General features: G+C 40.7%; 2 protein-coding genes across 2 annotated transcripts; one reads left to right on the top strand and one right to left on the bottom strand.

Annotated features, from left to right (window-relative positions):
- Positions 1 to 12,290: 12,290 nt before the first annotated feature.
- On the top strand, positions 12,291 to 41,325 carry capn1 (calpain 1). The gene is made up of 22 exons (XM_061710526.1): positions 12,291 to 12,449; positions 17,180 to 17,881; positions 21,645 to 21,714; positions 24,407 to 24,525; positions 30,272 to 30,405; positions 31,593 to 31,761; positions 32,840 to 32,923; positions 34,155 to 34,240; positions 35,369 to 35,443; positions 35,655 to 35,815; positions 36,037 to 36,197; positions 36,292 to 36,303; positions 36,428 to 36,639; positions 36,904 to 36,943; positions 37,063 to 37,128; positions 37,220 to 37,277; positions 37,384 to 37,448; positions 37,597 to 37,665; positions 37,971 to 38,049; positions 38,189 to 38,305; positions 39,146 to 39,204; positions 39,327 to 41,325. Exons 2-22 carry the CDS (start codon positions 17,624 to 17,626, stop codon positions 39,351 to 39,353), a joined length of 2,121 nt encoding a protein of 706 aa, XP_061566510.1. The 5' UTR covers positions 12,291 to 12,449; positions 17,180 to 17,623; the 3' UTR covers positions 39,354 to 41,325.
- Positions 41,326 to 41,464: 139 nt separating this feature from the next.
- Positions 41,465 to 44,341, bottom strand: pnp5a (purine nucleoside phosphorylase 5a). Its single transcript, XM_061709596.1, has 6 exons — positions 44,187 to 44,341; positions 43,368 to 43,537; positions 43,173 to 43,276; positions 42,898 to 43,073; positions 42,585 to 42,775; positions 41,465 to 42,087 (listed from the first exon to the last, which is right to left on the bottom strand). Exons 1-6 carry the CDS (start codon positions 44,207 to 44,209, stop codon positions 41,867 to 41,869), a joined length of 885 nt encoding a protein of 294 aa, XP_061565580.1. The 5' UTR covers positions 44,210 to 44,341; the 3' UTR covers positions 41,465 to 41,866.
- Positions 44,342 to 72,089: the final 27,748 nt, after the last annotated feature.

Raw genomic sequence — 72,089 nt, 5'->3', positions numbered from 1 at the left:
TGACCAGCCCCCAGAAGACCACACACACACACACACACACACACACACACACACACACACACACACACACACACACACACACACACACTTAAGAAGTGGGAACTGTGGAATAATAATAATGTTAATAACGTGCAGTACTTAATTTCTAATGCTTTCTGCTGTAACATGTGAATTTCCCCATTGTGGGACAATAAAGGAAAATCTAATCTGATCTAAACTCTAAATTATCATCTGTCACAAATATTCCATCTCTCACCAAAGACCAGTTCATATGGTATCTGGATATTTTTTGGTTGCTTGAAGCCAACTCTGAAATGCAAGCCAGAAAATCTTAACTTGTTCACAATATGTGTTCCATTTTTTCTAAGTCATTGGAACAAACTGTGCATGACATGTTTTCCCAATTAAATGTTTGGTGTAAGAATTGTGTATATTCCATATAACATTGTAAAGTTCATTTATTTTGCCTTAGGTAAAATTGGACAGCTTGATAAGGGAAACAGTAAACCGTCAAGTGTCTTCTGATGAACATATTATTAAACTGTTTACTATGAAGACTGACACACCCAACACAGAGTGGCCTCAGCTCCAAAACTGCGTCTGATTAGATCACGTGTTGGAAAATCATTGTTTTGATGGGATTTGGGATGAATCGCAGGACCTAATTGAAATCCCTTGTTGAGTGATGATGTTAAATCTGCCAAAAGTCACTGTGATCCAAAAAGTCTCTAGATGAGTCCATGAACTGAGCTACGTTCCACCCTTTTCCATCCAAGTTCGCAAAAAACAGTGACTTTCTATTTGACAAAATGCATCTGTTATTCCACAGTGGAGTATTGTGAGGGGTAAAATTATGTTTGTACAAGTTCCAATACAACAAAACCTGCTGGTGAAAGTCAGAGAGTTTGAGTAGGAGTTTCCTTAAATTGTAATCTCATCGGAGTAGCAGATCAATTCCACTGAGTGACTGGAAGAATGGATCAGTAATAACGACCCAAAATGAGTCTTTGTGTGAAGTGTGGGAGTGGAACCATTTCAGTTTTTAAACCCCATTCATGACCGAAAATTCAATGGCATTTAGACCTCAATCGCCAAAACTTAACAATGTCCATGTGTCGTATATAGTGACACCTGTTTTTCCAAATTAAGTTGAAGTTAATGGTTTTTATTAACCTGGTTGCTTTGTCAAGAATGCTCAGGAAAGAAGCAGGATAGATTCATCTTACAAGTCCATTTTAGAAAGTAAGATTCTCCCAATTAAAGTTAAATCTATCTGCAACCAGGAATTCAATATTAATTTGCATTTGCTAATGTTTTGGTAAATGTTTTCTCTTTCCCATATATCTTTATTTTTAGTAAAAGTCATACCAAGATATTACATTTCTGATTGGACCTTTGTATTACTAGTATGTGGAGGGTGATTATCATGTAAGGCAAACATTTCACACTCTTCAAATCTGTTTTATAGCATTTAAAATTTCCTGTCCATCTTTTAGAAATAAAGTCGTATCATATGCAAATTCACTCATTTTGAATTGTGTCTCTAAAATCTCATTGATAATCCCTGAATCTCATTATTATTTATTAATATAGCTCATAATTCTGCTGCCATTAAGAAAAGTAAAGATGATATATTACAGCCTTGTCTTGTGCCTCTCTTTCTACAAAACCTTGGGCAGGTACCATGTTCAAGTGCCGCACAACTGTTGATGTTATTGTATAATATATAGCCATGCAATGTATGTGTCTGATGTATCCTACCTACAAAAAAGTACACCATTTTGAAAAGAATATGTCATTTTTCATGAATTTTGGTAATTTCCAGGCCTTGTACTTCGACAAATTCCTCCTAGAGATTTAATCACATTGACTCAAAACATTTTATGTACAATGTAAACATGTGGCCTACACTTGATTGAAAAGCTTTTACGTTTTCACCAGAGGGCTTGACCGTAGGGATGCAGCAAAGTTTGAGGTAATTTCAAAGACTTGCCATGAAACAGCAATTGGCTGTAACTCAGCCATACACTCTTTGATCTGATCAACAACAACTGATGTGTATGATTGTAGTCTGAGCTTGAACACATCTACAGTGGAATATTCAGGAATGGTTGTAGCGCCACCTGTTGGCAACCGGAAATGTCATGTGTTCTACTATACATCCCTCATCCCTGCCCCAAAGCGAGATGGGCTGATGCATCTCAAACCTGGTCAACCAGTAGTTGACGATGATTGACAGCAACAACTGTAACTTTCAGAGGGCGTCACCGTGAGAGGGAGGGAAAGTTCAACGTCTCACCTTGCATAGAAAAGTTGTTCTAACTTGCATACTAAAAATGTGTGTGTTTAATGACACTTCCATTCTGAACAAGAGGATATGACAATCATGGATACCACACACGTCAGAAGAAAATCATTAAAAATCACCGGTTTGTCCCTCAGAGGGGAGATTCAAGGATCACATCCTTTACACAAACACAAACATTTAACACACAGCAACATAGGGTCCATTAAGAAATCCACGACTCTATATTTTTGAAAATATGAAATCATAACTGATTATCATATTTCGGGCATACTTTGTCTGATAAACTTCAAACTCACGACAAATATAGACACTGAAGTCATTAAACCTTTCATTCACGTACAGTGACATTTTATTCATTCTGGACACAACTAATATTTATTCTGACTAGTTATATTTCAGTCAGTGTCGCTAAACTTTGCTGAAATATAGCTGTATATCTTTGAATGATCCATCATTTCTTTCAGAATTTTTCATTGAAAGGTTGAATTTGAATTATCTTTTTAACCAATATACAAAGTCTACAAGGAGATCTCAGATTTACTGTAATCAGCGAGATCCATATCGTTAGCCAATCTCACAGCACCACCTTGTGGTGTCTCAGGAGTCATGGGATGTCCAAATCCAAAAGCAATGCAAATCAGTAGCAGCTTCTAACAAAAAGGCCCTGAGAAGAATTTCTATATGTAATATTTTGCATGTGTTTTTCTAATGACCATCCCGGACTGCCTGTTCGCATAACTGTTGTGTTCTTCTGTATACCTCATTCTTTTGTTTCCTGTATACTTCAAATCAAATCAAACTGTATTTATAAAAGCACCTTTAATACATAAAATGCAACACAAAGTGCTTTACATAAAAAAAATACAAACATAAAAACGTATTAATGCCATGCCCCCCTCCCCCCTCACACACAGACAGACACAAGCACATCACAATTCACCCAAGTTACACACACAGACACGCACGCAGACACATGGTGTAGACATGGCTGAGCACTGAGGATCCAGGTGAGGAAACGGTATCAGGGAGCCGTCCACGCCAGGAGGTCCCATAACCTGCAACCACAAGGGAGTCCCCCACAGAGACCATCCCGGCCCGGACAGATAGAGGAGTCCACACCACAGCGGTAAAGCCGTGGTGCAGAGCTCCACAACCATCCAGGCCAGAACCACCCCCAGGACGACCCCCTGCAGGCCAGAGTCACTCCCAGCATGGAGGCTCCCCATGTGGAAACACTGGAGATAAAAGCTACAAGAAAGCAGGATAAGATACACTAAAAGAGTTTAAAAAGTATAACATAACATAAAATCCTAAAAGAGTGTCTAGAAAGCAAGACATTAAAAACTAAGAGAATAAGACAATAGAATGTATAAAATAGACCATAAATAACGACTAAAACATTTAAATATAACATTGAGATAAAACAATGAGAAAATAAAACAGGATAAACTAAAGATTAAAATAAAACAGAGTACATCCAATAAAAATAGGGGTGAGCATAACAAATTTAAGAGAGTTAAATGAGTCAGTTAAAAGCCTGATTAAAGAGACAGTGGCTGAGTTTCTCCGGGAGACTGGTCCACAATCGGGGACTATAATAACTGAATGCCGCCTCCCTGTGTGTCCTGGTTCTAACTTTTGCAGTTATCCAGTCAAAGTTGACATGGCTCTCAATGGTTAGACTGAAGGTCTGCAGCACTTAGCAATAAAAAGTCTCGCTGCAGGTTAATGTGAATGCCAAAATGGCATGGGGGGAAAGGTGATTGTTGCTTTTGCAGGTTACAACAGTACATCAAACTTTCGCAGCAACCCTCTCCTGCTTACTAGATATCTGCGCATGCGCCTGCATTTTCTACTCCAGTTGTTTCTAATGAACTCTAAGCGGCAGCATGTCTGGATCATGGTCTGGATGGTTACAACACAACATAGCGCAAACGATTTCATTCACGTGTTTGTTTTTATCCCGGATCACTTGAGATTAAAAGTGTATTATTTTCCCATAGCTGTCTGGTTTACTTTATTTATTTTTTGTTTGAATTCATTACATCAAAATAGTAAAGTTAAACCCGGATGTGGCTGAAATGGCTGACACGCTTGGACATCCGGCTTGGGTGCAGACAACTATATGCAAGTTTTTATGTTTAAATAGTCAATTCAATTCAATTCAATTCACACTTTATTAAAGACACATCTTGAGAAGAGGTCCATAATACCATAAAAAATTATACATATAACATACACGATATAAAAGACAACAACCTTTATATAAAAGACAACAAAAACCACAATACAGAAGACTTAAAAACAACAGTGACACAAAAAGAAAACAGTGTCAGGCGCAAGTGTAGAGACATGAACGCCAGTGGTTCCACAACGTAGATGTGAACCTGACTGAGCTGAGTGCAGGATTCATTAAGCAGGTGATAATGCTATTTAAAGAGTTAGATACTCTACATATAAATTTATACATCAAATTCCGTAGCACAGCAGCACAGGTTGGTACTCCAACACTAACGAAAAGATGACTGGCACTACAGCTCCTTGGGACTTTAAGAAGCAGCCTCATACAGTCATTATAAGCCACAGTTTAGCCTCTGCATGCTGCTTTTCTTGTTGCGACACCACAAGTGGCCAGTGTATAGGGATGTACAATATGTTTTAAACAAAGACATTTTGATATCCACCGAGCACATGCTGAATTTGCGCAGCAGCATATTAGCTTGGGCATACATCCTTCTACACTGTCTGTAAATATCTCTGTCATCAGAGAGATCATTAGTCATAAAATGACCGAGGTTTTTCACCTCGTCACACTTGGTGAGGGCAGAGTCTGCCAGAAAGAAGTCAGGAAAAGCTAACTTTCTATCTCCCCGGCTACGGACAATCATCACATTACTCTTTGTGTTATATTTAATATCGTATTCAGACCCGTACTGAGAACATGTCCTCAGCAGCTGCTGGAGGCCAGCACTATATGGACTGAAAATAACCAGATCATCCGCGTACATTAAGTGGTTGACAAGTACATCACCTATCATGCAACCTGTTCCACACTTATTCAACTGCACAGAAAGGTCCTCCATATAAATATTAAACAGGACCGGTTACAAAATCCCTCCCTGCCGATCACCAATGGTAACATGGAATGGAGCAGATACAGAGCTTCCCCACTGAACTCTCATAGTCTGCTGTGCAGACCAGTAAACCAGAATTCTGACAAGGTAACCAGGAACACCTCTCACACTCAATTTGCTGAATAACTTTTCATGGTTAACAAGGTCAAGCGCTTTTGAGTTGTCAATAAAACACATAAAAATAGTGGAGTTTTGTTTCCTATATTTATCAACTATTTCCTTTAAGGCAAATATGCACAAGTCAGTGCCATGATCTCGTTTAAACCCAAATTGGTTATCAGATGTTAAAATATAGTGTTCCAGTCTATTCAATAAAATTTTCTCCAGAATTTTAGATAAAGTACTAGCTAAGGCAATAGGCCTATAGTTTTCTGAGCTATTGAGTTTACCCCCTTTATCCTTAATGACAGGCACTAATAAAACAGATAAAATAGAATCAGGTAATACACCGTGTACTAGAAATCCAGTGAAACATATAGCAAGCAAGACATAAAGTTTTTTACCAGCAAATTTAAGATGCTCAGCATTGATTTTGTCTAAGCCACATGCCTTGTTACAACTTAACTCCATAGCTGCTTCCTCTACTTCTTGAGGGGTAACGGTCACATTTGCACTCTCTTCTATTTTACACAATTGAAACACATTACCTTTCAGGCAGTTAAACAACTCATGGTACTGCTTCTGCCATAGCCATATATTATCAGAGCCACTCACACCATCAATATTAGATGGGAGAGGCAGATTACAATTGCTTTTTAATATAACGGAGAGCATATTTAAAATTAGCATTAGTATATTTCTTATATTCAAATATTTCTCCTTGCTTTTGTCTACCTGAATATATCCATGATTTGAAAGCCCTACGGGCCTCGGCATGTAGCTCTTTGACATAATCGTTCCACCCTGACTTATAACTGGACACCGATTTAGATTTAGATTTAAATTTAGACATACAAAAGGGCTTACTGGCCCCTTTGAGAGAGTCCACAATAGCATTATAAAAAGAACACAACTCATCACAGTGTTGCTGATTATTACAATTTACATCTTTACACATGACGGCATGTTTTGGTAGTACTATATTTCCCAGCAAGGTATCAGACCTGCCACAATAATTATCAAGATCAGCTTATAGTTAGTCTTGATAAGGTTAGTAAAACCAGAGTTATCATAACTAATATATAGCATATTTTTTCTGCATACTGCCATTATGTTTGGTGCAGGAAGAAACGGTAAAAACGACAGATGTTCCAGGGAAAGCCTAGAGAACATAATAGCACACATGCACACCAAAATTTAAAAACATGACATCCCCTCTCCTATTGGTGGAAAACATTATCTGGCAAGCAGGACATGTGGTTGTTGAGGAAGAGAGGAAAAATGTGGGAGTAAGAGAGTCAGAGATAAGTTTTGAAACGCATACAATGCAGAAACACAACATACAGTTTAAAAAAGGTGGGAAGACATACCTTGGAAGTGTCTGGACTGTGATGTGAACGTCTGAATGTGATGACTAGCAATTTCTTTCAGCAGTTCAATTTTTTCACCAAAGTCTAGCTCTTGTTCAGCACCTCAGCATCCAACCCTACATTTTCAAAGGAAATGCTCCCTTTTCTAGTTAAACTACTACGTACAACACAACTAGCTCAACGGGGGGTCCCAGGAGGAGCCATACCTATCGATTTGGCAAAAGGTTTTTGATTGCAGGCTGTTCTGCTAGCATCCATCCATGAAAGGTCGCCAGTCTATTGCTGCGTTAACACATTTTTGAAAAAAAAAAAAGGATAGATGGTGACTTGCATGAATAATGGACCACACTTTACAAGAGATGAAAGAATACTGTAAATTGCAAAAAAAATATAAATGCATTTTATTTTAGTTTTCGGTCAGTTCTACACACCAAGCACACCTTTAGATCTGATGCCGTTTCTGGGATTTGCACACTGGCTCCAGCTTGGGAGCAGCTCTCAGGGCCCCAATTATCACAGGCCCCACTGTTGCCTTCACCATTTTTTCCCTTTAACCCTCAATATTTCCACCAAATTCTCATGTTCCTTTTTCTTAATGTTGTTGCATGGGATTACCATGTCTATCACTACAGTTTTCTTCAGGAGTTTGGTTTTCTTGGAAGTTCTGAGACTCCCAACCAAATCTCAGCATATCTCTGCACAGATGGTCACATACACAAAATATGGAGGAGGAAATAAATCAAACTTTATTTATGAAGCACTCTTCATTCATATATGTAGTACAAAGTGCTTTACATGTTTAAAAATTGTACAACTTAAGTTAAAACCGCACCCCACCCCTCCCACAAACTCTACTCCCCACATTAGATTGTCCTTTATTCATCCCTAAAGGGGGAAATTCGCTTTGTGCAGCAGCAGTACACACAAATGCAGTGAAAGGATAAAGTAAAAAAATATATAATTACAAAATATAAAAAGTATATACATTGGAATAAAAATAGTAGTGCAGTACGAGAAATAGAGACGACGACACACATGGGTTGTGAATCTGGAAGACACGTACAAGAAATTAGAAACTTAAGTCAAAATCAATCAAATATGGCTAAATAACATTCTCAATTTAATCGTGTGCATAGAATAAAAAAATCACACCACATGGGGTGATCAGGAAAAGAGTGAGTGAAAGAGTGAGCAGGCTTTAAATAGGGAGTGAACAGGTGAACTCAATCAGCTAAATGAGGAGTGAACAAATGAGTGAAAAGAACCAATCAGTGCTGAGGAAAGGAGAGGTAAGGAAGTGAGGTAAGTGATGAAGGCGAAGAACAGAAGTGTCAAAATAAAAGGAAATAGTAAGCTTTACTACAACCATTATAGAATATGAAATATAAATTAATAATGATAATAATTAGAATAAAATTAAATAAATAAAACAATAATTAAATTAAAAAAAGAAGATATCTGTTCCATAGACCTTTAAAATGATCTTACTTTGTACCAACAAAACTCTTCTGCTAAATTTCAGAGTGAACTATTTGAGTTTAACCCTCCGGGACACCTTTAATAATTGTTACACTCTGACCCCTTCGCGCAGAAAACGCGCTTTTCATAAAGTAGCTATAAAACATATTATACATTAATATTATATTCCACTTTAATTGAGCTAATTTCTTTCACCAATATCTGACCTAAGTGTTGATATCAAATATTAATGATATTTTAAAGATTTAACCCTTTAAATGCCAGGTTTTTGTCACGATGCCACCATGTTTTTAGATGAAAAAAACAGAAAAATTGAATTTTTTTCAATATACTACATGCAAAGTAGATTTTTTTGTTTTGGGTTATTACAGCCTGGGATATGTCAATGATGAGTAGCAACATTGATTTTCATGCATTATTATTTTTTGTGCAGTGTCAAATAGTTACACTTTGACCCCTTCGCGCAGAAAATGCGCTTTTCATAAGGTAGCTATAAAACATATTATACATTAATATTATATTCTACTTTAATTGAGCTAATTTCTTTCACCAATATCTGACCTAAGTATTGATATCAAATATTCATGATTTTTTAAAGATTTAACCCTTTAAATGCCAGGTTTTTGTCACGATGCCACCATGTTTTTAGATGAAAAAAACAGAAAAATTGAATTTTTTTCAATATACTACATGCAAAGTAGATTTTTTTGTTTTGGGTTATTACAGCCTGGGATATGTCAATGATGAGTAGCAACATTGATTTTCATGCATTATTATTTTTTGTGCAGTGTCAAATAGTTACACTTTGACCCCTTTGCGCAGAAAACGCGCTTTTCATAAGGTAGCTATAAAACATATTATACATTAATATTATATTCTACTTTAATTGAGCTAATTTCTTTCACCAATATCTGACCTAAGTATTGATATCAAATATTCATGATTTTTTAAAGATTTAACCCTTTAAATGCCAGGTTTTTGTCACGATGCCACCATGTTTTTAGATGAAAAAAACAGAAAAATTGAATTTTTTTCAATATACTACATGCAAAGTAGATTTTTTTGTTTTGGGTTATTACAGCCTGGGATATGTCAATGATGAGTAGCAACATTGATTTTCATGCATTATTATTTTTTGTGCAGTGTCAAATAGTTACACTTTGACCCCTTTGCGCAGAAAACGCGCTTTTCATAAGGTAGCTATAAAACATATTATACATTAATATTATATTCTACTTTAATTGAGCTAATTTCTTTCACCAATATCTGACCTAAGTATTGATATCAAATATTCATGATTTTTTAAAGATTTAACCCTTTAAATGCCAGGTTTTTGTCACGATGCCACCATGTTTTTAGATGAAAAAAACAGAAAAATTGAATTTTTTTCAATATACTACATGCAAAGTTGATTTTTTTGTTTTGGGTTATTACAGCCTGGGATATGTCAATGATGAGTAGCAACATTGATTTTCATGCATTATTATTTTTTGTGCAGTGTCAAATAGTTACACTTTGACCCCTTTGCGCAGAAAACGCGCTTTTCATAAGGTAGCTATAAAACATATTATACATTAATATTATATTCTACTTTAATTGAGCTAATTTCTTTCACCAATATCTGACCTAAGTATTGATATCAAATATTCATGATTTTTTAAAGATTTAACCCTTTAAATGCCAGGTTTTTGTCACGATGCCACCATGTTTTTAGATGAAAAAAACAGAAAAATTGAATTTTTTTCAATATACTACATGCAAAGTAGATTTTTTTGTTTTGGGTTATTACAGCCTGGGATATGTCAATGATGAGTAGCAACATTGATTTTCATGCATTATTATTTTTTGTGCAGTGTCAAATAGTTACACTTTGACCCCTTTGCGCAGAAAACGCGCTTTTCATAAGGTAGCTATAAAACATATTATACATTAATATTATATTCTACTTTAATTGAGCTAATTTCATTCACCAATATCTGACCTAAGTATTGATATCAAATATTCATGATTTTTTAAAGATTTAACCCTTTAAATGCCAGGTTTTTGTCATGATGCCATGTTTTTAGATAAACAACTCAGGGAACACAGAGCAGCAACATTGATCTTCATGCATTATTTTTTTTTTATGCATTTCAAAAGGTAGCTATAACACATACTTTTTTACCCAGAAGTGAAACAATTAACAATGAACCAGGAACAGTGAGCCAGGAACATCAAAACTGACTACATAACATTCAATAACATTCAATAACAGCAACAAAATTGTGACAGAGAGAAAGAGACTGCGTGTGCGTGCTTGTGCGTGTGTGTGTGTGTGTGTGTGCGCGCGTGCGCGCGTGTGTGTGTGTGTGTGTGCGCGTGTGTGTGTGTGTGTGTGTGTGCGTCTGTGTGTGTGTGTGTGTGTGTGTGTGTGTGTGTGTGTGTGTATGTGTGTGTGAGTCAGTTCAGGTGAGGCAGGAGCTGCAAACAATTTGGTAGTGCTCCTTGCAGATGGGACTGTCGCACTTTCTGCAGCTGTAGACGTAGGAGTTTGTTGCTGGTGCTCAAAACACACTGCCCTCCTCCTCTGGGTGGTGTCTGGGGATGGGCTTGCACTTGAGCTTGGACCTGGGTCTCCTTTGAGTTCAGCACCAACACCAAGGCCGCAGCAGCTGGTGTGCGGGGAGGTGGCGTCTCCTTGCCATTTGTGGAGCCACAAGAGTCTTCCCCAGCTCCTCAATGAACAGCCTCCTCCGCTAACTTTTTCCCCGTTGCCATGAGGGATCCACGGTGGTCCAAAGGATGAAAGCAAATTTCACTGCCACTGAATTTCCCCACTTCTGGAAGTCTCATCTTCCTCACTGTCAGAGGACACATCCAAGCTCTCAGAAGACGATTCAGACACCAGTTCCTCATCTGTAGTATCTGTGTTCTCTGTGTCAGATTCCTCTTGCCCGCGATCAGAATCAGACTCCATCACTATGTCCAAAGCTTTGTGCACTCAATAGGCTCTCTCCATCTTGCCAAATAAGAAATGACTAGTTCCACAGGTTGCATTTTTATAAACTTTGGCTGCAGTCGCAGCTGTGTAAACGACTCAACAAAAAGCATGATTCTCTCTATGGCTGCACCTTTCATGTGATTCAAAATGCCCCATGTTTGGATTTATTTGTGTTTATGGACCTCTTGTGTAGGTGTGTGTGGTGTGCATTTATACAAAATAATCTTAGAGGGGCTTTAAACTTCTGCACAAAAACGATGTGAATGAATGAAAACAGTGGCACTTGAAAGCCTTTGCTCATAATGTCATAAGGTCACACACACACACACACACCACACACACACAAACACACACACACACACAAACACACACACATACACACACACACATATACTAACTGTACATGCACACATACACACACACACACACACATTAAGGGAGGGGGAGGGGTGAATTGTGACGGTGCCATCCAGTGGAAATAGCAGGTTTTTTCTCCATATGCCAAATATGGTAAAAATGAGGTAATCTGGTTCAGAGTAGTAAATATGATCAATTCCAAGGCAAAAGACCAGATTGACACCTAGATATAATAAAATGCATTTATTATGCTTTAATGGAAGCGAGATCAAAAATTGAAGTTTGAATGGGTTTCAATGGCGCGTTTTTTGCGCTAAGGGGTCAGAGTGTAACAATTGTATTTTACAGAGTGTATTTTAGACTTACTGTAGGAGCTGAGCTGGAAATTAAAAGATCATATAAAAATACACAATCTCACCAAAATTCATGCCATATGGATGAACTCAGCCAAAATTATCCAAAAATGAAAAGTGAAAAGCGCGTAAAATGCGCCTAGGTGTCCCGGAGGGTTAAAAAGCCCTCTCTCTGTGCAGAGCGCTGGAGTGGAGCTGCGCCTGCGCAGACGCACCGAGCAGGGCACCGCGGAGCAGGCAGAAGGGCGTTGCTGTTTCTGGCAGAGCTGCAAGCACTGAACCACGCTGGGGAAAAAACATGTAAAAGGAACTGGGAAGTCTCATTTGCGTGTGCTGGATGTCAAAAACGATACTCTACAGAAACACGAGGTAAATATAATATCATGTTTTCCCCCTATACCGTTTATGTATCGCTGCATGAAGATTCCGATCAGATCAGAAAATAAACATCTGCCAGATAAACCCTCTGGTCAGAACTTCTCTGGTGGAAAGTTTGCGAGCTATGTATTGCGAAAACCGGAACAGATAATTAAAAACATTCCCCGTATTATAAGAGAACAACTCTCGGGGTCTTCAAAACATGTAACCTAGTTAAACAAGCCCGTGTTGCGTTCATGTTTCCGGGCGATCCCTCGATGTTGCAATTTTTTGTGTGTACATAGCAAACAGTTTTTTTCCTCCTTCTTTTGTTATCATACGGGCGTGATGGCCAACCTGAGAAAAGTTTTCCTCTTGACAACTACAGATCGTGTCTCCTGTCGAGGACCACACCTTCCGTTAGGACTGCACGCTTATCTCCGTGAAACACACTTCTTTGCAGAAGTTAAATGTATTCTCAAATAGGCTGTGAAATAGTTTTTACTACTCAGTCAGTCACAGGGGCGTCAATTGGGTATGGCAAGGTATGGCAGCCGCCACACCTTTGCTTCAAGGGTTAAATGTAAATGTTTGTTTTTTTAAATACATTTATGGAATAACTACAAATACAAATAAGAACAACATGATCGATTTCACTAGTTATTATACACTGCAAAAATTCAAAATCTTAACAAGAATATTTGTCTTATTTCTAGTTAAAATGTCTAATTTTTAATCTCATTACATTTAAGACAAGACTCAAAAACAACCATTTTCACCTGTTTCAAGTAGATTTTCACTTAAAATAAGTAGAAAAATCTGCCAGTGGAACAAGATTGTTTTGCTTGTAATGAGAAGATAAATCTTGTTCCACTGGCAGATTTTTCTACTTATTTCAAGTGAAAATTTACTTGAAACAGGTGAAAATGGTCAAATAACAAGTTATTTTTCTGGTAATGACTCTTGTTTTAAGTGTAATGAGATTTTTTGACTAAAAATGAGACATTTTAACTAGAAATAAGACAAATATTCCTGGTAAGATTTAGAGTTTTTGCAGTGAGTGAGACTGCATTTGAAAAAGTTCAAATTTTCTTGACCACACAGATTAGCTCCATAGCAGACTTCTGTGATGAGTATTTGCTGGACGTGTTGATTGATACTCTAGTTAAGTTCTGTGACTCGTAACCTTGCCATACCTTAGCTTCGACTGAATTGACGCCACTGGTCAGTCACCCAAAATTAAACCACAAAAATCTTTTATAAATGCAAAACACCCTTTTCAGATGTTTTGTGCTGTTTCACTCGTCTTATTTGATTTAAATCCCACACTTTTACACTTTTAAGTTTGTCTGCTGGTTACAGTGGGTGTCTTTGTCTTGTTTCTACAGGGCTTCATAGCAAACTCTGGGTTATTTCATTTCACTGTAATCGGTGTTTGGAATATGAACCCAGCATGCAGACATACCCTGGAGGTGGTTGGAGGGCTTACTCAAAGCATAAACATGACTTCACACACCCAGGATGACTGTCTGCATGTTGCACCTTAACTGTGTCCGGGGGAGGAAACCACTGAAACCTGGACTCAGACATGCACCAGCACTAGAGTCATAATGACGCATACAGGAGAGCATGTGTATTCACCTTTAGAAACTATTAACTGTAGCTGCTTGAACCATTTGACCTCTTTCTCCATTTAATGTGAATATGACAATATACTGTATTTTATACGTCATACTTTAATGTACCAAAGTTTTGACTAAGGGTATGTTTTTGGAGGATTTCTTTCAACTAAAGTTTCTTCTACTTCTTGATCTTTAGTCAGCCTTGAATGCATTTTTCTCTGCGGCTTTGTGCACAGATCTTCAGGTGTATGTAGTTTGGGTTACAGCGAGGGTCTGCTTCCCGAATTAGCTAAATCCATTCTTTGCAATATGAGGAGAAAGCACAATCGATGCAGTCCAGCCTTTGACTGAAGGAAAATGTATTCCTTTCTTGCAGTTTGGTGCCCTCTTCCTAGAAACACACCCTGTGAATCCCTATCAACAAAGCAAATCACTCTGCGGCACTTTTTGTTTTTCCTAAGATGCACAAGGCTTGCTTGACAGCTTCTGGTGAATGTTGTGATGAAAATCTGGGACATGTTCTCTTTCTTTCGTTTCTTCCTGCTCGGCATGACTTTACACCGACATTTTTTCCCCACATTTTGAGCAATATAACTTCATAATCTACCCGATGAATGATTTGTACGTGGTGGAAGTGTATCTATTCTTCTACGGTCAGGGCGTTTGATGCATGAGGGGGTTACGTAGCTGCTTGTCATTTCTCATAAATGTCTCTACCTGTGCTGAGATGGATGCATGCGTTTTTAATTCGGTGTATTTCTCATGTGAGATGAAATAAAATATTCATGCTGTCAGACTGAAATCTTGGTGGGAAGTGTTTTCCCTGACAACACAGAGCGAAAGTCAAATCCCCACGATAGGACGTTGGAACATACTATCCTACGTTATAAAGATGAGTGATTGGATTCAGGCAGCAACACTTATCTAAAATACTTGTTGTATTAAATGTATGTGACTAATTTGTAGTAGCTGTTGCTGAATTCACAACCTTAACTTTTAGTAGTAATTCATTTTGCATCCACGTCTTTGGACCAGTGGGGTAAAATCTTTTATTTAGCATGATTAATTTAGTGTCAGTTTTTCAAGAGAAGTTGGGGTGAAATATTCATGATGCTCAACACAAATTTCCCTCATCTGTAAAACGTATTTAATCCCTCAGCTGGTGGTCTCTCTGAAAAGAAAAAGGCTAATTATGACTGTTTTTGTTGCAAAATGCATTCACAAGGAGTGGGGTGGAATTAGTCGCTTGATAGTCTAAATCAGAAAGGTACTTGGGGCATGCAGTCGTCTGCCACGGGTTTAATAAAATTCATGTAGACAGTAATCTGGAACAAGGACAAAATGCAATGGGCTGGTGTTTTGTTTTTTCCACCTGTCCTCCCTCGTTCATGTGTGAGAAGTTACAGGCAGATACACTTACATACACACACCTCTTGAACTAACGGCACAGAGCATCCATAATAAAGTGCTGCTCTTCTCTGACGGTGTTGATGTGCCACCACCTGAGTGCTATAAGTGGCCTCATAGTTTAAATCGTATGTGTCAGGATTTGGTGTCGGTGGAGGATCTCAATGCAACCAACAAGGAGGCAGGAGTAGAAAGATTTTTCTTTTTTTCTTTTTAAGACAAGAAAACAAACAAAAGTGCTGTGTGCCAGAGTAATTTAAAAATGCGAGGCATCCAGTAGAACTCAGGCTGGAAGCAAACACCTCAGCACAACAAACGGACTGGCAGGGGAAGGAAGCGAGACGAGACATTAAAGAGACACATGGGGTTTTTTCAAAACGGGAGACTGCAGAGAATGTGGTCGCATTTATTGTCAAGGTAACACTCTTTTCACAATTGTCTTGTATTGATAGTCCAGGCATCAAAGAAACGGACACAATAATAAAATCCAGATCAAGCAAAAAAAAAACACAACACACACTTGTACAATTGTCTCAGTTACTATATCATTCCAATAGTATGACATGCAGTAATGCTGGGTACTGTAAAAACTCTGCATTGGCATGTACTTGATGTTGGAGCCGATGTTAAAATAATAAGTGCCAACTATTCCATTTAACAGTAATACCCTGGCAAATATGCAGTGGGAGCAGCATTGGCATTTGTACTCCTCAAAATGATGAGATATAACTTTAATCTTCATGCAAGTTGCAGTGTAGCTTAAGCATGAACATTTAGGCTAAGCTAGCAGTAGTAGTGGGGGAAATTGTAGGAAACAGATGAACAGTCCTGATGGTGCAGGTCTCCACACATTGTCAAACTACACGCCCTGAAACATGCAGCTGCAGCTTTGTGTTCTGTGTTTGGCAGCATTTGCAGGAATATTTTTCACTTGAGTCAAGGGTGGGGGTTGGGGGGGAGTTTTTATGGGCGTACTTCACAGTAAGCAACAGGGCCGTGCAGATCCGTGTTGGCCAATGGGAGCGGCTCCCCCGCTCAGCTGCTGTCGTGACTGACGGCTGAGTCTTCAGGAAGTGGTGATGTTGGAGAGTTGAGGAAGTTAAAAAAAGAAACTAGACTTTGAGAGAGGTCGCAGTAGGGGCAGTGGTGTTAAAAATAAACAGTGTTTGAAAGCAACAAAGCGCTAAGAAGAAGCGAAGACTACAAAAGCAGAAAAGCTGCGATGAACTCTTTGTAGCTTGAGTTCTGTCAAAAGTTCCTACTTGGCTCTGCTTAATTTAAGAGTCAGAAAGAGCTTTTGCTTGTTCTCTGTATCCTACAGCTTCCATTATGCTTCAGTATTCATACAAAATCAACTTTTCCAGGCACACCTACCTCCTTGTTCTGTTCACACATACACGCCTGATCAAACACTGGCTCCAGACTGCTGCAAGCTGACATTACATGCATGCTCAGCACAGAACTGTAGACATAGCACTGATATGGCTGTTGTGTCTAATCCCTGGACTATGCATAGCATGAATGCATGTGGTTGACTGAAAAAAGAAAAAAGGGGGGGTTCATCTGACTTTCAAACCCTGAATGTGTCCATGGAGAACAGCAGCTTAATTACTCTGGGATGCGTTCCTGCAAACACATGTAAATAGCTATGCCAGGACTTGTATCTCTGCATGTTTAATAACTTGAAATGTCTTTTTTTTCTTTTTCTTTCAGGGTTCAGCTGTTGGTTGGATAAGGGCAGACTGCAGTCCTGGACTCGGCGTGAATGAAATAAGGAGCTCTCAGGGGTGTTGACGGGGATCGGAACTGTTGTGAGGACGATGTCCCCCTGCTGCGAAGCTTTTCAACAATCTTAGCTCATGCATTTGAGGGCTGTGTTTTAAGCATCCAGCAGAGACCGCATCAGCTGCCTCGCCTCATCAGTTGTTAATAGGTTCTTAATGGCCATCAGTGATTCCCTCTAAATTATGATCCAGCCTTGAGGCTGTTAAAAAAAATATTTTATGATCACATTTGCTTAAGTGCTGCTGCAGTGCTTTATGTAAATTAGCTGGCTCTTGAATAGTTGCAGCATTTTTATGTATTTTTTTTATTCTGGAAATCATCCAGTAGAAAGTGATAATCAATCTTACACCGGTAAACCCCCACAAGTTCACGATGGTGGAGCCACGCATATATGCCACGGGCATGGCCGCCAGGCTGAGGAACCAGTGGGACCGTGATGAAGGTCTGGGACAAAACCACAAAGCGGTGAAGTTCCTGGGTCAGGACTTTGAGTCTCTGAAATCCCAGTGCCAATGCAGCGGGAAACTGTATGAGGATAACATTTTCTCTGCTTCTCAATCGTCTCTGGGGTTCAAGGAACTCGGCCCCAGATCCTCCAAGACCTCGGGAGTACGCTGGATGAGGCCCACGGTGAGACATGTTTCAGACTCTTGGTATTACTCTTGATATAAGTGATAATGCTCCAATGTTTTATGTGTTAATGACAGACATGGAGCAGTCCCTCTCTAAATGACTGACCGACCATAATCCTTGAAGTATGTAGTATTATCAGTAACTTAAATTGTGCACTTTGGTTTCAGTTTTCTTCAAATCAAATTGAAAACAGTTTTGCAATATTGTGCTGCAATGTTGCAAACGTTTGCTGGCTTTCTCACTGGAACCCTCATCAAACTCTGGCTAAGGAGTTTAATGCACCATGAGATTGGCTCTTGGTTCCCAGTAATCGATGTGTAAAGACCTTAAACTGTATTTTCAGGCTGCTTTCTGCTAGTTTCAATCCACAATAAAATATATCTGCCTTTAAATGTGAATAAAGAAGCTGGATACCTACAAAAAGCATTGCACTTTTCTTTTTCTGCATTTCCGTCCATGTCTGCTTTAATGGCAAGCATCAAAAATGCATGTCCACCCCTGAAAATAAAGTGTATGTGGCGTGCAGTTGTATAAGAAGCATTTTCAGAAAATGCAAATGTGGTCCTCTGTGACTTTCGGGAAAAAAGGAAGTACAGACACGAACATTTAGACTTTGTCAATAATCTTAATAGCAGTTTTATGGAGAAATTATCTTTTAGCTTTTTTTTTATTACCCCCTTAAGCGACACTTCCCGACAGACTTGCATCTGTTGCCGGGCAACTTCACGTATGCTGTTGCTCTGATGATTGGAAGATTTACACTTAATGTTTCATCATCATCTGTTAGTTTTGTTTCTTCTTTCTGAGGTTCGCAAGAGGAAGTTTGTATCACATCTTCCTCCTCTGACTGGGTAGTTTCTTCATAACTGTTTTGTCCCTCTCATTGTATCTCTTTCTCCCCCACGCTCATGCTCGCCCCATTACAGTATAAATACACCAGAATTTTCCTTGCGGTTAGGTTTTATGCAAGACAGTACACTCTGATTACAGTTGGATGTGCACATGCCACAACAGTCCTGTAATAGTAGATGGCCAGCAGTTGTGATCTGAATCGCTGCGAGGGGTTGGGATCATGTGCGTGACTATGGCCTCTTAGCTTTTTCAAGACCACCCAGTGTGCACATGGATGAATATGTGATTGACCTGAAGGTGCAAATGCTTCCTGAGGTCTGGACTCTTAAAAACGTTAGTTGCTTCATAAAACATAGGAGGCTCTGTAATATTTACGCGGCATCAAAGGGGTCTCGGTAGTCGTGTTTCCCCCCCAGAAGCCCTTGCTGATCCTGAGAAGAGGGCGTCAGCCTGGACGTGAGATGCTTTGTGTGTTTGAATGAATCCAACCACGTGTCTGTTGGTTTGTACGTGTTTATGGGGTGCGGGGAAATAGAATATTTCTATTTATAGCTTCATGTTGGGTTTCTTACTACTTAGTGTGCTGCAGAGGTCGGTTCACAGTGAAACAGGAATTACTGTGAGAAAAGACGGGTTTGAGGCTTTGTTGTAGATGGAGATTATCATGATATTCTGCTGGGCGTGTTAATCAATTCCACGTTTTATAGCATACTTAAAGTTTAGAGTATATTTGAGTAAAAATGGGGAAATATTTACATTTTAGAATAGGGCTGTGAATCAAATTCAAAATGGAAATGACAAAGTCTGCAATTATATTGTACATTATGAACTTTTACCAACATGTAAAGAAACGCCACAGACCGGTGTACTAATGACTGAAAACGTGTGAGGTTTGTGAAACAAACCACAATGTCTGAGTCATTAACCACTTCTTGGCTCAAAAAATGTCTTTCTGTCAAGACCTTGGCTAAGTAAGGGGTATAAATCCATAGAAAACTGGATAAAAGAGATGTTCTTTTAGGCTGCGGCTACTGATTTGTGGTCCGCTTTATGTCATAAAAAATGCAGTTAGACATTTTTTCAATATTCAGCCCCACTTTAGATACCAAGGCATGTTTATTTCCATATGAAACCTCAAGGTGATTCAAAGTGCTTTACAAAGATTTTCAAACATAAATAAAAGCATGATTTAAAATGTAAATAAGAACAATAGATACAAGTATTGTATTCAGTATTTCTGGGAGTTTGTTCCAGACACGTGGAGCAAAGAAGCTGAATGCAGCCTCTCCATGTCTGGTTTTTACTGATAAAAAAAAAAAAAACGGATCCAGATGACCTGAGGGGTCTGGAAGGTTCATGCTGGGTCAGGAGGTCACTCATGTATTTTGGTCCTGGACCTTTCAGAGCTTTATAGACCAGCAGTCTGTCCTCTGAAGGACAGACGGCCAGTGTAAAGACCTCAGAGCTGGACTGATGTTATCCAGTTTTTTGGTCTTAGTGAGGACTCGAGCACCAGTTGGAACATATGAAAATGAGTTAGTCAGTTGGGTCTACTTTATACTTTTTGACTAAAATTGAATGCTAAATTATAACTCAGAGAAATTATTATTTTTTCGTAACCCAGTGGGTCTCCCTATAAGTGTGGATGTGAAGTCGCTTTTACGTCACAAATATTTACCTTTCTTTGGTCTTTTGCACGTCCGGCTTCGTTTAGTTTTCTTCCATCGTTGCTTCCTTGAGTCTCTGAGCTGGTTTCATTGTTGTTGATTTAGGCAGTTAATGGTAGAGAGTTGAGATGCAATAAAATCATCCTTAAAATGACATTGAAACTGTTATTTTTCTTAATTCTTAATATATAAAAAAAACACACATTTTATAATGCTTGAAGACCAGTAACATGCACATGAAGCGTACTGGTGACTGGTCAGGACATTATTATTGTAATAATAGTTAATACTTAATGTCTTTGATGTTTGGTTTGGGCACTGAAGCGATGATGGAAATTATACAAGAGTTACTCATATAAAGACCAACAAATGTTTTAGCTGTGCACGTTTGCTGAGAACCATGTTCATGATTCTTACTTCAGAGTGAAAACACAGTCAGCACATCTGCTCGAGGCACATCTGGGATGTGCATGTCACGTAGCTCGTGCAGATACTCTGTTAACGTGGGAGCCAAAATGAAAATCAGGATATTCTGCACATTCTGCGTTGGCTTGAACCCAGCCTGACAGCCGGACTCTTTTTATAATTTACAAGTTAACAAAATACATTATACAGAGAAGGAAACATGCAAAATAATTTGCATGAAAAAAAACCCCATAACATTATTCGTCATACTCAAGTTGTATAACACTGATAGTGGGCGGGGCTTACAACCCAGGTGTAATCATAGTGTGATGATGGTTTAAGTGTGTTTCATCCAAAACAAAGCAGATGTTTGTGTTTTCCGTGAGTTCTCGCTCTGAAGCATCCCGATGAGTAAAAAGCAGTCTGAATGGGGGCTAACGTTAACTCAAAGGAATTTAAACATTTACTCCTACCTGCTGTCTTGATTTGTGTCTAAAAGCAGTGTTTGGCAGTTTTTTTACTTAGGAATTCATGCCTTCTTGAAAGATGTCTGTATGTTTTTAAAATGAACAACTTTTTTTTTTATCAAAAAACTAAAATTGCAAGCTCCTTTTTAAAGTTAAAGTTAAAGTTTTTTTTAGGTCAGAAACCTGTAAAAGAGATACAGTAGGTATTCTTGCGTCAAGGGAGACGGCCAGCAACATTTTCCTCTGTTGTTCTTGCGGCTACAAAAGGCATTTTTACAAGAAACATGTTTGTAAAAACATATATCTCAGGGCAAGAAAAACATTCTAATGTGTCTGTTTTCCTGTTTGTATTTGTGTTTTATGTAACAGGAGATCTGCAAGCGGCCTGAATTCATCGTAGATGGGGCGACCCGCACAGACATCTGTCAGGGAGCTCTCGGTAAGACTCGCAGGAGGAGTTCCCAGCTGTGTCAGTGTTGCTGTTTGACAGTGGTGTGTTTGTGGGGAATAGCAAGAGGAGGATACTTGAGAACTAATGAAAGTGGGGAAGTTGGCAAGAGCCATAAAGCCTAATTGCCAGGTGCAGTCGGAGTCCTGCGAGAGCCTGGGCGGTAGTATCGTATCATTAAATCTTCTCTGTGTTCTGTGGAGGGCCGGAAAGAGTCATCTTCATAAAGAAACTGAAGATCTTCTGTTAATCAATCTTTTTATCGAAAGATTAAGAAGACTTACCACCCACCCTCTATTTCACCGCTTTGAGTTACTAAGACTGGCTGAGTTAAACAATTATCATAATGCTTGTCTTATGTTTCAAATTGTCAATAGGCTCAACCCTAGACTTAGTAGTCTTGTGCCAATCTCCAGTCCTCAGCACACATACCAAACAAGAATCAAACCACTCATATTAGGGAAATGTCGCCGACATGTGCGCGCCAGTATGAGTGTTGTTTGCAGGGGGCCGCAGATTTGGAATGGGATTGATGATCGCCTCAAGGTGTTGCGTTCTATCTCCAAGTTTAAAAGACAACTAAAAAATAATCTTTTACTAACCTATATATAATTTAAAATGCTTCTTCATGGACTGCTGGGACGTATGTGTGTGTGACTGTATGTGTATGTAATGTTAAGTATGTATGTTAAGTGTTTTTTTGTGTACTTGTATGCATTTATCCATCACCATCTCTTTATGGATGGTAACTGCTTATACTATTGACTGTACCCTCACCCTTATATGAACTATGGGCCCCCACCTATAAGCTTTCCTAGCTTCCTTGGGGGACCCATTCACTTTACCCATTTAATTCAATTGTATTATTATAATTATTATTCTGGTATTGTGAATAAACTCAAACTCAAACTCAAACTTATAAGATTACATTTGGACAGATCCGATTAAAAGTAAGAGAAAGATGAGTTTACTTGTATCTTTTGCTAAGATATTAGGACCTCAGGCACCCGAGTTTACATCAAGACTGTTGAGCATCGTTGGCAAAAAAAATCTCATAATATCGTAATTATATGAAGATGGTTAAGAATATTGATCTAGTTAAAATTATGGACGCCAGACCAGAGCTAAAAGTACAAAGATTGTGGAAAAAGTTGGAAAGATGGACAGCTTCAAGGCTGTGTTTGATCATCATAATTTATATTCTTCAAGAACAGAAAGTAAGAATTAATACAGATACTTGAATAATGATATCTTTGCTGTTTTTGATGACGTCGTTAGGAACTTTTCCTCTTTAGGCTTTAGGACCATCTCCTCGAGAGCTTCCTGTGTGGCGTTTTTAGGTTCTCCCTGTGCCTGCTGAGTGTTGTCTCTGTTGTCTCTCGGTATACTCCTCCCTTTTCTCTGAAACACACCTGTGATAAACCCTGTGACCTACAATGGATTGATGGATGGATGCTTTAAGTCATTTCCAGAATATTTTGCCCTGATCATAATTCAGCTTTTCCTGGTACGGTGTAGGAGTCTCTGCCGTGGGAATGGTTCTGTCTCTGTTTCTGCCGTGCTGTTTTGCAAGTACACGTCTACATGCCACAGCTCGTTGCTGACCGTTTGGGCCGGTCGCAGAAATATGTGCATTGGCCTGAGTCGTGGACTTCTCTTGGTTATTGATAGATATTGGTGACATATCATATTTGCTGCTCTGTGAAAAACACAAACCTCCTTCTGGACAAAGATCTGCGTTGTTGTGGGAATCTGAGTCTGAAATCTGAATTTCAGTCCTCTCCCGGCCGAAGCGATCGTCCCCCATGTAGCATCAACTTTCAGAGATTTGCACTGTCAGTCTTTGGAGGAACTGCACACAAATCTGTCTGTTTTTGTCACTTGAATGCCCCAAATTCTTCCCTCTTTTATGTGTTGAGAGATTTCAGCAGGCGGACACTTGCATGCTACTTTAAATCCTTAAATGAGTTGAAATTCCAGCTTTACCCATCTTTAGAGGAGGAATTAAAAATGAGCAATCAACAGCCTGAGATGCTTTTTTCTTTTTGTAATTTCCACACAGAGCTTCATTTATAATTAATGCCTTGTTTCCCTCTTTCTTTCCATCTATGGGTGGTGGTATTACTTTCTTTACGAAAAAAATGGAAGAATGTACTAATTTGACAGGAAACTATTGTAGTAATCTTCCAATTGATATGTGATTGCCTGTTGGAAGAAGAGTGGTTTCCTGTATCTTATTAGAGCAAAATGACGCGAGGTATGAAAACAGACCAGTACGAGTGATGACTAACTAGTCGTATTTAATTAGAAGGAAGAAGGCTGCAGTTTTGCTGACTGAACATAAAGCATAATCTTATAGGCTGCTGAAGATGCAGGACAACCTCACACCAGCTGGAGAAACAACAAAGTGTCTGCAGTTGCTCCAGCCTGGTGCAATAACTTGTGACACACTTTTATAACAGCCATTGTGTAATACGGCTGTTTTTTCTCCTTATCATGACCTGTTTTTGATCGTTTTTACAGCAACAACACAATTTCCCTTTGCTGATTTAATACAATGAGTCAAAGAATGAAGTCTCATTTTTAATCGGCGTCCATCAGCAAATGCATCCTGTCAGGAAGTGAAATGTTTGACCGGTCGTGGCTGCTGCAGGTCTATTAAACCGTTTATGTGGATCTTCAGGGGACTGCTGGCTGCTGGCGGCTATCGCCTCGCTGACCTTAAACGACAACCTCCTCCACAGAGTGGTTCCTCACGGACAGGGCTTCCAGCACGGCTACGCCGGCATCTTCCACTTCCAGGTAACTCAACATTCCCTTCCCACTCGGACACATGAGAGCTTTGTTTTAAAAATGTTTTCTAAACTGAGTTACGTTTCAGACTCACCTTTGACAAAACGCTGTATTCAGTGTATTTGATGTGACTCATTTCCTTTTTAAGAAGCGATACACCTGAGTGTACTTAAGATCTAACTCGTGACGGTGTAAGAAAACCAGACTATTGCCATGACAACTGTCTGCAAAGATGAGACACTGGGTGGAAAGCTCCAACGGTGTGTAAAGAAAAGCACAATCCTTTGTTTTTATGAAATGAAGATATATTCATTAAGCCATAATTCCCATGTGCACTTGTGGAGGAAAGTGCTGAGCAGCATCCCCCACTAGGGGTGGGCAAAAATATCGATATGGCAATATATCGCGATACTTTTCCAGCCGATTCAATATCAATATCCAAAATTTGAATATCGATTTTTAAATTTTTTATTTTTTTTTATCCCCGATCTTTTTCCCATTATATCACCCAGTGCTCCTACCTAAGTGACAGTCCTGGGCATTGCCACTCTCTACCAACCCTGGGAGGGCCCTGCACTGAGCTCAGGTTTTATTTCACGTTTTATTTCATTTTATAATTTATTTTTTATATAACACAATTGCCTGTCCTTAAAAAATGAAAAATAATGGACAGAGGTTTATTTATTTATGGATTTATATCTATACTGACTGATCACTGTGCCTGTCCTTGGTTTTAGTACCCATCTTTCTTGTGTTTATTATCATTTGCCACATAATTAAAGCAACCTCATACTAAATTTAATGTTAATTTCATATGATGTAAATAATGTGAAAAACATATACAAATATGTTGTAACTTTAGCTTGTATAGTTATAATAAAACATTGTTTTGACTCAGTTTGTCCCATGAATTGTCACTATAATCTGATGAACGTGCAACTCGGATTTTATGATCCATCACTATCATCTCTGTACATATATACAACTTGGATTTTAAGATGTGTAATGCATTTTTTAATTTTTCGGTGAACTATGTAGAATATAATAATCGGGATATCGCATAATCGGGATATCGCAATGTGTATCGTATTGTGGCTCAAGTATCGTGATGCGTATCGTATCGTGAGGTCCTTCCCAATACCCACCCCTATCCCCCACGTAGCATCTGGGAAGCTTTTCAGTGACGGGGTTAAGGAGACCTGGCGGGATATAGGACCAAGATCAGTCCTGAGGGGAAACATCTCCCCGAGGATTCATGATCTCAAGCTAGGCTGAAAATGTACGTTTGAGTGGTTATTCTGAGAAACCGAAGGAATAGCTTCACCGGCCAACCGTCTACACTCACGTGTGGATTTCAGTCTCCATCCAACGTGTTTGGCCTTCGAGGAAAAGGTGTGCCAAGGTGTGGCAGTACAGTATAGCCTCGTCATTGTCTCTCTGATAAACTAAGAAAATGCTGTTAAGGCCAACGGGCTACTTTTGTCAGTGTGACTGATCACTTTTAAGATGAGTCAGGAAAATGGTAAAAACTCAAACTGGAATTAAAAACTTGTGTGTGTGCACCATCTACCTACAAACACCATTAAAGTCTTACCATGTTCTGAGTTTGATAGCAAGGCTCTAAAATAAATAGAGTTTCCCAGCAATAATAAGGACTCCAAACTGAGTCTTTGTGTTGTTATCTGCCATCAGGCCCAGAATGAGTCAGTCATGATAAGCACAGCCTGATAAAATCCACACCCAGATAAGTGTAACCTGTACGTCATGACATCATAACCCCCCCCAATGAGAACATGTCCTCTTTAACAGTTAATTCTGTCCCAGTTATAAACACAGGGACCAGTGTCTCATCTTCTCTCTGAAGTTTGCGCTCTGCTGCTTTTGGATAATAAAAACTAAATATTTTCCGGAGTGCTTCCTGGCCACACGTTTTGGCTGAACTTTGCTTTGTGTAAAATGCCAAAAAGCCTCTCGGCGTGGGCTTAAAAGTGCAGGCAAAAGTGAAGCTCAGGGCTTGACGCAGGCGCTGATGTTCACGGTGTATCACGGCGGCGGTTTATACAATGAGGCGTTATATTTGCATGTGGTACCACAACCAGGGAGCGAAATAAGCTCTGATTAGTGTGCCTTTGGCTTCTTCTGCATACTTTATTACAATATTATTAACTATAAACCATAACTGGGTCACGGACGTGGATAGCCACCTATTTTTATGGACCCATGTTTGGTTGAAAGGGCAAGCTTTTTAGTTTTCGTCTAGCTCTGACCATGCTAAGAGTTTGAAACTAACATAATCTACTCACACGCTGCAGTTTACTGGGTTATTTTTAGTCCAGAAAGATAACAGTAGACAGTACTGGTACAGCAGTAACTTTAGGGGAAACTATAAGTCCAATGATGAGAATATACTGTGGAAAAAAAACAACCCAAAACAAGTACAAAATGACATACAGCTAATTTCAGGGTTTGGTTGAGAAGAATGAAGAAGCACGATACATCCAAGCTGAGTTGGTTGAAAAAAAGACGACTGCAAACCTGAACAACTCGCTGAAGGACATATTTTGAGACGTATGCAGACAAAAGAGACCGAGGTCATAGTTTATGATGTAAACATGTAAAGCATGCTCTTAACAGCCCCCCCAGCCCTTTTTTAAGTGTAAATAATAAAACTTACATCAGTTCTAACATGGTAAATATGCAGCTCACGCCACAGTACAATAAGGAGAGAGCTGAGTTTCCTATTTTATGTAGCAGTGTGTCTTTATTTTGATCTAATTGCAATCTTCTAATCTAATTCTAATTGAGATAATTGATCCGCCTGATTGTTTATCCACACAGCAGATGTTAAACAGGCTTATTGTGTCAGTCAAAATCATTCAGACAAAAGAGGAGAGATGCTTCTTTTGTTTCTTTTCACTCTGAAAGAACAGAACAGCGAAATCTGAATATCACTAACGACACTTCTCCGTGAACCAGCCTATTGCAGTCATTCTTCCAGTTTTCCAATTAAGTTAATAGCATTTGCTGTGATCTGCACTCGGAGCTCGTCTGGCTGTTCTAGCTGATGCAGAGGGCGCTTTGCCAACCAGGTTTTCATCATCCTGGGAAATAACTTAAAATTAAGAAATGAGGAAACAAAGCAGAATACCCCCCCCCCACCGCATCACATATTGCATGCGTGGGGTCAAACGTGTGTTCTTATGCACTGACACAGATCAAATACCCCTTATATTACTGGTGTTTCAACCACTTTTCTGCAGTGTCTTTTAAAGAGAGACCCTGAAGCCCCCTCTGGCTGGCTGGCTGTGCCGACTCGTCAGACGTGAACAGGATCAATAACTGCCGTCCCATGGATGCACGCCGGTTCGCTGACTCTAGTGACTCAGTGCTGTGATTTATCCATTGCAACTTTGCTTAAATGGGTGGAAATAATGTCTCAGTTTGCTCTAACGGGCATTTAACTGCACACGTGTGTCTAATGTACATGAATGAAAGTGAAATGGCTCATGAATGCATGTCACTGGGTTTCTACGTAGTTTCATCCCTCTGTTTTGCTTTTTACTTGAGTGATTTTTAAGTTTCATCTTCTTTTGGTCTTTTTTACTGCTAATCTGTGAGAATGTTTGGCTCCTCTTTGTCTTTTGTAAGAGTTTGGATCCTTTTTGAGCCTTTGGTTAAATTACCCAGACCTGAATGAGTCATCCTTAAAATGTTGTTATGTTTTGGCCATGGGGGCTGTAATCTATTTAAAATGCAGGAAGAGAGAAGAAAGGCACCCAGAAACAAATGAAACTGAGGCGGAATAATTTAGTACATCCTCAGCAAAGGCTCTTATTCTTGCACGAGGAGGCCGGGCAGTTTGTTGAATTGAAGGCTGTGAAGGAAGAAGTCGTGACACGAATGTGGGAAGAGTTCACGTTAGACCAGTTTCCTTGTGGAAGAATACGTCCAGTGTGCGTGTGTGTGCTTGGGCTTTTGTTCGGAGCAAGTATGAATTTGAGAGTTTTTGTTGCCGAGTGAGTTTTTATTGGCGTCAGCGGCTCCTCCCAGAGGTGGATTTATGTCTGAAGGGCCTGCAGAGTAACCCAGTGGGACATAAAAGGCAGCCTTTTAAACATGAGCGGCTTCTTGGAGCCCTTCAAGCTGTGCACTGAGACAGAAGCTGTGTGCAGGGTTGCAAAATGCATAAAAATGAAGTCATTTGTTCACTAACTGTGTGGAAATTGCAGCAGTTGGCTCTTATCTTAGTTGCCAATATAAACTGGCAGTTTATGTTAATTTAACTATTAAAAAGCAGGAACAATGTTAATGTTTTTAATTGACATGATGTTTTTTAGCATGTTGTCACAGCGGGTTAGATGGCGCCATGATGGTCATTCTGTAAATGCACACAAACGTGGAATCGTGGTTCCAGATGATCTTCAGCTGTCTTTCATTTTCCAATAACAGTTTTGCAACTTCTTTCACGCTCTTCTGCAAAGGCATGTTGAGGGCTTGAGGTTTCTTTTTAGTTTGTAGAAGCTTGTGTGCAGATTGTTCTGATCGAGGATTACCGCTCTAATCAGGAAAAGGCCCTGTAGTCTATACAGTTTAGGAATTTTTTATATTAATTTTTTAGGCAGTAGGCCTCCTCTTGAAGCTGTTTCACATCTCCAGGATGTTATTTGCACCTCGGTAACAGAATGCAACTGGGAGAAGTGTGATGCTGACTCTCGTGCATGTTTCAGTTTCTGCACTGCACGGGTTGCTGGTCCAGTTGGGAGTTCGGTTCTTGTGTGTTTCTCTTCATTAGACAAAGTGCTGACTATAAAAACGGAGGCCAAGTCATCTGATTCGATTTTTAGACGTCACGCACATCTTTTGGTTGTGTTTGAATGATTCAGCAGAGTCATCAGTAACATATTAGAGTCTGACAAGGACCAGATCATAAACTGAGATAGTTTATTTGTTGTTGGACAACGTATTCTGGTGCCAAAAAGGACTCTTGACTCTGCAATTAGTCCCCCAGCAGCTTCTGTCTTGTCGTTTTTAAGTGTTTTGGTCTATACCGCCCCCTGCTGGACAGTAAGACACCATGAGGGGAGAACTGGAGGGATTGTGAGCTAAAACCTTTATTTTGAAAGTCATTTTTCACGTTTTAAACTTTTAGTACATGTATTGTAAACGACTGGCTTTTTCCTTTTTAGTTAACAAATCAAAAAAAAAAAAACACAATCTTGTGTGAAACTTCTAATGTATCAGGGTTGAGTTGAACTTTTAATGTAATCTGAAAACAGAAATAAACCTGGGGCTCATCTGGATTGTTTCACCTGCTGCACAGACTAAGACTTGGTTCAAAACTGTCCCTCAGCACGATGAGTTGTTTTTCCTGCATCTCTCTCTTTTCATTACTCTGTTAATCATGATAGAAGCACTGTTTGTTCATTATGCAATCCAGAAATGAATCCAAGTCATCTGATGTTGAAACTTTGGCTCCATCTGCTATGTATGTGTAGCGGTTCACCCTCCACACCCCCCTGTTCCCCCTCCAAGTCATGCAGGCCCCACCGCTCCCTGCTACACAGTACCATTACCTTTAGTTTGGTTTAACTGGACCCAACAGAAGAATTATTTTGCTTCTGGACAGGTACATAGAGTCTTGATTGAGGCACATCCTGAAACGACGTTCATGTCAGAGTGATAAGAGCGTGCAGACCGAAGGAGAATTATAGCTGATTTTAAGGATTATACTTGTTGTGTGCTCTCTTTCATGCAGTTCTGGCAGTTTGGGGAGTGGGTCGAGGTGGTGATTGACGATCGGCTGCCGGTGAAGGATGGGAAGCTGCTGTTTGTCCACTCAGCCGAGGGAACTGAGTTCTGGAGTGCTCTGCTGGAAAAGGCTTACGCCAAGTAAGGCTGAAAGACGGCTGAAAAATGTTGTTGTATGTTTTACTAAACACCAAATTATATGTTGTTGCTAGTAAATAGCACAACAGACCAAGAAGCAGATATTGTCGTTTTAAATGCATACATTTTGTTGTTTTAATGCTTTAAAGATTAGAAATACAACATCTCAAAACCTTTTAACAGATCAGTGACAACTCTTTGCTTAGTAAATATATACCTGAGACATCCTGTTTTTTTCCCACTGAATAATATTAGTTCCCTCGAAATCCTACCTTTTTTAAAAGAGGGATAAATCCAGCTTTTCCTAAGAAAGAGGCTGCTTGAAGTTTCGGTTTCAGTTTTCTTTTCTGGGACTGAGCTTCTTCTGCTCAAGTGTGACACCTGGTGGTGGTCCAGGGTAACACACCGGACCGGAGGGATATGCAGTTTTTGTTAGTAAACGTTCAGTTTGCCTCGCTGGAGATCAGACCTATTATAAATTAGATTTTTTTTTTCATTTTCTAGTTTGTAAAATTATTAAGGTTTAGTTTTTAGCTAGTTTAAAAAGCGATCACTGGTTTGAGTTGGGTTGAGGAACTGACTTACAGATATCAACAAAAGAAAAACCACCGTCAACAATGTCATACAGTACATTTTTTCCGTTGAACAGTTAGCATTAGAAAAAAATAATTAGTCATTAAAAAAAGAAGCTGCAACAGCAAAATATCTGGAGATATTTTGAAAATACGAGGACACATGTTTTGCTGCTGTTTTCAGTCATTTGCATGTGCTAATTATTAAGGAAAACATTTAAAATGGTGAAAGGTTTCTGGTTTAAATCTGGGAACTGTATGTAGACAATTTTAGTGTGGGGAACGAGTGAGATACTCTTGAAGCTCTCTGAACGCTGTCATCAGGTTATGCAAGAGCGCAGCTGCTCCTGTGGACAGCTGTGGTCTCAGCTGCGTGAGTGAATCACAGCATTGTTCATTCAAGAATGTGTCTGCCAAGTTTAGAGGGATTCCCACATGAGTGTCAAACTGGTGCAAACTTTATATAATTGTGGTTCTGCGCTTCGTTAAGGAACCGACAGTCATTTAACTTTCAGATTTTAACATTATCAACTCGCTATGCAGCGTACCCATAACTTCTGTGGCTCCCCTCCATCAATGCGCCGCTCACGGACCTCTTTTAACCTCGTTGTGTTGCAGGTTGAATGGCTGTTATGAGGCTCTTTCAGGTGGGAGCACGTCCGAGGGCTTTGAGGACTTCACGGGGGGCGTGACGGAGATGTACGAGCTGAGGAAGGCGCCTTCGAACCTCTTCGGCATCATCGGCAGAGCCATCGAGAGAGGATCCCTGCTCGGCTGTTCCATCGACGTCAGTACCGCGGCATTCATTCATCACCCGACCCAAGGAAATGCAGCAGGGAAACTTCAACAGGCTATCGTTTGGTGAAAACTGTGGGGACATTATGAATCTGAAAACAAACTTCAGACTCTTAAAGATGGAAAACCACCTTCTGTTTGTAATTTAAAAGCGTGGCTACATAGTAGAAGAGTCTGAATGCTAAACTGTGTTACCTGTAGCCCAGACCTGCTGTCACCTGCTGAAAGCAGTCGGGACATTTTCTAATTGTATCGTGCATCAAAGGAGGCGTGAAACGGCAGAGGAGCTGAAACGATGCATCACACAGGAATGAGGACATTTAGATTGCAGGAAACTACCGCGGATGTTCTCCTCAGCTACCACACGCGGTGTCCTTCGAAGAACTACTGAGGCAGTGTTGGTTTTAGAGCTTTAGGGAGTTGCAAATTCTCATTTTTATAATTTGATAAAGACTTTCCAACAGATCCCAGCTTCTCAAAGTTATCAGGAGTTCATAACAGACAAATAAGTAGTGGTTTAAGACTGGGGAAGAAATTATGGGGAAAACTGACTTGCGTGCAGCAGGACAGGGCAGTGAACATCGTGCCATCGTGTGTCAAGGGTTCTGGCTGGACTTAAGACATTTGTTTGCAGACGGGGAGCAATGAACTCTGTTGTGGTGAAGGACAGTCTCTGCAATCAACATGCGTCCTTTCTCAGTTTGGGTTGCCAGAACAAACATACCAGTTTTTTTTTCCCAGATGGGATGAAATGGCAAAAATGTTGAAACTAGCAGAGCTGAATCTTAATATTTGTCTGATATATGAAGAGTGGGGGAGTTAACACGGGGGTAGTGGGTCGGGTTAATGCCCCTCAAACACGACTGAAGACATACATACATTTAAAAGCATCTTTAAAAAGCTATGATTGAACTAAATGTGACCACGCAGTGGCCGAATCTCAGTACAGCACGCGATCAGATGACTTAACTTGCACCACATCTGTGATTGAAATACTCAAACCGTCTCACTGTACAGACGATTACGAATGAGCCTGGGCGTTGACCTCCGTTCAACTGTTTCATCTTCAGATCACCAGCTCCCACGACATGGAGGCCGTCACCTTCAAGAAGCTGGTCAAGGGACACGCCTACTCCGTGACTGCTGTGGACGAGGTGAGCCGCAACACAGAAACATCGTTTTTTTACCAATGAGAACAAAAGATGGTAATATCTTTTGGATAAAGCTCCCGGCTACGATGGCAGGTGCCAACCACTCGGTACTAAGATTTGTTGCAGTTCTTCGACTGGCCACTGGAGGCTGGCTCCATAAGCGAGTCAGTCTCATCTGATCAGCTGAAGGAGCTGGTGGCCAAAGGTAGTCAAACTTTGATTGACGTACAGCAGGCGCATGGCTGCGCTCAGCACGAAGAAAAAGAGGCTTTAAAACTGCTCTTCAGAAACCAATAAGTCATGTGACCTAATGCTGTGTTTTAAGGTCAATGGTTTGAACAGATCTAACAATTTCCCTCCACCTGCAAAAGAAAACACGAAAACAATATCAACACATAATAAAGAACTCCAAAATACATGACATGTGCTACCGTGTACACTTTAACTAACGCCACAATGTAGTACATTTTCAACAGCTTTATTTAAAGGAGCATCCTTTTAAGAAATGAGACTCTCTAGCGCCACCATTAGCCACGACGGCCGTCGGGGTTACTGCAACCAACAGCGAAGCCGGCACGGGAGAACGGGGAGAACGTGCATGCAGCGTCATGTGACGTCACATCCGCAGCCCAGCGCGGGAAATTCGGGACCGAATTGCAGCACATTTTGCAGCACACAGCCTGTTCAAGGCAACGGAGAGATACACTAGAGGACTCATTCTTTTTGGTTTGGAACGCTTCATCTGACATTATTACTAGAAAACTTAAAATGTGTACAGATTTTTTTCATAAATCCTGCCTCAATCTGGCCTCGAGCTCCTTTTAAAATGCTCAATTTCATCCCCAGAAATAATTAGCAGGTTGAAAAGTAAACGGGTGGACCGAAGAAAGAATGAAGTGTCATTGGATGATCTTTTACTATCTAGTCTAAGATATTAATCCAATTTTTTTGAGACTGCTTTTAAGTGCTGTAAAAGTTTACTTTAGTTTAGGTCTTAGTCAAAGTTAAACACAAAGTAGTGTGAAATATAAAGTAGTTCGTTATCCCACGAAGAAATAAGAAATAATGCAGTTGTATGAAATGAATTTGAAATATAACTCAAAGTCAAAGATGTGTGAAAACTGGTTGCCTTCACACGGCCTGTTAGAGTTTAAATAATTCATCTCTGACTAATTTCAAGTATGTGCATATATAAAAAGATGCAAATACAAATGTGTCTTTCTTGGCCCTTTAGGTGGTGTACAGAGGAAATCTGACAAAGCTGGTTCGTATCAGGAACCCATGGGGAGAGGTGGAGTGGACCGGCTCCTGGAGCGATAAGTAAGTAACTTAAAAAAAAGAAAACACTAATCAAATCATCTTCTTTTTGAGAGTGATTGGCTTCAAAAGCTGTGTCAAGGAGTCTGACATTAACAAATCTTTTAAACAAGACATTTTTTCACAGAATTGAATCCTGCTTAGATGCCGATGAAATTAAGTATTTACGGCCTGTGAAATGAGTTTAGAAAACCTAATTTGGGAAGGACTTTAGCTGGATTTTTCGAGTTTTTCTCATAAATGGGCCGAAGAATAGGTCAGCCTGGAAAAATGGCTGCAGGGTTTCATAATATCATGTCACTTGTTTTATTGGTCACATTTTCAGGCCTTTGTTCCTCCTGGCAATGATGCCTCACGAATCGACTGAGCAGTCCTGAAAGTGTTAAAAGAATCTTAATTTATACTGTAGCTATTATGAAAGCTTGGCCATCCTGCATGATGTTCAGTTTTGGATCAAATTTGAAGTTGAAGCACACGTTCTTTGCTTGCTCTCACTATTGTTAGCTTGGAGTAGGCTGTGTGCTTTAGTTAAAAAAAAGCAACAAACAGCTTTTAAATAAAGTCGTGAAGATGAGGAAGCTGACAGTCTTTGCCCTCTTCTCCAGGTGGAAAACCAAAAACAGCCCTGTTGGGTCACATGGTCCCACAGAGACATTCTGCTAGCTTTAGATACTTTTGTCTACTGGGGAAGTCAGTTGGCAGATGACGTCTGCACGACTTCATACTATATTCACCGCTGCAAAACTGGGTTACAGCTTTTATTGCATTGTATAAGCATGAAAGATTTACTGCCTGGTCTTGCAATAGACTCAGATAGAAATGTGGTCTCGTTGATCTCCAGACAGGTAACATTGCATGTTGATAGACCATTTAAACTCTCAAATGTGGTAAAACTCATTAACTACTTTGTACTCATTAAACCCATTATCAGTAATTGCATGTTCACTCTCAGTTTTCAGAAGGCTGACATGCACAGTATGTAGTATAAACTATAGTATACTATACTACTACTACTACCTCTCTGTGTTGGAGACTAAATCTCACTCAGACCTTGGACTAAAGTTGTTTCTAGCGTTATTTATAGTGTAAAAAGTGATTATTTTTCTGCTGTTATCCCTGTGAACTCCTCAGCTCCAGAGAGTGGGACAATGTGGATCGCTCTGTTAGAAGTCGGCTGCAAAACCGAAGCGAAGATGGTGAATTCTGGTGAGCATGGCGGGAATTGGATATTTTTGTTTGTTTTTTAACCATACACATTCATCTATATTTTTTTTTAGTATGCTAAGATTTGCATTGTGTGAACTATACTGTGTCTATAAATCTTTTTACGTTTGAGAAACAAGGCTCCACGTCTGAACTTTGTGATTGGAAAAATAATGACAAGATTACTCAAGCCAGCGCTATTTCCGTGTCCCAGGATGTCGTTCAGCGACTTCCTGCGTGAGTTCAACCGTCTGGAGATCTGCAACCTGACAGCGGACGCCCTGCACAACAGCCAGATGAAGAAGTGGAGCTCCTCGCTGTATCAGGGGGAGTGGAGGAGAGGCAGCACGGCTGGAGGCTGCAGGAACTTCCCAGGTAGGAATACAAGGGAGGAAAAGAGAAGGGCAACAAAAGGATGGATTAAAAAACAAGTGGGAACTTAAACTTGAAATAGTTAAATATTAACTTAAATATTGTAAATATTGTAATTAAATATTGTATTTTATCATCACCAAATGTGAAATCATTTTTTGTATAATAACGAAAGGATGCTTTGGATTATTTCCCTGATTAGACTTCTCACCTCTTTCCTGCAGCAACGTTTTGGCTGAATCCTCAGTTCAAGATCACGCTGCAGCACCCGGACACCTCCGGCGAGCCCGAGTGCAGCTTTTTGGTTGGTCTCATGCAAAAAGACCGCAGAAAGAAGCGACGGGAGGGCAAAGACATGGAGACCATCGGGTTTGCTGTTTATGAGGTCGGCAGCTAAAAGTCTTGTCATTGTTCACATCGTTTGGCCTTTTCTCTGTATTTGTCACTGATGATATTGTTCTCTTCTGTCATTTCTGCAGGTTCCTAAGGAGGTATGAGGTTTTTCTCCTCTTTCTTTCCCTTTTTTTATGTTACATAATATTTACATTTATCATTTAGATAATTATGTTAAACCAATTTGAAATGCCTGCTAACTCGCTGCTCCGTCACTCGTAGCATACTGGGAGATCCGGAATCCACCTCAAGCGGGATTTCTTCCTCACTCATGCCTCCAGCGCGCGCTCCGAGCTCTTCATCAACCTGAGGGAGGTCAGCTCGCGGCTGCAGCTGCCGGCCGGGGAGTACGTCATCGTCCCCTCCACCTTTGAGCCCCACAAAGAAGCCGACTTCTGCCTCAGGGTTTTCTCCGAAAAGCCGGCAGACTCGGAGTGAGTACCCATGACGTGGCCCCAGAGAGCCCTGAAGAGCAGCTTTGTTCGTAGGGGGGCCGTGTTTTGTGGAGAAAACCAGTTGCGTTGTTTATTTTTGTCCAGCTGTGATTAACTGCAGCTCTAAAGCTATATTTATGCTCAGGCGTTTGATTTTGCTGCATAATTGCTTTGTGAGTCTTTTACTCCTCGTGGGCACTGATGAATACAAATATTGGAGGTTGCTCAAAAAAACTGACTTTTTCATCTTTTTTTCCAAATCAGGGAGCTCGATGATGACGTCATAGCAGAGCTTCCACCAGAGGTGCTTATTATTCATGCTCTTGTTTTTGCACAATTGCGTGAATTGCTTTGGTCAGGAAAATCGCATTAAGCGGCTGAAAGCAGCTGAAACGAGACAGATGTGTTTTTTCTGCGTTTCAGACTCCCCTGGATGAGGGTCAGATTGATGCAAGCTTCAAGAACCTCTTCAGACAGCTGGCAGGATCTGTAAGTGCCCCCCCCCCCCGTACACTTGCAGGAGGGAGAGCAGGAGCCGAGTCGAGTGCTCAGTTTGACTGACTTTTGTTTGGACCAATAGGACATGGAGATCAGTGTCACAGAGCTGCAAACGATACTCAACAGGATCATCAGTAAACGTCAGTAACAGAGTTCAGGAAATTCTGCCTTTGCACTGTTGAAAATCCCTCTCTGGGATGTCTCAGTAATTAAAATCTATGTGTCTGCTCGTTCTCCTAAAAACAGATAAAGACCTGAAGACGGATGGATTCACAAAAGAAGCTTGTCGGAGTATGGTAAACCTCATGGACGTATCCTTGAAACGCTGCTGAAGAGTTAGAACAGCTTCTTTTCTTTCTTTTTCTCATTTAAATAAGGCTCCTGCCTACGTTTTCTGCCTTTTAACCAACTGTGACGATATAAAAAATTCATGAAATGTTCCTCAGCGTCTTCGCTCAGACAGACGGCAGCGGCAAGCTGGGCCTGACGGAGTTCCACGTCCTCTGGGAGAAGGTCAAACGCTACCTGGTGGGTGAGGGGGGGGTCTGAGGGGAAGCCTCTGCCTTATGTTTGCTTGTCTTTTTAGTGTAAAGTAATTATTAGGCACTAAAGTCCTCAGCTGGGTTCATGTTTAGTGAGAATGAAGTGCTGGATGACGGTTGCAGGTAACATGAAAAGCAAGGGCAGCAAATAAAAGCATATAACCAAAAAGGTCCAGCTTTTGAAAAAGCTGTTAAAACATATTTAAATATGGTGTATATTTGGACACCTGGTTAATACATGTCATTTGTTTCCATATTGTGTTCCGTCTTTTCCTGCCTGTGCCATGCCAGACCATATTCAGACAGTTCGACTTGGACAAATCCGGCACCATGAGCTCGTACGAGATGAGGATGGCTCTTGAATCTGCAGGTACCGTTACTTTTTGTGTGACTACAAGAAAAAGGAAGCGTTTCCTAACAACACAAGTGGTTCTGCCGGATTTTGGGACAGATGCATTTTGCTCACAGTTGATTTATTCACGTCAGGTTGTTTGTTTTTACTTCTTCAGGTTTCAAGCTGACCAATCACCTGTTCCAGCTGATCATCCTGCGCTACACGGAGGAGGACATGGCGGTCGACTTCGACAACTTTGTCACCTGTCTGGTCAGGCTGGAGACGATGTTCAGTGAGTAACAGTACCGCCGTCTTCCCGAGTCTTTGTCAGAAGCGATTAAACTAACTTGTATTTAGATCCTGCTGCACACTGCAAAAACAGCCGCCCTAGAATAAATGTAATATTGCATCAATCTAGTCAACTGTTTCCTTTTTTTTAAGAAAAATATCTTTCCCAATAGGGTAATATGATTTCTCTTGACTAAAATTATTAAAACTAGGAAAATAGTCTAAAATAGTCTCCTTATTTGTAAGAAAAACTTTCTTAGAAATTAGTTTTTGCAGTGCAACTTAACTTATAATTGAAGGATTTTTTTTCTTTCAATTAAACTTATTTCATCCATACCAGGAAAGGAAGGAATCTTTTAAATAAAGATTGAGAACAAGGATTATTAGCATATAAATAAGCAATAAAAAAAACAATGATTATGATTGGTTTATATGTTGCGACCCTTTCCTAAACAAGATTTTAGTGATAGTTGTAGCAATAATATAAAATCATACATAGGACGATGCTAATGAAATACAAACTAAATGAAAGGTCTAAGATCTCCTCTAGTATCCACCATTCTTCATCAAATAAATAAAAATAAAACACACAATTCAGAGCATATGTAGCTTATATTACTTATTGATTATATTACTAATATATAAATATATTAGTAGGAGTTGCTGGACAATCAGAACAGTAAAAGGGGGAAAAAAAGGGAACTTAATGCTTCACTATCGCCGACAAAACATGATCTTTCTTTAGGATTTGTAACTGAAGCTAAACAAGGTACATGCTGCAGGAGTTTAAGAGGTTAAATACTTTTAAAATACACTTCTCCACTGTCTACTTCCTTTTCTGTAGAAACATTTAAAACCATGGACACAGATGCAGATGGGCAAATATCCCTGAACTTCTTTCAGGTATGACAGAAATGCTATTACGCACATCGATTCGCCTTCATCCAAACCAAAACACATGAATTCTGCTGCATATTTACTGATTGTAATAATCACCCCTGGACCTGCCTTCCTCTCCTCTGCAGTGGATCACCCTGACCATGTTTGCCTAATGATGAATGGATTCCCGTAACTGCTGCACTACATCCAGCTCCAGGCTCAGTATCTGCTGCTTCAGAAGTGCCTTCTCGCCACCTTTTCTTCCTCTCTTCTGGGCTGCTCGCCGCTGAGACCCTCCAATGATTAGAAACAACAACACTTGGACTCATCGCTGCAGTGCCTGCGTTGGAAACGCGTTGCCAGTTTGAACCTTTCTTGCCAAACAAAAGAAGAGCACTTCCTGTAGCCTAGCGGTCCGCTCTTTGACCACTGCACCTCGCAAGTCCTTCTATGAGAAACTAAATCTCACGACAATCTTTACCATTTCGAGTGTTGCTTTGAATTGGTTTAGGTAGTCACACTGATCACATCATGCATTCATTAGTAAATGTTCAGTGCCAGCGGTGCAGCACTTTTCCCAGATATTTAAGGACCTGACTCTCTTTCCAAACAGAAACCACTTTTCTGCAACCCAGTAAAGATTCAGTTTCTTACTTTTTTGAAGTCTATTTCTTTTAATGAGTTGAAAGGCCAACGTTTTTATTTGAATGTTTGCTGATTACACACATTTGACGTGCTAAAATGTGCCATTCAGCTAATCAAAACCTCCAATTTGTGTCTGGTTGAGCACCGCTCTGTACTTCAACCCCTGCAATCACTTCACTCTCCACTACAAGTACTGTTTTAAGAATGAAAAACTCTTGTTTTCCTCCATTTAGGATGGTTCCACAGACAGATACAATCACTTGTGCTTGAGGACAAAAGCGCAGTCTTTTCAATTCCGATCCCAAATCTATTTTTTTAAATGCTTTTGAACTTCCTTCCTGCGATATATATCACATTCTCAGTCTGAACCAAATTAAGTTGTAAATCTGCGTTTCTGGACTTCAGGAGTCCATGTTGTTCTCATTCTGGTCTGAGAGGCCGCTACCATGTACATTTCTCTCTCTTGTAGCCCTTCTCTTTAAGAGAATTCACATTAGTTGCAATAATGCACATACATTGAAGAGAAGAAAAACATGGACTTCCAGCAAAGTGGTTTTGAAACCGTTTAAACAACTTGATAAAACACAAAACCTCAAAAAAAAAAAAAAAAAAAAGCAACCAGCTCCTTCTTGGGACAAATTCAGTGTATGTGAGTGTGTTTACTCACCTGTAGCGGGCGTTGGCAGTAGCACCGCTGGCCTGGGGGCTCTCTGTTTACAACCTGTGCCAAACCTACCCCCCCCCCAAATCAGCATTAGGGGTCCACTAGTTAAACTCGCCCCACTGCAGTTTTTGCAGAGACGACGGTGTTGCACTGTATTATAAAGAATGTGTTGACTTTTCTATATCCTGTTCTGTTTTAGTTTAAATACATACTTGCTTGTTATTATGCATGACACTTTTAGACTGTTCTGCATCATGTTGGGGGGGAGGGGGGTGCCGGAGAAATGAAAATCTTTTACTTTTTTGTGATGGCTGGAGCTAGATTTCTCTGAAAATGGGATGTCGACTTTGCTTAGTTTTGCCTTGGAGTTTAATGTTTAAGGCGAAGGTAAACAGTTATGTAAGAATCATGGGTCTGTTGCATGGATGCAGAATGAAGTGGGCAACCCGCCTCAATGATTTGCAGCAAGAATTTTACTTTACCTGTCTCTTTTTCTAAACAAAAGGATCAGCGGTGTTTTGATTCTTTTTATTTCAGCCTTTTAAGTGTTTCATACAATCAAACAGCATTGTTTCCTCCGCCAAATATGTCAATGTTTGCTTTTTGTGAATGGAAGCATTGCGTCTGGAGCACTTCAGACGGCAACCGCCAAACTCTTAACTTTGTATCATAATCTGATTGTCTTGGCCTCAATCTCTGTTGCATAATGCTCACGTAACATCATGCCATGTTGACGTGCCATAGTCTGGGTCCCTTTGAACCCCTGCATCAGTCCATGGGATTAAAGTGCAACTTTCTCTGTAAGTCTTCATTATTTGGAAATAAACGTGGGGAGATAAAACTTATTGTATCTTTATCCTCATTCCTTTTGTAAAAGTTGGAAATAGTCGCTTATGTTATGGTTATTAGAAACAAATAAGTGAAAGGTAGTCAAATTGTAAGAGGATATGTCAAATAAGGACAAACAAAGGTAAATATGGTAATAAATAGCTTTTTAATAATAGTCATATCAAAAACAGGTAATAATACACCCACATGTACACGTTTCAACAAAGTAGTAACATTAAGATCTTTACAGCAGATTTGTGATAATTGTTAAGTTAAATTGCAGACATTTTACACGATGATCATATAAGTTAGAATAAAAATACGCCTCGTTTAAAATGGTACAAAAAAAAACAACAATAGTGGCGTTTTTATGGTGGAGCCACCAATTAGAGGAATGTGCGTTTTTAAAGGGAACAGAAAAATGAAATGAAAGCGCTATTAAGTTCTACATGCAGCCTTTGAGAGAGTCAAAACTGATTATGATCATTATTATTATTATTGTTATTGTTGTTATTGTTTTTAAACCAGTTGAACCAGCGTGGTTGCTTCTTAGACGTAGTTGTTGTTGTTGTGCTCGATCCGGGTCACCATGGTGGAGACGAGCCGCTCCAGCTGCTCCGCCCGCTCCTTCCCCGTCTGAAGGACCTCCTCGTGGTTGGCCTTCTCCTGGCTGTCGTAGTCCGTCACCACCTGGTTGGTGATCAGCGACAGGGCGAAGACGCGCATGCCGCAGTGGCGGGCCACGATCACCTCGTGGACTGTGCTCATGCCTGTTTAGAGGATGAGATCAGGATTAATGTGAAGCAGATGAGGCGAGATGTCAAGATAAGATTTGGGCTACTCATGAGCTACCGTCACATTTGGAACATTTTCAATACAAAAAGAGCTAAATGAATCTCTTTTTCCTCTGCTGTCATTGTTGAATGATGTTTGGGAACACAAAATTTAATTCAGAAGGCATGTTGATCAATCTTTTTATAACTTCCTTATCCTTCCTCTGCTTTGCAAACCAAGTTCTTTTTAACGTGCTGCGGTCCAGATAATCAGTAGCCCGTGGTTGCTGAGTGTTAACGCAACGTTTTAAGATCTGGAATTGGTCAAGCTTTTAAATTACTTTCACCTGATGAGCCTCAATTTTCCCGTTTATAGAGTTCTGTAGCTTTCCAAGAACCGTACAATGGCTCACAGGAAGGTGCCAGAATTACGGTCAGTGCATTGATTGTTTATATGTGCAGGTGGCTGGGCTTTATCATCATAAATGACTCACCAACGGCATCGGCGCCAAGTTTGTGCAACATACGGCACTCTGCAATTGTCTCGAATGACGGTCCCCCTAGCACGCAGTACACCCCTTCCCTCAGGAAGTCTCCATAACCGAGCTCCTGCCCCACGTCCATGGCCAGCTGCTGGAGCTGGCGGTCATATGCGTCGGACATGCAGGGGAATCGCACACCGAACCTGCAAGGAGAGGAGGAAGGAGGTGAGAGGAAGCATGCAGGAAAGCCTGGTTTATAGACGATGCAAAAGCCTTGACTACAAGAGCTGGATGTTTGAGTAGACTGCAGATTTTAAACACCTACCTCTCGTCGTTGGGTCCAACCAGGGGATTGTTGCCAGCAAAGCCGGGCATGTTGATGTGGTCTTTCATTATCATGATGTCTCCCACCTTGAAGTCCTGGTTCAGGCCTCCTGCTGCATTGGTTAGTATCACCGTCTCCACGCCCAGCAATTTAAAGATGCGCATAGGCAGTGTGATCTGCACACACACACACACACACACAGAAGCTTTGGTTTAAAGGTTGTTTTAACTGAGTGACTAGATTTCTTTTCTCCAAATCTAGTATGATATTCTCACCTTTTGGATTGGATATCCCTCATAGAGGTGGAAGCGACCCTGCATGCAAACGCAGGCTATTCCTTTTAAGGTGCCAAACACCAGTCGCCCTGCATGTCCGTGCACTGACAATAAAAAAGGATAAAATAGTCAGTAAATCTCAACGATGTGTGGTGGGGGATCCTGAACTGGAACCTTTGTTGTAGTGGTACTCACCAGTGCTCTGAGGAAAGTTGGGGATATCCTTGTAGTTGAAGGCCACCTGATCCTTTAACATGTCAGCAAGCCCTCCCAGCCCTGAGCCGCAAACGACGCCGATTGTGGGGCGGATGTCCGCCTGGGCCATCAGCCAATCGGTAGTGGCCTTACAGTCCTCATAGCTGAAGCTGGATGGCATTAAAAAAAAAAAGGGCAGAGGTTAGGTTAATGTCGGTGTCCTCCTTTACTCCTGAGCAGAGAGTCAACCTCTTTCTGACTCGCATTATCATCATTAATAATAATAATAATAATAATAATTATTATTATTGTTTCCTGTGAGCAGCATCTGAGTTAGACGTCCAAATATAGGTAATGAAAACATACATTACAGATTTAGGCCACAGGGTCACTGGTCTGGACCTCCACAACATGTAATTCCAACAAGCATTCTTGATATTTTTATCCAGAGTAAATGCAAGTTTCAGGTAAGTACATGCTGTGTAAACCACACTGAAAATATCAGGAAACTTATTGAATTACATTCCAGCAAAATGTACCATAAAGACTTTTACTACTAGTTATTGTGAATTAGAAATAAAGCCAGTTAGAAATGACATATACACTCCTGACTGAGAGAAGGGGTTTCTCCATGTGAACTCTGCTTCTCACATTTCATGAGCACGATACTCCTCTCTCTTTTTCTTTTTTTTCTCTGACCTGTATTTGGCCCCTGGCCCGCACATTCTGCTATATTAAATGCTCACGGAGCTGCCATGTGTTTCGCCGCAGAGGCAGAGAAGAGCCATAAGAATCTGTGCACAAGTTTAAACTACTTACCCTTTGTTTGCCTCTGGAAACATTTTAGAAGAGTAAGTTTAAAGTTTGATGCAAAGAAAGAAAAATGAAGTTCCAAAAGGAAAACAGCTGAATCTCAACCCTCGGCTATCCGATGTAAAATCTTGCGACCTGGTCGGGGGAGACTAAAGGTTGGAAAAAAATCTCTTTTTTTAAATTTCTTCTGAATTGTAGATGTGTTGTGGTCGTTGTGGTGTTCTTTCTCCAGTGTGAGCTGGGGGGCTCGGTGTCGGGGTTTATTATAGGAGCCGCAGCGCGACCCTCCCGCATCTGCGTGACGTAAGCGGCCGTGATTGGCTGAGCGGACACACCTTCATAACAGCACGCTGAAACAGAGGCAACAAAGGATCAATAACCCCCTCATGGTAACATTCGCACCTGCTGTTGTAAATCATAAACACTCACATCAGTGTCACGGTCAAATAACAGCTTTTTTTTTCTCCCAGCATTATTCCAATACTCGGAAATGATAATCGACCAGTGAGTCATGTATTGATTTGGGTTTGTCTCCTCCGTCAGATGAGAGGGTTCAGCATGACTAGGGGAAATATTTTGTTTTGAACATCACGTGAGTCGTGTTCACTTGATTATTGCCCCGCTTGTCGTCATCAGGCCACAGAAGGCGATTGTTTACCAAACATACGTTTTGTGCTGCATAGTTTAGTTTTAGTTTAGTTTAGTTTAGTTTATTGTTTTGCACAGTTTTAAAAAAATATACAGGACATATCAATGATAAACACTATAGGTGCAGGAAGAGGCAAAAAACACAAATGGGCTTATTTGAAGCCTCCACCGAAGATATTAAAATTTCATGTCAAAATTAACATACAAAAAAACAGAAAGTAAAACTACACAAAAGTGATGGCAAACTAATAATGCAATATATAAATAATAAAGAATAAAGACAAAAAATAAGTGTGTGTGAGTGTGCATGGGATATTGTTTTTACAACTTATATTATATTGACTCCTGAGCAAATAAGACTGTACATGTCACTATGAGTGAAACACAAAAAAAACAAAAAAAAAAAACAAAAAGAACATGGATACATGAACAACAATACATTGGGAAAACAGTTACAAGTAGTATGGCCTAAATCCCAGTTACAGTTGTAACTAAGATTTTATTATAAGTAAGCCTCCTACAGAAAAGAATCATTTGTTATTATTAACTTACAATATGAACAAACTCAACAAGCAACAATTCACCTGTTTTTCAAGCAGCCAGTACCTACATATTGAAAAAATCATTTTCTTCTGAACTGTTGTGAGACAATTGTCCAAAAACAACAACAACAAAACGCCATTAAAGCATACAATCAAAGCCACACTAAAAGGATTTACAGAAAATACAGAGAACAGCTTCCTTCTCCATCAATATTCAACCAGTCATAATGTATCTGCTTCTCCTCAGAAGAAGATAAAGCCTTAACTTTATCTATACACTTTGCCCAGTCCCTGTTGCTTCAAAACAAATGGCACCAATGTGCCCTTATTTAGGAATCTGTATGGTAGCTGTAAATGCAAAGATTATTGATCCATAAATAACAACCCTAACTTCCTTTTACTTCCCACTTTAGGAACTGTGATTACAAGACATGTTACCGGAAAATAAACTAAAGCGCACGCAATCACGAGGGAAGGTCACCTGTGCTGGATGTCCTGTAATCAGTTTACGGTAATAGTATCAAATGGAACAATAGCATGCCAAGAAATGGACATACACGCAAGGGATGGTGAGAGAGCAGAAAACTCAGATTAAGCGAGGAGACAGCTGATCTTCATGTCCCGGAGGAATTAATGTAAGGCTTTCCACGTCCTAAATGAAGTCCAGAAACACCATATACTCTGGATATATAAGGTGAATCTAACATCTGAATAAAAAAGAAACATAGAAATGTTTATATATAAAAACTAAATCAAATTATTATATTAATTGGTATTTATTTTCAGATTTAATTAGATGTTTATATCAATCTCTTTTTATTTTCTAATCTAATCCACTATAAAGGCATGGTATTTAAGCATGTGATTTCAACAGATATGAAGCATTATAATCAAATAGAAATTTGTGACAGTTTCTGTGTAATTGTTATTAAATTACAGGATAAAAGAAAGCAATGACTGGCAAAACTGAAACACCACACTGTCCACACAGTGTGGTATTTGCACAACCCGAGACAGATTCTGCTCACTGTGAGTTCAGTGTGTTTTTATTTGCTTCGAATGTATCAAACTCAGAGGTCACTCACTAAACTCTGCACTTACACTTGCAGTCAAAAGTTTGGGTGCACTTTCCTAGTCATTTGGATGGGAAAATCTGTCCACACATGCGCTGCTGCCATTATTCATAACTACGCAGTGTTTAATAAGCTAATCTAATGTTGCAGCTTCTGTGAATGTTGTTGAAAGAATGCAAACGTGCAGAACATTCCTGGAATACAGACCTGGGCGAATAAACTGAACACATTACAATGCTTATAAATATGAATTAATATCTTTAAATAATGAGAATATTTATATGCATTGATCGATTGATTGATTAAAGCACTTTATAAATAAAGTTCAGTAAAAGGGACATCTGACATACTTTCAAACATGAGCTAATGACTTAGCAATTTATTTCCAATTATTAAAATGTCTCACAAACTGTGGTCTGTCAGGTGGTCAACCCACCAACAACGCTATCTGCGTTTTTTTGAAGCTCATTACATACCAGTGGAGGCTGAACTGAATCATTGGGGGCAAAAGAACGTGAAAGAATAAAGGATCTTGACTGTTCCACATGGTTTGTCCAGATATGGGTGGGACTGTTGAGGATTTGGGATAGTGAGAGTCCCCCTCTCATGATGTGATATTTTAATACTGCTGGTTTATGGTTCTGATGATAGACAGATGAAATGTGCAGATGCTAGAACAAGGTAGGACGTCTCTTTGTACAGCAGTTCCCTCTGGTCACTGGTGATCCAGGGCTAGAAACTGGGTAAGTGCTTCAATGTCCCGGTGAGGATAATGTGATCCTTGATGACATTAATCTCGTCCAGGGGTGTCGACCTCCAGTCCTCGAGGGCGCTGTCCTGCATATTTTAGATATTTCTCTGCTTCAGCACTCCCTGACACAAATGCCTGTGCCATTAACAGACTTGTGCAGACCTTGATAACAACCGATAATGATCCATTTGTTTAAATCAGATGTGTTGATACAGGGTAACATCTGAAACATGCAGGACATTGGCACTTGAGGACTGAAATTGGACACCTGTGATGTGGTCTGTCACAGTCATTGCCTGAGTCAGTCACGTCATCTCCATGCGGTTCACAGAGTTCATTCCAGTCTGCAGCCTCAAAGGACCCTTTCAGAGTTGCTCCAGCTTCTTGTTACTATATCCTCCCAGTTATTTTGGTTACAGATTGATAATTAACAGTAGATGCGACTTGTGGTGTAGTGTAGATCAGGGGTCTCCAACTCTGGTCCAGGAGAGCTGGTAAATATGGCTGTGCCATTAATAGAGTTGTGTAGACATTGATGACATGCTGTCGATGACCATTAATTAGAATCAAGGGTTTAGAAGATCTTTTAAAAAGCAGAGAGGGAAACAACATTGATTTCCCATTAAAAAAGAACCTGAAAGGAAGTGGAACAAATATGGTGCAGCTGATTTCATCGAGCAACCTCAGGTGTGAAGATTCAGGACGTGGTGGCTGGAACACGACGGCTAAGAAAGTAGAGCTCTACAGAGTAGCATTGGACCTGATAGCATCCCTAACATTTATAGCGCTTTCCTCTCTCCAGTGGGGCAGTTGATAAGGTGTTGGGTCGTGTGGATGTGCAGCAGAGAGTAAATATGAGAGAATCTCCAGAAATCACTATGATTCCATTCAGGAGTTGTTGTCGTAACCTGGCAAGAACTGAACTCATGATGTTTCATGCAGCTTCAGCAGAAGCCGAAATCTCATCATCCGAGACGTCACAGTATCTGTAATAATGTAACACTAAGGAAGCTTGCAGGAGGCCCTACCAGAAGGAGTGTGAAATACAAAAAAAGGTGATTTTAAATCATATGTTGTGTTCGTGATTACTGCTTGACAGATATATTAATCATTGCTTTGTTGCAGGGAATGTGTTGCTAATGGCTCATTTAGCAACGATCCGAAGTAAATGTTCTCTGGAACCGAAACAAACCTGCAAAGAATGCAATCCTCCACAGTGATAAATATACACATGGAAACTGATGATACTGTACTTCGCATCATGAATATGGGGAGAAGAGCAACATTTACGTGCTGCCCAATTTCGCAAATCCACACCAGCCTGGGGGGAAATAAAACAAACAAGTGCCATCCACATGACATTAATTCTACTTTCTAATTTGGCTATAATTTGGGAAGAAGACTCACTACTTTAAAAGATGACATAACAAGCCCCACTGACTTTAATGGGATTTATATTCTTAGTAAATAAAAAAATAAACACTTACATTTTTGAATAAAATGGTGTGTTTCTCCACAAAACAACAACAGAACACATATGATTGAAGTCAGCCTGTAATTTCAGTTTGAAAAACGCACTTTATTATAGTTAATATATACAACAATAAATAAGTCAAATTATGCACCAGTTGGAAATTCTTCCTCCACTGTAACACACATCCTGTCTGTGGTGGAGTTTGAAATACTGCATTTGTTGTGACTTCTGTCTCTTATGTAACCACCTCTCTGTTTGGGTTCTAGCTCCTTCACATATATTTTTGCATTCTTTTTTGATAACAGTTGTTTACTCCGTCTGATAACACACGAAGGCCTCTCACCGGCTGACTTCTCCGCCCCTCGCTTCCGATATGGCTCACCCACCTTTGTATCAGCCAATGAACTTGAGCCACCTGACTGCTGCAGCGTCACATCACAACCTGTTTACCTGGTTCTCTGTTTCTACGGGGGAATCAGATGCCATTTAAAAAGTCTCTAAAGAATATGTACCATATTTAATAGGTTGTAGGGTTTTTTTTTCAAGCGCACTCTCTGTTCACCTCTTAACCACATCGAAAGCTAAACTGAGGTCAGACCAAGATGAGATCTGCTTTATCAGTCAGCTCATGCAAGATTTTCTGCTTTGGTGTTGCTCACACATATGATGTCAGCACACCCCTCAGAGACATCCTCATGTCCCAGTCATGAGACATTACTATAAGATATGTATATTTGACATTGTATAAAATAAGTCACATGTACGCTGTACTCATTATTAGTCGTATCTGATGTCATTTGCAAGGTTCCTGAAGGTTTTTATTAATGCAGCTTTACAGGATGAATTTTGACTTTTTCTCTGCATTGTCCTGCAAGTGTTGTGAAGTTTTTGCTTTTGCCCTCAAGATTTATAGATGCTGTCCTAAAAGTTCAAGTTCACGTTGAATTTGGACCTCTGTACTGGTACTGCTGGCCCTTACGCACCGCTGATCACGCTCCACTCGACCGAAAGCATCCGTCTCACTGATTTGCTGTTCAAGTGAAGCAGATCCAACAAACCATTGATTTCAAGTCATTATAGACTGACGCCTGGTCAGGAGCCCGTGGCGTCATGTTTTAAGACTTTATGCAGCCCTTTAGCATCCACATAAATCAGTGTTTTGCTAGTTGACGATAATCACTTTCAGCATCCACAAAAGATAAATGAAGAAGAAAAAATACATATATTGGGTCAGAAATCTGGAGTTCATGAGACTTTTCTTATTTAGTAGCTGTTTGGTGAGTTATGTTGGGTTTCTACCTTTGTTGCCTCGTTACTCGACTCTCTTATGAAAGTATATGTATTTAAGCTTTCAGGTCGGCTCCACTTTCCTTCAGGCGATGCAGCTCGCTGGTTCACACCAGTTCTGCGTCTTATCAACCCTGATTCTCTCCAGAATGTTCTGTCTCCTCCTCTGGAAGATCCGCCCATCCATCCATTTTCTATTCCCGTTTTATCTTGTCCAGGGTCACGGGGGTCTGCTGGAGCCTATCCCAGCTAATTACAGGCGACAGGCAGGGGAACACCCTGGACAGGGTGTACTTTCTCACATTTTAGCCTTTTTTTTTTACTTGACAGTGTGAACAGCTATAAATCACATGACATGATTTAAACTAGATCCGGAAAAGGTTTTGAAAAGATACGCTGATCTGGGTCTGTGATGTCACAGTACCCTGAAATCTGAAGGGTAGACCGCCCCAATCAAAGAGACAGGGTTTGTTACGTTGGAGTTTTTGATTTGGTAGTCTCTTTTATTTCATTGGGTGGTGTGTGTGTGTGTGTGTGTGTGTGTGTGTGTGTGTGTGTGTGTGTGTGTGTGTGTGTGTGTGTGCGTTTTTGTATCCTACAGAACTACAGATTCAGAATAGAAATCTTAATTTAAACAACATTGAAAAAAATATAATGAAACTTGGGTTTTATGATTTATATAAACTTAATAATTGAATAAAACAATGTTAACTGTGTTCCTGGAGGTGGTAGCTGAGCTGAAGAAAGAGCTGCTGAATTGTTGCTGATGTCTCTGAACCCTGCAGACTCCGGATCACAACTTAAGCTCTCAGCTGTTAACTGGGTGGTCGTATGAACGCAGCATGAGCTGAACCCAGTGTTGGGTGTTGATTGGGTTTGCCTCCATGAAAGCAGTAAGGAGCATAACAACAAATATTGCATGCCGTTTGTTTAGCAAAGAGGATTGTGAAAATTCAAATCGATTTCACTTCCATGGTTGTCGGTGATGAGCGCTGCATTGGATCATGTGCACTCTGGTGCAGATTTACAATGTTCGATGTCAGGAGTCATATGAGCCTTCGAAGCTCTTTAAGCCTGTTCACAAATTGATTTTGACATTTGACATTTTGATTGGATTTCACAGTCTAAAGACATGAATACCGTGTGAACTGCTGATTTAAAGTGGACCGTAGGCGTGAATGAGAGTGTGAACAACAGTCTGGCTTTTGCTCGATGTCAACTGGGATAAACTCAGGCAATATACACTCACCGGCCACTTTATTAAATACACCTACCTAGTACCGGGTTGGACCCCCTTTTGCCTTCAGAACTGCTTCAATTCTTCATGGCATAAATTCAACAAGGAAACATTGTTCAGAGAATTTGATCCATATTGACATGATAGCATCACGTAGTTGCTGCAGATTTGTCGACTGCACAAACATGATGCGAATCTCTTGTTCCACCATGTCCCAAAGGTGCTCTATTGGTTTGAGATCTGGTGACTGAAGGCCATGTGAGTAGTGAACTCATTGTCATGTTCAAGAAACCAGTCTGAGATGATTCACACTTTATGACCTGCTAGAAGTAGCATCAGAAGATGGTTCACTGTGGTCATGAAGGGATGGATATGATCAGCAACAATACCCAGGTAGGCTGTGGCGTTGACATGATGCTCAGTTGGTACTAATGGGCCCAAAGTGTGTCAGGAAAATATCCTCCACACCATTACACCACCACCACCAGCCTGATCCGTTGATACAAGGCAGGATGGATCCATGCTTTCATGTTGTGGACGCCAAATTCTGACCCTACCATCCAAATGTCGCAGCAGAAATGGAAACTCATCAGACCAGACAACGTTTTTCCATCTTCTGTTGTCCAGTTTTGGTGAGCCTGGGCGAACTGTAGCCTCAGTTTCCTGTTCTTAGCTGACAGGAGCGGCACCCGGTGTGGTCTTCTGCTCCTATAGCCCATCCGCCTCAAGGTTTGATGTGTTGTGTATTCAGAGATGCCCTTCTGCAGACCTCGGTTGTAACAAGTGGTTATTGGAGTTACTGTTGCCTTTTTATCAGGTCAAACCAGTCTGGCCACTCTCCTCTGACCTCTGGCATCAACAAGGTATTTGCACCCACAGAACTGCTGCTCAGTGGGTATTTTCTCTTTCTCTGACCATTCTCTGTAAACCCTAGAGATGGTTGTGGGTGAAAATCCCAGTAGATCAGTAGTTTCTGAAATACTCAGAGCAGCCCGTCTGGCAACAACAACCATGCCACGTTCAAAGTCACTTAAATCACCTTTTTTCCTCATTCTGATTGTCTTGACCATGTCTACATGCCTTATGCATTGAGCTGCTGCCATGTGATGGCAGCAGATTAGAAATGCCATCTGATTAGTAATTTGCGTTAACGAGCAGTTGGACCGGTGTACCTAATAACGTGGCCGGTTAGTGTATGACCCTAAACAGGATAAAATGGGCACATAGAAGTAGTTGAGGTGTAGCTGCAGAATTAAAGACTTGTAATACGCTCAACTGAACAATGGAAGATGGTTTATCTGTATGGGTGACAAACATGATAAATATGTCATTTACAGTATAATCAAACACATGATTTAGCTTTGTTGAATTGTAGTGTCATTTATTGTGTATTTGAATTTCTTTGTGCATTTAACAACCTCATCATGATACCAAAAAGAATAAGAACTTTCCAGTTTTCTTCTTTTATCAATTCATTAAAAAAAAAAAAAACAATCTTCCACTCCATCATTTCTGCCCATTCAGGGAGGACCGGGCCTTGTGAGATGCTCTCGATGAATTCAGACCACACACGTCTCTGATGATTGTGTGGACGGGTGAGCTGTTTGATGATACGTTTATATAATTAACGAATAGTCTTTAACTAAGGAATTAATTATTCTACGCATAGTTAAGGGATAAACGTGTTTCACATTAACGTGTCTTTCATGGTTAAGTCATGTCGATAAGTTTGTCAAGTTCAGTAGCACGATGTGACACTAAATCTTTCCAGATGTTGGTCACGCATTTGTAGAGGGTCTTCATGGCGAAGAGCACATGGACAAACATATAGTGCCTTGCAAAAGTATTCACCCCCCTTCGCTTTTTACGTATTTTGTTTCATTACAGCCTTTAGTTCAACGTTTTTTAAATCAGAATTTTATGTGATGGGCCAGAACACAATAGTCTAAGTTGGTGAAGTGAAATGAGAAAAATATAAAAAGCTATTTTTTAGAAATAAAACACTGTAAATTGGCATGTGCATATGTATTCACCACTTTCAATCAATATCAATGTCAATACTTTGTAGATCCACCTTTTGCAGCAATCACAGCTACAAGTTGTTTTGGAAAACGTTGGCAGCTTTCGAGGCTGCTTGGCGCGTGCAACGGGTTACGTCGGGCTACCAACACTCAGGCTCAGGCGCTGTGTGAGATAAATCGCCAACTGGATGCGATTCTCGAACACAATCACAGGCTAGCGGTTTTCGAACTTATTGGCGGGCTTGGTTGAATGACCACAATTTCAGCTGTTTGGAGTCGCCATGGAGATGAACCAGAGATACTTTAAGGCAGACTGAAAATGACTGGAGTTGGCCTGACCCGAAACAACTGTGTTATTGAAATTGGGTTCCCGGCTGCCGGCCTTGGCCCGGCTGGGTTATCTTAAAGCTTATCTCTCAGACTTACTACTCACGCACGCACGCACGCACGCACGCACGCACGCACGCACGCACGCACGCACGCACGCACGCACGCACGCACGCACGCACGCACGCACAAAACCATAAACACTCCTCCCGCTACTCAACGCCTTCGCTCAATCAAATCCACACATTTGTTGCAGATGAGATAACTTCACTAAGTTCTTACTCAATGTCAGAAAGCCGCACAGTTTGTTCAGTTTCTAGATTTCAAAATGTTTTATTTTTATATACGATGCAAATGCATCATAGATGCTATTAAAGCTGTGCGGCGCAATTTCATCCAATACAGGCAACCTGAAAGCTGGAAAACATCCCTCGAGGAGGTGATACAGGGGGATTACAGGTTGTAATAATAAATGTTGAAAAGACAAATACAATGTAAAGGTCTACAACAATAATGAGGATTTTTGGCGACAATTTTTGAATATTTGAAATCAAAACAAAGATTTGATGAAAGTGCTCTAATCCGTGTCACCTTAAATGGACCCTTTATTTCTAATGTTATGTAAATGCAGGTTTATCAACTTTTTTTTCTTTTTAACAACTGAGATATGAAACTTAGCCCTTATGTCAGAGAAGGACTCCTTCTCGCTGTGTCAGCCTTGCAGAAAAGCGCAGGTTACGTAAGATGAATCCCTGGTGGTGGATCAGCAGGTCAAGACAGCTACTGAAACATCCACTGCTGAATTCCAACAGCGTGAACTTGTCTTTGTAGGTTTGACACTTTCCTCAAAACCTCCGATGAAACGAGGTCACAGACAGCAGTCTTCAAAAAAGGGGGATCTGCTCATTCCATGCCATGTTCAAGGCCGTTCTGGGTTAACACGTTTTTCACTCAAAATTCAATAACTTCTTTCTAAACTTATACCATTCTGGTAAAGCTTTTACTGACCATCCATGAAACCCTCAGGAAACGTTCAAGTGGCATAAGATGCTCCAAACCTTTATAGTCATTGAATTAACTACGATAATCTACCACACAGACAAGCTGTAATTTTAAAAACTGATATCTATTTTCATTCAAAGCTTAGATCTGATGTAGTAGGGAAGTATGCATTTTATATTAGAAATATATATGTATATATATATATATATATATATATATATATATATATATATATATATATATATATATATATATATATGATATATATAGTTTCCCATTTTTTATTTGCAGAAAATTGTCTGATGAACAAATACATGCATACATGCAAGTATGCATTTTATATTAGAAATATATATGTATGTATATATATGTATATACTGTATGTATATATATATATATATATATATATATATATATGATATATATAGTTTCCCATTTTTTATTTGCAGAAAATTGTCTGATGAACAAATACATTTAAAAAAAATTGAAAAATATTAGTCCTTACAGACATGAAATATACTGAAATAGATTTTTTTTTTAGTAACAGCTGTGACACATAGGTAAGCACAAAGTGAATGCTGATGACCCTGCAGACAGGCTGACACGTCTCTGGGATTTTATGACCTGCTGCTGCAAACATTCCTCTATTGATTTTTTTTTACATTTTTAATTTTGAGTTCTTTTGTTTGACTGCTGTTTATTCAATTCAGTTTATTTACATTTACTCATACGAGCCATAGATATGCAATGATTTATTTAATTTCTTTACGTCTTTTTTAATCCTAAACTACACTGCAAAAAGAGCCCCTTTGAAATAAATCAAATTTTCTAGTCAAAATCACCTCATTTTTACGGATATATCTGCCAATAAGGTAATAATTTTTTTGACTAGAATTCTTAAAATAAAATAGTCTAAAACAGTCTTCTACTTTTATTAAAACAAGGGTTGGTTTTTTGGCTTTCTTAGAAATCAGTTTTTGCAGTGTACAGTAGATTAAATAGTAATTAAAGCAACCATTTAAAATATACATATATAAAAAAAGCACAAGTGACTCATTTGTGGTTTACATTATAAAGACAAAATTAGACAACACTGAGAATTTTTTCACGTGGACAGTCAGGTGACATTTGTCACAAATATCAAATATCTACAGCTTAAGTCTTCAAGTTCCTCATGGGTATGGAAAATTCTGGAAATGCATGAACATAGGTTTACTCACAGTAGTTTACCATTCAGCATAGACATATTTGTTTTTCTTTGCTGGAGCGTGGGGACTTAGTGACACGTAATCGGTCGTCACAGATGGTAAAAAGGAGGGGGGGCAGGTTTAACCCAGTCAAACCCGGGGAGCCCTTTACGCACTGGAACTGTAATATCATGTCAAATCAGGTCTAAATGGGTGTAAACCAGTACAGATTCCTCATGCATTTGTAAACAGAGTCACATGATCATGAGCCGCTTGACTTTAACATGAAAGCTACAATAACCATCCACACTTCATCAAAAATGGAAAAACCAAGTCTGTAGATGCGAAAAACGTAGATCAAAATATTTGAATGTGACGAAAAAGTATGTTTTTAAGACATTTCCAAGTTGAAATGCAGACAAACAAATGACGTGGGTGTGCACTGACAGACCGGGTTACATAACGGATGGACACCATGACCTGTTTGTCCTTCAGTGTCTCTGTGTCAATGCTCTGAATCAGCTGTGCTGCTTCCTCCAACGATCCAGCAACCATCGGATGAAGCAATGTGGGTGAAAACTATAGACTCTAGACTATGTACGACCCACTTCGTCAGACCTTTTTAGCACCTGATAACCTGACACTCCCCTGCGCCCCTTTTCCTGGGAGCTTTGCTATCACAATATAGTTCCGGTTATTGCATGTTATCTCTCCGTGTTGAGTGTTTTTTTTACCACCACCGTCTTGTGCAGCAAAGTTTTTTTAGTTTCACAAGCTCAAGCTAGTTAACCTACAGGGGCCTCATTTATAAAAGAGTGCGTAGGATTCATACTAAAAGTGTACGTGCGCTCAAAAGCCGAAAATGGCGTGCGCACAAAAAAATCCTGACTGTTTTTAGTAACTTTTCCTGGACATCAGATTGGAAGAATCGGGTTGGTTTCTTCAAGTGAAACCGCCCACTTCGGGTCTTTCCGCAGGACATTTGATGAGTTCAGGTCAGGACATTGACCACTGCAAAACATTAACTTCTGATGATCCTGACCATTTCCTTTAGAATTCCCCGTTGTGTTGTTTTCGTCCTGATAGTGGACTCATGAACATTAACATTTGACATTGTGATAGAGGCTTTAAGCTGTTCGGATGTTTCACAGTTTCACTGTAAACAGCTGAATGCCAGCATTTACCCTGCTGACTGAACAACTGCAAAGAGAGTAATGGTATGGTACAACATATCTTTATTAGCCTGTAAGAGTATCAACTATGACCTGACTTTGCCTACTTTAGCTGGAGAAAGCTATATTGACTGTTTACACTGACTGCGTTTACATGCACTCAATAACCCTTTTAAAACCCGAATATTAGCAATAACCCGAATTTGCTCGGCCATGTAAACACCAATAACCCTTTTGAATAACCCGAATTTGCTCATATTCCGGTTTTTAAAAACCAGAATATGACCCCTGGGTTACTCCTTTTAAAACCGGAATATTCAGTCATGTAAACACCAAACGGGATATCCCGATCAAACGGAACATGAATTTGTTTTCTGCGCATGCTCTGTTCACAAGGAATCCTGGTCTTTTGAGTCCAGGAAGTTCTTCTAAACACGGCGAAACGCAAGACCACGCCACACTTTTGGAGTGAGGAGACTAATCACTTCATAAATGTAATGAAGGATATGAACATTTTGGCATTTGTAGACGGTAGAAAGTACCGGGATAGCCAGATTTACAAGAAGGTGAGCAAAAAGTTGCGCGAAGTAGCATTTGTTTTGAATTTGGATACAGGAAGAAGAAGCGGAAATGACGCTAATTGCGTCATCACGTTCTCCGCGCGTCGCTGGTTTGATCGGGATATCCTGAATTATTAATTACCATGTATACAGGAATAACCCTGTTTGCTCACGCATGTAAACGGAATATTCTGAATGTTTCAGTAACCGGAATATTAGCAATAACCCGAATTTTGACTGCATGTAAACGTAGTCATTGATGTTTCATTCATCCACCCATCATACACCTATTGAGGGTCAGGGGGATGTGCTGGCGCCTATATGAGCTGTCTTCAGGCGAAGGGCAGGGGTTCACCCTGGAAAGCTTGCCAATCTATCGCAGGACCACACACATCAACAAACAGCCACACACATCAAAGTATTTTGGAATCACTAGTCTCGTCCAACAAAGCATCCGGAGAGAACCCACGTAAGCGCAGGGAGAACATACAAACTTCACAGATATTGGCTCCAGCTGCGTTTTGAATGAATACCCTTGCACGTCCAATTTCGTGGCAGGTGTAAGAGACATGGAAGCTCAGCACAAATCAATCAGCAACCAGCCGAGGACAGTTACGGCAGTTATTAGCGAGACGCCACCGACATGAACTGTGGCGCTTTTATTCTGCCTCAGTCACATCTCCTGTTTCAATATGGTCTCAATAATATGGCGTTTTCCGTTGCTGATGTAAATACTTGACATTTCAGAGGCCTGCCATGTTCACACGAAAGTCCCATGCAAGACAATTATCTATATGAATGTGGTCCGATAAATCACATCTTCACCAAATCAGAACTGGTTATTGCAGATCACCATTTGAATTTCATATATCCATGTTTTTCAAACAAAATAGGGCCCTTACTCATCGCTGAATCAACCCCCTGCCCTTGTGATCACCTAGCAACCGGGTCTCTGCACCTGAGCCATAAAGTTTATAAAGATTTACCGCCAATGCTGAAACAGGTCACTCCAACGTGACATCAAGCTCAAACATTTCAGAGTAAAAGTGCTGGCAGAAATGAGCAGAAGAAATACGGGTTAATCAGTAAGTGCTCTGATAAGCACAAGCTCCCGAGCTTGCTCAACACGTTCCTTTGAAAAACTATAAAATAAGGTTAAATCAAAGGTGAAAACAGGAGAATTATCTCACTTTTATATTTAATAAAAACACCTATTTCATCAAAACAAATGGATAAACATACAGGTGATTAACAAAGTCTTCAACAGGTTTATTGATGCAAGTAAACTTGTAGAAAACCTGATTGTTAATCAGATTATTACCTAAATGCAGCACGGAGCGCTTTGACTCATCTGCAACAGGTTTCACAACACTGACCTCTCTTTAACAAAGTTTATTTTTAACAAGCAGCCTCATGGGACCAAGAGTCAGTTTGAGCATCCTCCAGCACTTGCAGCTCAAAGAACAAACGTGATTCAATCTTCAAGACTTTGCGAAAGTAGTTTAATCCGCGGGGATCATGTGAGGACTCGCAAAGATCAGAAGAGCCCGTCATCGTTGTCAGATGCTGACTCAACCTCGTGGAAGGAAAAATTAGATGAGCTATTTGCAGACGGCCACACTGCGGCACATGAGACCCCTCAAAGTACAGTGATGTGCATGTGTGTCCTTGTGTGTTCATCGCAGGCTGAGACAAGTGTTTCCCCCTGCAGGGGCTCCAAACGCAGGTTTGTGAGAAATCACACTCTATAAAACAGTTTATTCCTCCTCTTATCTTGTTTTCTTTCTGATTGTGTTATCAAAAGAAGAAATGCAGTCTTCCCGCGGGCAATAAAACCCCCCAGATTGCACAGTTCCTGTCCTGTTTTTGATTGCATCTGGAGATTTCACATGCTGGAGATTTCACATGCTGGAGATTTCACATGCTGGAGATTTCACATGCTGCATTCAGAACATATTCTTTCAGTGGAAAAGCAAAACATCGGATCCACGCCGTCCTCTTACTTAGCTTTAAACTTAAAACATCTCACACTGATTTCAAAAGGTTTTTATGGCTGATTTTATAAAGTATTTGAAAATGGGAAAGCTTTGGTTCAAAATTTGAGTAATTTGAAAACTGTTTAGAGTTTAGCAACTCCTCGTGATCATTTTTTCGGGGTTAAGGTGACAATAACAGAGCTAACAAGGCCGCATGCCATAGTTAGGCGTTCATTTAGTAGGATTCCTGAGAGAAACATCAGTGTTCATTGTACTATCTGTAAGACAAAGGTCTACGTATGTTATGTTAAGTTTTCTGAGAAATATACTGGTGACACGCTCTCCAAAACAACTGTATGACAGATTCCATTATTATTTTGCTCACCATGGGTACAATACTAGAATGACATCAGAAAGCAGGTTCATACTACCAAGGGTGAGAACAGGTATGATTCAGAGAACTTATTTTTACAGAGCCATGGTTGGGTGGAACTCTATACCAGTTTATATTTCACATGCAGGTAGCAAAGATTGGTTTAAGTTTCAGTTAAAACAATATTTTTTTTAAATTTTATGAATGACGATTTGTCATTTAGAAGGAACAAAGTGAAGGTTGAAATATAATTATAGGTAGTGTAAACCCTATCGTAATAAGGTGAAAAGTGGTCAAATAATTCTAGATAAGAACATTCCAGGCAGGTATTAGTTATAAAGGTGTTTTATTTGATTTCATTTCTATGTATGTCTGAGAATGATGGTGATTTAGTTCTATCCTCTGTATAGATTGTGATTAAGGGAGTTGTGTCTATTATTGTTTTGTTTTGTCATGTGTAATGTATGTCTGTATTAAGTGTTAATTTGTGTGTTGTGTGTATGTCGGACCCCAGGAAGAATAGCTAATGCTGTGGCTAATGCTAATGGGGATCCTAAATAAAACAAACAAACAAACTATAAATCTACAAATGTGCATGCCAAAACTAATGAAGTTCTCAATCGCTTTGAGTTACAGGGATTTTGGAGGTTTTTATCTGAACTCTCATTAGCTCATCTGTTGAGTCAAGAAGTAAATTATATGGTACCCATCGATTCTAACCCCAAACTGACAAAGTTTAGATCCCTGAGAATACTGTACCAAACCTTAAAACAAAGAAAACACAAAAATCTGAAAAAACAGGTAAGTATCTAAGGTTAGGTCGTCTAACTCGCACATGTGCATTCAGATTTAGTTGCACCTTAAGTGCTGCTACCTAAAACACTCTTGCGATGCTGACTTCATCATGAACCACGTGAGCCTGGAGAGTTCTTGTACCTTTTGCTGCAAGTGGTTCTACAAATGTCTTTATAACAGGACACACGTGAGGGACTTCAAAGGAACACCAGTTTCATTACACTGAAGAAAACAAACAAATAGGTTACGTTTTCCTTTGCTGGTCCTGGTCCAGTCCAAACACAGGAAGGAGAGTTCAAACAACACCCGAGAGTCTTGTTTTTGAGGCGATTCACTAAATGTGACAATGTCATATCGGAACACACTGTGAACTTGTATTTGTTTTTTTTTTTATCTGAAAAGCTTGTTCTGTTCCAGCTGAGACCCCAGGTATTTGTGGCGGTGTGTTCTCACGCAGTGACTGCTGCTCAGACCCAGACTGACTTTATTGACCGTTGTTTTGTTGCAGTGCGGTGATGACCTCTGGAGGAGACTCACTAGTCACAGTTGTGACTTTCAAATAGAAATAAAGCACTTTAGATCTGGTTGGTCATGACTTCAGTCAAACAGCAAGTTTATATCTGAGTTCAGATAAGTTTAACATTTATGATCCAAGATTGGCTCTACACAGTTTTGCTATTAATATTTATTATAATACATTTTGGTGATTAAACCATACTAACTTAACCTTATTAAAGTTTTTTTCTAATTTTTCTAATCTTTTTTCTAATGGATGTCAATATTTCTGCTCATGTTTTACATTATACCTTTAATATATTCATACCTATTATACCTATCTATCTGTAAGTATTCCCGTACTCTTAAGAGTGAACTGAAGATGATAATTAAGCATGAAATAGATAAATAAATATAACATGAATGTTCAATACATTTAAACTGTATCTCTGAGTGTGCTTGTGAAGTAACCACCAGATGGAGTGAGAGATTGGAGTTTAGCACGTGCAAAGGGAAGTCCTTTGACTTATCATTTCTTTTTTTTTTTTTACATTTCCTAAATACAAATAAGACAAAAACAATAATAATATTAGTAATAACAAGTATCCTGATACAATGAACACATTAATAGAAGGGATGAGTTGCTTTGCACGAGTGTTACACCTTCCTGATCAAAGAGAGGTTGGTAAACTTCTCCGTTAGTGCCCAAAGAGCTGCTAATTTGCATCTTTTTCAACTCATCTGCACTCAGATGGCGTTTCAGAAATGAAATGAAAGCACAAAAGCAAACATCTGAGGTTAAACACCTGCAGCAGTTGTGTTTCACGTATGCGTGGGATGTTCTGGCTCTTTCTCTCAGTGTTTAGTCTCCAGATGTACTTGTTCAGGTTTTTTTCTTTTTTTGGGGGGGGGGGGCTTTCTTTTCATAAGAACAGCAACTATAGACCTGATATCTGCTCTCATCTGCTGTGGTGGAGTCGTGTCAGTCAAGCTGGGTGTTTGGCGCCCTCTAGTGGCCTTTCTATGGTTTAACATGAACGCCCCAACCAAGACTTCCTGGTCTTGCTGAGTAAACCTCTTCTATCCAACAACAACCAACAATGATCTGAACCTCTTTGTTTTTACAGTTATCAAAAGTAGTTTTAATAACTTTCCTCAAGGCTACATCAGCATCACAGTTACTGTCAATGTGCTGCTTTTACAGCCACTGCAAGACTTTTAAAATTAATCTGGTTATATATCAGATTACATATATTTAATTATCAATAATTGGTATAAATTCATGACTTTTACAGTGGACAACTGACAGAAAAATCTGCATTCAGGCCACTAAAACATGAAAAAGATGGGCCTATATTAATGTTTTCAGTGTTTTTTGTATACAACGAATAAAAACATTAGGTAACTGAAAGCTTCCTGGACAAGATGTTCAAGGCTTGTTCATTTCACGGGTATATTTAGTTGTAGTTATTGCAACTGCAGTGGTTTTTCTTGGATTTCTGTGTTTGCAGGGACAACGCTCAGATGGTGTACTCTGCATGCAGAGAGGTTCCTTCACGCTCAAAGAAGAAACAAAAGCGGAAGGCGACTTGTGAAAGAAGTGATGGAAACGCAAGCCTTATCCTGGGATGAAAAGACGTATCAACAAAAGCAGGGGCGGGGAATTTAAGAGGATGGAGTTGCAAAAAAAGAAGGAACCTTCCGACTGTTCCTAATTAGTTTTTCGTCCTCCTTCCTCCCAACCGCCTCTTTCATCATCAGCCCCGACTCCAACTCTTAACACATCATCCTTTGTATTGAACTTATTCTGTTTCTTGTTGCTTCCTTCCATTTCTTCCCTTTTTACTGTAATAAGATTTTCTTCTTCCCTTGTTGCTGTCTGTCTTTCTCCCTCTCTCACTCCCTCCTAACTGCCTCTCAGTGACCGCTGACCTCCGTGACATAGTTTTCCTAAAACTTTGGTCTGAAAACAGAGGGCCAATGACTTGATCTCTGTCGGCAAAACAAGGTAACATTCTTCCATGCGTCCAAATTCCAACCCTGATTTCAAAAACTGGGACACAGTTTCACAAGTAAATAAAAACATCAGCCTTGCAAATCTTTTGATGATATCATGTTATGTAGATGATGAGATATCCAAGATCCTCACAATTTTACACGGTGGATCATGTTTTTATAATTTGTAGATGTAGTTATTTTTTTTGTTTAACCCTCTCTAATCCTGAGAGACTCAAAGATGCTCCTTTTATGCCAATTCCTGTCACTCACCTGTTGATAATCCACCTGATTAGTTGCAAGATGTCCCTCCATGTGTTTCTTTATAGTACCACTCACTTTTCATTTGAATAAATGGATGACCTCATCATCAAGACCTGCACAAGTCTGTTAACAACTCACTGATTTCAGCCAGGTGTCTCTAAAACAGGCCGGAGTCCAAAGACCTGGGGCCTCATTTATCAACCGTGCGTAGAAAAGGTTCTAAATTCTGTGCTAGGAATGAAATTTAGAATGTGAGTAAGTACAAAAAAATCCGTAATTATCAAACATGCGGACACCGGTCGTACGCCCACTAGTAAGTAATCAGTGATGATAAATCCCACCTGTTCTTAACTGCCGTGCTCGTGCATGGTTAGGGTCATTTGCATTCAGAAACGCCTCCAATTGACCATATATGGTAGCAACAATCACTTTAATAATGCGTGAATGGATTCTTTTCCCCTCTGGGGCATCATTTATCAACCGTGCGTACGCACAGATGTGTGCGTAATGTGGGCGTAAGAACATTCCCGCTCCAATCACGGCATAGATCCATCAGAATGTTTTTGGGGAAGCGCTACCTGCTGAGAAGCCACTCTGTGCTCTCACTGAACACATCAGCACACTCTTTGAAAACGCGTTCCCTGCGGAGCGCACGGTTCTCCAAATCCTCCAACAGTGCAAGATAAGCCACCCATGGTACTTGTATTTTCTTTTCAGGTCGTCCTGCCACAGCTGTATTTTATAGCTTGTCACACCAATTTACACTAGTAATGTCTGCTAAATTACTAATTGAGAATTTTCGTTAATTAGAGGAAACAGGGAACATGTGTGAAGTTTGAGATTGCTGAACACTGTGACTCTTTTAATAGGTTCTATTTGTAGTTTCACTGTTCTATCACTAGATTTTGTGTGTACGCATGGTCAGAGTTGTGCTTAAAATTACACACGTTCCTACGCACAAGTACAAGTTGATAAATTCCATACTTTGCGTGGGAATGTTCTTACGCACACATTACGCACACATCTGTGCGTACGCAAGGTTGATAAATGAGGCCCCAGGAAATACTGGTTTATCCCAGATGTGACAATACTTACTTACTCTACAGCAGTGTTTCCCAACCCTGGTCCTCGGGCCACACTGTCCTGTATGTTTTAGATATTTCCCTTCATCATCACACCTGATTCTAATTAATGGTCCTAATTAGCTTGTCATCAAGGTCTGCACAACTATGTTTTTTTTTTTTTTTTTTTTTCACCTTGTCTGCACACATATTAATGATTGATACCATGACGGTAGAAACCAAAGGCATATATATGTGCATTATTACTATATTTAATATATATACATATATATATGCATACATATGCATACACATACATAAATATACACATACAAACCCAGTGTTTTTTTTTTTTGTTTTTTTTTGGGGGGTAGATAGGGGGGGGGGTGACGACATCCACTGCCAATCCAGGAAGCAGGAACACACGGACACACACGTCAAGCACTGGAAATCTGCAACAAAAAACCACAAACAAAACACGAAACCGGCACGGAGCCGACCGAGACACGAACAGCAATCGACCCAAATCTTGAGATCTGATCGCAGTCTGAGCTAAGCTACCGCTACCGCTACCTAACCCCAAAAACTACAGAGCAAGCATGCAGGTGAACAAGCCAGTGTGTATGTCTATGTGTGTGTATGCGTGTAAGTATATGATCATGCGTGTGTGTGTGTGTGTGTGTGTGTGTGTGTGTGTGTGTGTGTGTGTGTGTGTGTATATGTGTGTGCGTGCGTGTGTGTGTACATGTCTTTGTGGCTATGTGTATGTGTGTATGTATATGTTTGTGTGGCTGTGTATGTGTGTGTATATGTATGTGACTGAGTGGCTATATGTGTGTGTGTGTGTGTGTGTATGTGTGCATGCGTGTGTACATGTCTTTGTGGCTATGTGTGTGTGTGGTGTGCGTGAGTGTGTATATGTCGCTATGTGTATGTATGTGTATGTGTGTGTGTGTGTGTGTGTGTGTGTGTGTGTGTGTGTGTGATAAACCAAACAAAGCTCCACCTGGAGTGTATCTATAGTGGGGGAGGGGGGAGCAACCCCGCCACCCGCGAGACCAGAGGCCGACAAGGAAGAACCCGGAACCCAGGCCACCAGCAACCCCACAGAGGGGAGAAGTAGGAGGGAGGCAACCCACCGCCTGCGAGGCCCCCACGGCGCGGGAAGAAGCAGCCAGAGATCCCGGGGCGGCGGACCGCGACCCAGGCAATCCCCGGCCACCCGGTCCGGGCCGGACACGTGGCCAGGAGGCCGTCACCCTCCAGGCCAACGACCCCACCCGGCAGGGGGCCAGCCTGCCCGGAAAGACAGAGCTGCCCCGGCCGCTGACGCCGGCAGGTGCACCCGCCCCCACGAAAGTGGCCCTCCAAGACCAGACCAAGGTCTGCACAACTATGTTGATGACACAGCCACTTGTATCACGGTGTGCTGAAGCAGGGTAACATCTAAAATATGCAGGACAGTGTGCCTCCAGAGTCCCCACTCTCTGCTTCCTCAATGGAAGGCATGTCAGTCGGATTGAGGAGATCCTCGAAGTATTCCTTCCACCATCCGACGATGTCCCCAGTCGAGGTCAACAGTTCCCTACTGGCACCGTAAACGGTGTTGGCAGAGTACTGCTTCCCCTTTCTGAGGCGCCAAACGGTCCTCCAGAATTTCCTCGAGGCCGACCGAAAGTCTTCCTCCATGGCCTCCCCGAACTCCTCCCAGACTCAAGGTTTTTGCCTCCAGGACTGCCCGAGCCGCGGCTCGCTTGGCCTGCCGGTACCCATCTACTGCGTCAGGAGTCTCACAGCAATCTCACAGAAGTAAGTCTTACTTCCAGTGTCCACCACCGGGTTCTGGGGTTACCGCCACGACAGGCACTAGAGATTTTGCATCCAGAACTTCAAGCTGCCGTGTCAACAATGGAGGCAGAGAACATGGTCCACTCAGACTCAATGTCCCCCAGCCTTCCTTGGAATCTGAGAGAAGCTCTCTCGGAGGTGGGAGTTGAAGATGTCCCTGACAGAGGGCTCAGCCAGACATTCCCAACAGACCCTCACAATCCGTTTGGGTCTGCCCGGTCTGTCCGACCTCCTCCTCAGCCAGCGCATCCAACTCACCACCAGGTGGTGATCAGTTGACAGCTCAGCCCCTCTCTTCACCCGAGTGTCCAAGACATGCGGCCGAAGGTCAGATGAAACAACAACAAAGTCGATTATTGAACTCCGGCCTAGGGAGTCCTGGTGCCACGTGCACTGATGGACGAACATGGTGTTCACTATGGACAAACCGTGGCTAGCACAGAAGTCCAATAACAGAGCACCGCTCTGGTTCAGATCGGGGAGGCCGTTCCTCCCAATCACACCTCTCCAGGTATCACTGCCATCGCCCACGTGAGCGTTGAAGTCCCCCAGTAGAACAATGGAGTCCCCAGTTGGAGCACCATCAAGTACCCCTCCCAGGGACTCCAAGGAAGCCGGCTACTCCGTGCTGCTGTTCGGCCCGTAGGCACAAACAACAGTGCTCGGAGGTACTTGCCATGGGAGACCCTACCAGGGGCGTAATGCCCCCGACAACATAGCTCCTACGATCATTCGGGCAACAGAAACCCTTCCACTACAATAAGGTAGCAGTTGAAGGAAGGGGAACAACATTACATATTTTTATATTCTGACCAACATTAACTTCCACAATCCAAAATGTGATCCACCCCATGTTTAAGCCCTGCGATCACATGATAACGAGCAAAAAAAGTAAGAAATGACCTGCTGAGGTAGGGGACGTTTTCAAGAGTTGCTGCAAACCTGCATATTTTCTTTCTCTCTTACCTCAGCTGATATGAGCGGGGCTAGACTCCATCTACGACCTGAGTAAAATAATAATATAAATATAGATGGATTTGTTATCACTTGATGCGGTGATGGGTCCTGTTCGCCAAAGAGAAGTCTGCCCTCAGTGTCTGTGGTCTTTGATGTCAAGTATGACCTGTGGTATGCTTCTATTCTCAGATCCTCTAAAAAGAAGCATCTCCCTGAGAAACGTTTATCATCACCTGCTTCATGACCAGTCAAGGACCATCCTGAAGGCAGCCAGGCTCCCCACCAGGTGGAAACAGAAAACAAAAACACAACCGGGGCTCCCATGGATGATAGGGCCCCGCTGCTCCCGCTCAGGAGTGCTACACACCCTGCTGGATTTGAGGGGCTGCTTAGGAGGAACAACACCAGCTGGCACGCTAGAGCGACCCCACAGACTAAATCCACTCAGGGATTATATTCTGCAGCGCCAGGTGTATTTCCTGGTGCATCCTTGCAGGAATATCATGCTTCTGTGCCCCAAATCTGAGTCTTTAGTAGATCAAACAGCTGCTAAACAAACAAATCCAAGGTTTAGACTGACATCTCCTTTTATTGCCATATAAGTACATAAAACAAGTTACTAATAATTAGACACACCTGACTAAAACTAGAATCCCTTTCAGACATAATGTGGTCTATCTGACTGTGTTCAAAACACTGAAGTGAACTGCCCTGTATGATTAGCAATAATCGCTCAAATCCAGGGTTTAAAACGTCCTCAGTCTGAATCAATGAGAGGCTTTTAGTGTGTTGTGACCGCATGGTGCACTAACTTAAATAAATAAGTCACAGTGCGACGTATCACACACAAATAATCAACCCAGGTCATTCAGGAATGTGGAAAATCTTTTGGGAAAAAAAAGAGATGACAGAAAACTGGAATGATAACAAAATCAAGGATCTGAGAGATGCCTGTGCAGAGGGAGACATTTCTCCTCAGATTGGAGACATCCATGCAGCCATAAAAGATGAATCTACAAAAGTGAATCACAAGTTGTCAATATGTTAAAATCACTTACAAAAATCAAGATCAAGACAGGGACCGCCATCTCAGTGATCATTTTCTGCCTAATTCTATGTTGCAAGTGTTAAACAAATGAGCAGTATGAAACTAAGTTCATGAAGAGAATAGAATGAGGATGCTCATTAAATCATTAGTGGGTGACGAGATGATAACACAAACAATGCACAAAAAAGCAAACTGAACCTGGATTCCTTTTGTGTTCAGGTCAAGCTCAGGTCAAGCAAACTGCTCCGTAAGTAGAAAGTGAACCACACTCACACTTTCACTTCAAACCTTTTACTGCCTGACATGCGACTGACTCTGAATAAATAAGACGCATATTTTAAAATCATTCTCTGCTTAAAGGAGCATGAGGCTCCTTTAAGAAATGAGACTCATTAGCGCCACCTTCGCCACGACGGCCATCGGGGGTACTGCAGCCAACAGCGAAGCCAGCACGGGAGAACGGGGAGAACGCGCATGCAGCGTCATTTGACGTCACATACGCAAGACAGCGCCGGAAATTCCGGCCCGGAATTGCGGAATTGCTTGTGTGTGTGACGATGTGTTCCTGAAAAAATACCTGCAGACCTGGGAGGTTAAAGCTGCTGTAGCAGGGCTAGTGCTACGGGGGCCGACAGACAGGACAGAGGACACAGGGTTTAGTGCAGGAACTCTTTATTTCACCAGACACACGTGCAGTCACCCTCAGCCGAGACCTCTGGCTGGTGTGCAGCCACTTCTTATGAAGGCAGGCAGGGTGGAAAGGTTGATTGGGCACACCTGTGCCCAATCAACAGAGTGGCTGCTCCTCCACCCTGCCACAGCTGCCAGACAGAAGACCGAGCAGTGTTGTTTTGAGAGTGCATTCAATCAATCAGGACTTTCTACTGAACAGCACCAAGGCAGTAGTCAGATTTACGGTGGACAGAGATGAACGTTAGCTGCTACAGACTTGGTAGATGATGGTTAGTCAGTCTACTGGCAGGTGGCTCCCCTGCAGTCATTGTTTTAGGTGAGCGCTGTAACTGTACTGACACTAATTCTTCTAAGAAGAAAGGGAGCGTGGCTGGTGAAAATACAAGTGTGCTTTTAGCATCGCTACATAGCCCCAAACTAGACATATCTACAGACTGAAATTATCTATGAGGGCACATGCACATTAAAGAGAAGGCTCGGTCTTGATAGGAATATGTGTGAGGAGAACTCAATGCACTGGCAACACCTCACATCTGGCTGAGCAGCTAGACATCTGGATGTACTGAGATTACCAAGTTCTCCTTGTGAGTTGAAACGTGTCCCCTTTCACCACTATCAGATTTACTTTGGTCAGCAGAGGTGATCGTCTTGATCCTCGTTGTGGCTGACGTGTAGATGTCAAGTACTGTAACTGCGCAGCACACATCGCCGATCATCTCAGAAATATCCTCCACGGTAGATTTCTTAGGTTTCGCCTTTTGTAAATGTGTCTTTGAGGTAAACAAAGCTCTCTTGAGGTGTCACCCTGACACAGTAGGTGTACAGGAGTGAAACCCTTTCTAGTACGTCTTTCACCTCATTGTATACTTCAGAATCAAACAGTCCGTGTGAACATGAACACTATATTGCTTTGCTGCTTAGCGTTGGAGGAACCCAGGTCTGTTAAGACAAAGTTCCAGGTTAAGTAAGCCCTCCATCTGCTGACAAACCAGACTTGGTCCCTTGTCAGGATCTCTGTCTTCACTATGTTTTCCCTCACATCACTCACATCCAGCCTGGTCCCGCTGATGTTCATCTTGCATTTCTCTTCCTTACCTGGATCTAAACTTTTATTACATTTCTGTCACTATTCTTGGTGTGATGATTCTTTCTCAAATTGCTGGTCTCTTTTTCCTCCACTGTGTCTTAATGACTTAACCAGGCCTGCCAATCATCTTGTGGGTCACCAGGGTTAACTGTGGCACTTACTTCTCCACGCTCTGCTACTTCATTAAAATCCCTCTGTCGTCCAGCTCTAGCCATTAAAGCGTCTTCACTGCTGCTCAAAGCCCACACTTCTGACAGCACTTGTCACTATAGCCAACCGTGGCTTTACATTTCAGGTGAGACTTCAGTTGATGTTCAAACAGAGAACTTTTTTTTAGACATTGTAGCACTTCACAGCAGATAAAACAACAACTCTGAAGAGTATAGCCAACTAATTCAGTGTGAGAGGAGGGACCAAACCAGCGAAAAGACGATATATTGTGAAGATTTCCCTTTTGAATCTTCATTTACACTTAGATTCCTTGTTCGTGGAGTTGGTTGAGCTGTTGTGGATTATTTCCGATAACTAATGTGGGTATAATCTGTGGGGGACGATGAAAGTGAAACCCAGATGCCAATCTATAAACATCAGTTATAATAATGATGATAAAACAGGTAATCATTGTAGCATAAATTGATAAATTGACTGACGTGTGATATCTGAGAGCAGGCTCAGGCATCGTTTAGTGTTTACTTACACCCCTCTGCATGGTCCTCTCCAAGTACATTTAGTTCTTTAGTCTGTTTAAAGGAGAAAAATGGTCCCCATCCCTGCCTTGCCAACCAATGCTCCAATCACCCAGAATGCTGCTGCTCAATAATCCCATCACCCCACCATCCCACCATCCACCCATAGACTCAGGGTCTAGAGGAGAAGGGGTTAGCTGCTGTGAATCACTCCTGGGTCTCAGACTAGCTTCTTGCTGCAATGGATCAGCAATATGCTGTCCAGTCCTTTAAAGTCTTCATCTTCTGTCATGCCTCTGTAAGGTGTGCAGCATTTGATTTATCAATGACTTGTTGGCAATTTTATAGACATTTCTGGAAAAGATGTTGTCTTAAAGGCAGTGCATGTTTCCCTAAAATTCATCTCTAAATGCATCACAGAAGTATAAATGACCTTTGGCCTTGCTCCTGATAACATGTGGTGGGTCTTTTCGTCTTTGGTTCTGAGCAAATAAAGTCCTGGAATCCTGATTTTTCTGACAACTGTACACGTTTTCACTGTTTGATGGTCCAACTCAGACTCCTCCATCACCTGTTTGAAATAGCATCACGTATATTACAGTTTTTCACAATTGTTTAAACACATTTATTGGAACATCAGACACAATGTGCACAACCTGAAACTCATGTTTCAGGTGGTTGAACCAATCCTGCTGAACTCCAAGCACATTTACTGCTCTAGACTCAAATTCCCATTCCATACCACACATTTCTCACAACACTACACACAATTCCCAATATCCTGCACACTCTTCCTGATTTCTCTTGCAGTTCACACAGAACACACAGTCAATCACATTTCTAAACTCCAAAGGCTGTTGTGCAACATGCAATCAGCAATTTGCCATTGAATTCAAATTCATTGATGAAGCGGGGTTCAACCTTGTAAATAGAAGGCGCTGAGGGAGGAATATCATCACCAGTAAGCGTGCCATCACAGAGGTCCCTGGCCAACGTGGAGGGAACATAACAACGTGTGCTGCCATCAATCCCCACGGCGTCCTCCATCACCGCCACCCTCGGCCCCTACAACACTGCACTTCTTCTAGCATTCCTGGACCAGCTCTACAATATCATTGTCCAGCCAGACCAGATGGAGGACACAGAGGTGGTCAGGTTCGTTGTTATCTGGGACAATGTCAGTTTCCATCGGGCTGCTCTGGTCCGTGAGTGGTTCAGGGTCCATCCAGAAGTTGATGTCCTATATCTCCCTCCATACTCTCCCTTCCTCAACCCAATTGAGGAGTTTTTCTCTGCCTGGAGATGGAAGGTATACGAGAGAAATCCTCAGACACGGATCCCACTGCTGCA

This window comes from Cololabis saira, chromosome 20 (assembly GCF_033807715.1).
Source record: "Cololabis saira isolate AMF1-May2022 chromosome 20, fColSai1.1, whole genome shotgun sequence".
In the NCBI taxonomy this organism is placed as follows: Eukaryota; Metazoa; Chordata; class Actinopteri; order Beloniformes; family Belonidae; genus Cololabis; species Cololabis saira.
This window is presented reverse-complemented; position numbering and strand designations above follow the sequence as displayed.

What these genes read in the sequence shown, in the direction of transcription:
- capn1 (XM_061710526.1), top strand. Translation starts at nt 17,624, where the DNA reads ATGGTGGAGCCACGCATATATGCCACGGGCATGGCCGCCAGGCTGAGG. An exon ending in AGAAGGTCAAACGCTACCTG is followed by an intron (nt 37,666 to 37,970) that starts GTGGGTGAGGGG and finishes GTGCCATGCCAG; the next exon opens with ACCATATTCAGACAGTTCGA. An exon ending in GATGGCTCTTGAATCTGCAG is followed by an intron (nt 38,050 to 38,188) that starts GTACCGTTACTT and finishes TTACTTCTTCAG; the next exon opens with GTTTCAAGCTGACCAATCAC.
- pnp5a (XM_061709596.1), bottom strand. Translation starts at nt 44,209, where the DNA reads ATGTTTCCAGAGGCAAACAAAGG. An exon ending in AGGGATATCCAATCCAAAAG is followed by an intron (nt 43,074 to 43,172) that starts GTGAGAATATCA and finishes GTGTGTGTGCAG; the next exon opens with ATCACACTGCCTATGCGCAT. An exon ending in ACTTGGCGCCGATGCCGTTG is followed by an intron (nt 42,088 to 42,584) that starts GTGAGTCATTTA and finishes TCCTCTAAACAG; the next exon opens with GCATGAGCACAGTCCACGAG.